This window comes from Pistacia vera, unplaced genomic scaffold, assembly GCF_008641045.1.
Source record: "Pistacia vera cultivar Batoury unplaced genomic scaffold, PisVer_v2 Contig237, whole genome shotgun sequence".
NCBI classification, from domain to species: Eukaryota; Viridiplantae; Streptophyta; class Magnoliopsida; order Sapindales; family Anacardiaceae; genus Pistacia; species Pistacia vera.
In genome coordinates, this window is record NW_022196043.1 from 356,470 (window position 1) to 428,558 (window position 72,089).

General features: G+C 35.8%; 2 protein-coding genes and 1 pseudogene across 3 annotated transcripts; 1 reads left to right on the forward strand and 2 right to left on the reverse strand.

Annotated features, from left to right (window-relative positions):
* Positions 1–4,296: 4,296 nt before the first annotated feature.
* On the reverse strand, positions 4,297–5,009 carry LOC116131677. Its single transcript, XM_031417345.1, has 2 exons — positions 4,999–5,009; positions 4,297–4,829 (listed from the first exon to the last, which is right to left on the reverse strand). Exon 2 carries the CDS (start codon positions 4,807–4,809, stop codon positions 4,297–4,299), a length of 513 nt encoding a protein of 170 aa, XP_031273205.1. The 5' UTR covers positions 4,810–4,829; positions 4,999–5,009.
* Positions 5,010–19,703: 14,694 nt separating this feature from the next.
* On the forward strand, positions 19,704–21,480 carry LOC116131678 (annotated as a pseudogene).
* Positions 21,481–45,436: 23,956 nt separating this feature from the next.
* On the reverse strand, positions 45,437–47,805 carry LOC116131684 (probable mitochondrial adenine nucleotide transporter BTL1). Of its 2 annotated transcripts, none has more exons than XM_031417354.1 (5): positions 47,787–47,805; positions 47,303–47,365; positions 46,609–46,703; positions 46,093–46,426; positions 45,437–45,731 (listed from the first exon to the last, which is right to left on the reverse strand). In XM_031417354.1, the coding sequence occupies exons 3-5, from the start codon at positions 46,689–46,691 to the stop codon at positions 45,726–45,728; spliced, it is 423 nt and encodes a 140-aa protein (XP_031273214.1). In that variant the 5' UTR covers positions 46,692–46,703; positions 47,303–47,365; positions 47,787–47,805; the 3' UTR covers positions 45,437–45,725. The 2 variants fall into 2 exon arrangements, with proteins under 2 accessions (XP_031273214.1, XP_031273213.1); XM_031417353.1 differs by lacking the exon at positions 47,787–47,805 and adding an exon at positions 47,465–47,585.
* Positions 47,806–72,089: the final 24,284 nt, after the last annotated feature.

Sequence of the window (72,089 nt, forward strand, 5' to 3'; positions counted from 1 at the left end):
ACTTCAATATGGTGATATGTACCTCCCATTAATTTGGCTTGACTCCTGTTGATGAATGGACAGTGCTGGTCGAGCAAGAAGTTCGCCAGTGATTAATACTTGTCAATTGTTATATGTACCACTCCACTCCACTCAGCTTTGCTCATGCTGGTAACTAAGCAGTGTATGCTGAGTCATAAGGTGTGGCATGGGGGTCGAGTCCATCATGGGGGGTTATTTGTGTGTTTTGGTTTCCATTCATCCTTTTATGATGAGTCAACCTGAGTGTGACAGCTTGGGTGCTTCGACCTACATGGATGGTGAGTGGGGTGCTTTGGTCTCCATTCATCCCTTCAGGATGAGTCAATCCGAGAGTGACAGTTCGAGTGCTTCGGTCGGCATGGATGGTGAGTGGGGTGCTTTGGAATCCATTCATCCCTTCAGGATGAGTCAACTTGGGTAGCAAGGAGTTAAGGTGGCTTGGGGATGAGCCGAGCCAAGTGGAGGAGAGCAAAGCGAAGAGGAGCTAAGTGGGAAAGAGTTACTCTTTTGAAGAGTGAAAGAAGAGCCAAATGGGGAGGAGTCAAATGACTCCATGAGCCAATAGGCTTAGGCCTAGGTGGGCTAATAATGAGGCCCAATTTGGATGGTGCAACCAGTGAGGGATTAGGTTAGCACATTGGGCTAGCATGTGACGTGGATCTTATCGTGAGCCTAACCAAGATTGAGCCATGGACTTGAGCCATGTTGTAGATGTTACGTGCTTGGGCTTGATAAGGCCCAAGACGATTTTTTGCCCATACGCTTCAATTCTTCACCCTTCAGCTGCTCCATGATCACTAGTCCACCCCCGATTCAGCAAGGTAATTCCCATATTTAGCCCATTTCTTCTTTTAATTCATTTGTTATGGGTGCTGTGATGTTTTTGTGTATAATGTTTTAAATCCAACATTGTTTCGTTTGACCCATGTGCTAATGCTATGAATGGTATCTTAGAACTAAAGTTGGGTATTTTCGTTCTTTTTGTGTTATTTTGTCTTTCCTTTGGGAAAGTTGTTGCTGCACTGGCTGAACATTGTTTCGTTTGACCCATGTCTATCCATCATTTGATTTTTGCAAGGATTACCCATATATAATGTTCTGCACCATACTTCTTATGTTTCCCACCCAGCTCTATATTATACATGTCTATAATGTCCCAAGAAAGTATAACTCAAATTTTCGTGTTTTGATTCGTTTTGTGATGCATGATTTGTGAGTGATAACCATGAATGAGTGTTATCGGTTACCAGAACAAAGTAGAGCATAAGTAATACATTAATTAGAAGAATAACTACGTGAAAATTGGTTGTGCATTATGTTGAGTTTGTTGGTATTTCATTTTGAATTGAATCCTGTGTCGTAGTTATGGCTATAATTGGGTCTTTGCAAAATAATGAAACTTGGGTATTGAGTAAGTACACGTTTGAATTCATAATGTCTAGTATCATTTGTCAATTTAACCAATAATTTTCCTACAACAATAACATAATTAATCTATACAACCTGGAAAGTTTCACCAAAGTAACAAAATTGTTTCTTTTTCTGCTTCTAATAGTTTAACATAGCTGATCATTATTTTACTCCTCATTTAGTAGCATACAACCTGAGCAGACAGTTAGAGACATCTGAAAATAGAGAATTGGAAAGATTCATATCTGATTTGAGTCTTGAGATATGAATTTTGAAGTCATAGGCCTTTTAAGATGGTTGAAGAAGACTTTTTTTTAGTTGAGAGACAATTGCAATTTGCAAACGTTTTTACTTTTTTTTTCTGCCAATGTTTTTGTTAATCAGTAATTGATAATTGAATGATTTATCTCTTTATTTCATATTATGGATTTAGTATTTTAAAATGGATAATTTTACCTATGTACTTCAAGATACTCACAGAAAGAATACAACAAGAATATATATATATATATACAGTAAAATCTCTTTATAGTCATAATGTTGAGATCAAACTAATTTATTACTATAAGGAGGTTATAACTTAATAGAGGTGTAGTTACAAAAAAAACTATTTTGATTTTTTATTTTATAATTCATGTTTTAGTAGTATGTATTAGAACTTTAATTAATTGTTTTAGTAGTATTAGGATTTCTTATTTAATTTTAATATTACTTGTTTCTTATTTTATAATTTATGTTTTGGTAGTATTAGGATTTCAATTCATATTTTGGTAGTATTAGGATTTCAATTCATTGTTTTGGTAGTATTAGGATTTCAATTCATTGTTTTGGTAGTATTAGGATTTCCTATTTACTTTTAATATTACTTGATTTCCTATTTTAAAATTCATGTTTTGGTAGTACTAGGATTTCAATTCATGTTTTAGTATTAGTAGGATTTCAATTCACTGTTTTAGTAGTAGTATTAGGATTTCTTATTTACTTATCCTAGTAGAATTATGATTAGCTTGCTATAAATAGGGTTGTTATGTTTCAACTTATTCAATCAAGTTTTCAATAAAATCTAACACCAATTCAAGTGATACCTTTCTTCTTCCTCTAGCAAATCAATCATGCCACCCAAAGTTAATACACGAACTCAATTGACCGAAAGTATTCGTGTTGAATTGTGCAAAAATGAAAGAATCAAACCCTAGTTGGAAGCAGAAAGATCTTGTGAAGTGGTTAGAAGATACTCATGATCTTAAGGTATCACAAGCAGCAATATCTAAGACACTCAAACAATCAGCTGACCTCCTTCAAGAAGAAGGATTATTGAACCCAAACACAAAACGTTCAAAGATGGTAAAGTATCCAGCAATGGAGTCTGCCCTCTATGAATGGTTTGTATGCCATCAAAAGCATGTAAATATGAATGGTGAATTGTTAAAAGAGAAGGGAAATATTTTTCTAAGGAACTCTATCCGAAAGCTACCTCGTTTGAATTTTCAAATGGATGGTTGGAAAAGTTCAAGCAACGACATGCAATTCATTCCTTTCGTCATTTTGGGGAAAGTGGTTCAATTAATATGGAGAAAATTGAAGCTAGTTTGCCATCAATAAGAGAGGAATTAGACAAATGGGCTTGGAAGGACATTTATAATATGGATGAAACTGGCTTATTTTATCGAATGCAAGTCGATAACTCTCTTGCAACAAAGTAGTTGGAGGGTCGAAAGCAAAACAAAGAGAGGATTACAATTGCTATTTGTTGTAATGGCGATGGCGATGGCTCTGACAAACTTCCGTTTTGGGGCATCGGTAAGTTTCTTAATCCAAGATGCTTTAATAATGTTAACCGTGATAATCTCAATTGCAAGTATCAAGCAAATTCAAATGCATGGATGACATCTTTGTTTTTTATGGAATGGCTTAAGTGGTTTGATAGCCGTTTGGATAGGAATGTCTTGCTTATATTGGATAATTGTACCGCACATGGAAAAAAGGAGAATCTCCCCCCACTTCATCACACAACTGTTCTGTTCCTACCACCAACTAGCACTTCCAAAATCCAACCATGTGATGCAGGCATTATTAGAAATTTCAAAGGTTATTATCGGCAGCGCTTTAATCGCTTACTTTTGAAACGGATAGAAGATCATGTATTGGAACCAGAAAAGATAAGTATCCTTGATGGAATTGTAAATGTAGTTACTACCTGGTCAATTGATGTGAAGCCACAAATAATTATCAATTGTTTTAAGCCCTGCAAAATTAGGGCCCCCAATGTCAATGAATTGCAAGTTACAAATGAAATGGATGAGGAGACTAGAAGAGTCATTGTAGAATTGAGTGATTAGATTCGACAACTTCACTACACTAATCGAATGGATATTAATGTCTTCCTTGATCATCCAAATAAGAACAAGTCGTATATGCTTTAACTGAAGAAGAAATCATTGCTGCAATTAGACAAGAAGAGAAAGGAAATAATCTTGAGGATGATAGTATGGAAATGCAAAAAGTTTCATGCCATGAAGCTCTAAACATGCTTGAGAAGCTAGAAATATTTTAGCTTTAACAAGAAGGTGTCCATCCTAGCGAGTTATTACATACCCGCAAGTTAGAAGATTTGGTAACAACTCTCAAGCATAAATCATTGTCCCAAACAACTTTAGATAAATATTTTATTTCATCATAAACCTTTAATGTAACATAGCATATATTTTTTTTTTTTGCAATATACAAATAATTATTATTATGTGGAGGCAACTTTCCTTAAGACGGGAATTAAAAAAATTATAACTTATTACAATNAATAAAAAATACACAAGCAATGTTGTTTTCAGTCATTTTTTCCTCTAAACTCTCTAGATTTTCATGAGCTCACAAACACAGCACAAAACCCAATTCCATTTTTAAAACAACGAACACGAACACCAAGACACAACAGACATCAAAAAATACAAAGCATAAGAAGGGAGACGAAAAACAAAAACCTTTCACAAGTTCCTCTTCATACTGATTTGTTGCAGACTCATCACCCCTCATAGCAGCATCAACGCCATTTCTCTCTTCCTCCCAATCACTCTCAAAATCCAAATCAGTTTCTTCCATTTCCTCCTCCTCCTCCTCATCACTATCACTCCCATTATCAGGCTCCTCCCAAACCCCCATTTGAGTCTGCAAGGAAGAAACTTGGTTTGACCCCACGACAAAAGTTCTTACCTTCGTCAAAATTTCCCCACGCACAGTCAACCCGACACTTCCTTTTCTTAAACTCCCCGAAACCTTGCACATATTGGTCCCAAAGAAGCAAAAACTTGGAGCAGGCACAGTAACAGCAACAACACCAGATAACCCATGTGAAAAACACTTCTTTACAGCTAAAGTTTCCATCTTCACTCCTTACTCTTCACCTGTTCAATACAAAATAACTTATTTCATTTCATTAAACTCAACTTGACTCCAACAATTTCCCTTTAAAAAAAGACACTTTAGATAGAAATTACAAAGCACATAAAAGAGTCAAAACTGAAGCACCCAACAAGCGAAAAAAGTGAGAAACAACAAGAGATAGACTCTTACCAGTTGTGAAGCAGTTAGCTTTTGTTATGTTATGTTCTAGCAAACACTCAAGTTAAGTTTCAGGATTGAAGAAGGAAGTAGTTTTGTAATGAGTTATGCTAAATGCCCCCACTTATCTGCTGAATAGCCTCACGGATTGAGTGGGCTTGGGCTTGGGCTTGGGCTGACTTTCTCTAGAGATTCCTCCACCTATGATAAATTTTTATTTATCATACTTTTCCTGAAAGCTGCAAAGGAAATTTTGCTTTATATTTTGATTTTGATTTTGATTATGTGACTTTTGAATAAATTATATAGTTTTACTTTAGATTCAATTCTTGATAGAATTTGAGGTGGGCTGACTCCTCATCTAATAAGACCTTGTTAAATGAGAGGATTACCCCCTTATATAAACCAGTAGGCTTGAACGTGCCTAATCGATGTGAGACTCCAACATTCCCCCTCATAGTCAAGCCTATATGTTGGATCATGTCTATTGATAGAAATAATTACCGACTCTAATTCCTCACCCACTTGTCAAACACTCAACTCAACTGAACCTAAGTTTTGATACCATGATAAAATTTAAGGTGGGTCTAACATCTCACCCAATAAGGTCTTATTGAATTAGAAAATTACCCTCTCATAAACCAATAAACTTGAACGTGTCTAGTCGACTCCAACCTATTTTTTAAATACTATAAAAGGTGTCTCTTAACTCAAAAGGAAAAAAATTTAGAATGAAAAATTGGTAATCTTTTATACTGAAAGTAATAGAAAGCAAAGAGGCCTTGACTGCCATTGATTTTGTTGGGAAGGAGATCAACTTGCCTAAATACCTTATACCACTTGACTTGCAACTTGACTTTGGGCAGGAATCATAACAACCTTTTGTAGTTTCAGTTTGTTGGAAAGTAGCAGTCACTAACAATCCATAATCTAGCATTCGTTTGTTGTTTGAGTGCAGCTTGCATTCTCAATATCTTCCTTCAAGCCAACTCAAACAAGAATCAACAAAGTTTTGGATTTTCATCGTTACCTTTTGTTAATAGAGTATCATCGTCCCTCCACCAATGTTGGACTCAAAAGGTTGATCTGAACTGATTTGACTTGAAAAATATTGCTGCTATGAAATCAAATTTCTTCGCTATTATTATCAACGTGCTTCGATTCAAGTTTTGGATGACCCTCCTTATCGTCCCTCAGACAGAACTTGGATGGAGTAGTAGAAGAAGTGGGGAGAACAGTGAGTTTCATGAAGCAAATGAAACTTGGGACCCGAGAGTGGCTTGGTGAGGATATCAGCTGTTTGAAACTCACAGGAGACATATTGGACAACCAATCGTTTTGAGGTGACCATTTCATGCACAAAGTGGACATCGATTTCAATATGTTTTGTGCGAGCATGAAACACCAGATTAGAGGCTAGGGCAGTAGCGCTAGTGTTGTCACACCAAAGGATTGGTGATGAAGATAAGGAAATGCATAACTCCTGAAAAAGGTTTTGCATCCATGCCATCTCAGTGGAGGCTTGAGCAAGAGCACGATACTCAGCCTCGGTGGAAGACAAGGCGACACCATGTTGTTTCTTTGAGCTCCATTGGACTAAATTTGGTCTAAGATAGATGCAATAGCCACTTGTGGAGCGACGATCAACGAGGTTACTTGCCCAGTCCACATCGACATAGCCTTCAAGTTTCAGATTGCCACCAGAGTGCAAGTATAAACCATAGTCAGATGTACCCTGAATATACCAAAGAATATGCTTACATGCTTGCCAGTGGTTGATAGAGGGAGCCTTGAGAAACTGGCTGAGCTTATTTACGATAGAGGATAGATCGGGTCTGGTCAGGGTAAGGTATTGAAAAGCACCAATTGTGCTTCGATATACAGATAGCTGATCAAAGAAATGGCTATCTTCTATGCTAAGCTTGAAGCCGACAACTAGGGGAGTGACACATGGATTGCAGTTCTACATTTGAGTTCTTAACAACAAATCATGCGCATATTTCCGCTAATTGAGTTGTAGGCCATGGTCTGTACGAACAACTTCAATACCTAGGAAGTAGTGCAAATCACCAAGATATTTTAAGGAAAAGGTATGGTTTAAATCAATGACTAGACATTGAATCAAATGGCTATCAGGTCTAGTGATGACTACATCATCAACGTAAACCAACATGTAAATTGGTACTGGTCCATGTGTATAATAAAGTAGGCTGGTGTCAAAGGTAGGATTCTTGAATCCCTAGTCTGTAAGAGCTCCTTTGAGTTTATCAAACCAGGCCCTAAAGGCCTGTTTCAGACCATAGAGGGCCTTGTTGAGTTTGCAAACATGTTGAGGAAACTCAGAATTGATGAATCCTTCAGGTTGAGCCATGTAGACATTTTCGGCCAGGTCTCCATTTAAGAAGGCGTTATTGACATCAATTTGCTTGAGTTGCCAGCCATGAGTAACTGCTAAGGAAAGAATAATGTGGATAGTAGATGCTTTGATAATAGGGGAGAAAGTCTCTAGATAATCCAACCCGGGTGTTTGATGAAAGCCTTTAGCCACAAGTCTGGCATTGTACCTCTGTAGACTCCCATCAGCATTGTATTTTACATGGAAGACCCACTTATTTCCAATAACGTTCATATCATCGAAGTATGGGACTAGAGACCATGTGTTGTTGGTTAAAAGAGCATTGTATTCATCAACCATTGCTTGGTGCCAATTTGAATCTTGTAGGGCTATTGAAGTGGAAACATGTTCTGGAGAGGAAAAAGGTAGAGAAGAGGCTATCAACATAGCTGCCTTTGCCTGAGTAATCATAGGATGGTGATTCTGAATTGGAGGATCAGTAGTATTAGTAGGTATCTGCAAGTCTACATATAAGGGAATGCCGAGATAATATGTACTGGAGGAAATAGTTTGAGGAGACTGAATGCTATAAGAGGATTGTTGAGACTAAGGCATGGCAGTAGCAGAAAAGAGTGGTGATCCTGGAGTAATCGTGACTGATGGTGTAGAGGAGTTGTCTGATGCACTATTATGAGCATTAGGAAGGGATGATGGAATGGTCCAAGAGGGGAGTTGTGTTAGTTGATGGGATGAAGTTGAGTTGGTAGAGGTGAGATAAAAACCATTTGCAAAAAGAAAGGCTTCTTCATCAAACTTGACAGTTTGGGCTGTGTAAACTTTGCTGGATTTGTTCAAACAGAGGTGCCCTTTATGATGGGAGTTGTACCCAAGGAATACATACTGCTCACTGTGGAATGAAAACTTGTGTTTTTGTAAGGCCTTATGAAGGGATAGCATAGACATCCGAAGGTGCGTAATGACGCATAGCGTGGCAATTTATGAAACAGTCTCTCAAAGGGAGACTGATGATTTACAATAGTTTATGGCAGTCTATTGATGAGATAAACGACTCTATGAAACGCAAACCACTAGAAGGAGAGTGGCATAAAAGCCTGAGCTAGGAGGGCCAAACCAATCTCAGTGACATGCCTATGTTTGCGCTCTATCTTGCCATTTTGTTGATGTACATGGGGACATGGATGTCTGAAGTGAATTCCATGAGACGAAAAGTAAGAGAGCAATGGTCGAAATTCTCCACCCTAATCAGATTGAAAGCTTCTGAAAGCTTCTGATTTTGGTGTCAAATTGTTTCTCAACAAGCTGATGAAATTGTTGAACAGCTAAGCTGACTTTTGATTTGTATTTTAATGGATAAATCCATGAATATCTAGTGAAGTCATCCACTAGCAGTAGATAATACTTAAATCCTATGGAGGAAACTATGGGTGTAGGCCCTATACATCGGCAAAGATTACTTCAAAGGGCGCTGAAGAAGCAGTTGTGGAAGAGGGAAAGGATAGATACAGGCTTCACATAGATCAATTTTATTGCTTTCAGAGATAGGTACATGTAAATGATTCATAACAGATTTTAACACAGCTACATTAGGATTACCCAAATGCCAATGCCATAACAACATAATTTTATTTGATGTTGACTGATTTTGAACATGTATAGAGCTTACAAGTGGACTGCTCATTATTCATTATTGATTCTTTAGATGATGCAAGGAAGGACCTCATTGGAGAACTTTGAAGCTTTCATCTGGAATCAGTGGTTGCAGGTGATGATGCGTGGATAGGAATGGCTAACTTATAAAGACCATTTTGAAGAAATCTATGGAGTAGAATTTCTTAAGATGCCTTATCCTTTACAACACAAACATCAGCTGAGAATTCTACCAAGACATTATTATCTCTAGTAATCTTAGAGATGCTAAGTAGATTCTTTGCCACATTAGGTACATAGAGAATATTTTGAGATATAAAGATTTATTTCTTGATGTGGGAGATAGAGTAATCAAACCTATATGAGATATGGACAAATTTTTCCCATTGCCGACTTGTAGCTATTCTGCTCCAGAGTAATCGGTTTTGAATGAGAGATTTTGTGGATCAGTAGTGATGTGATGTGTGGCTCCAGAATCAATGTACCAGCTAGGATTTGTCACAGTGGTTGGGGAGGCAATGTTCTGCAATTGAGATGATGATCCAAAGGGATATTGTCCCACATTTTGGAAGGTTTCAGGTTGTTGAGAGGCAACATTTAGGCCTTGTGCTGACTCTAGTAAGACAATTAGGTGATTATTGTTGTTAAACTGTTGGTGACTATTTGGATTCAAGTTGTGGAACTTTGGTTGAGCATATCCAAAGTACACTAATTTGTCAACCTGTGCTGGATTTCCTAAAGTATTCATGTTTGCGGTAGCAAAGTAAGCTTGATGAGCTGACTGAGTGTTTTGTGGTAGAATTTCAGTTCCTAGAGGTGAAAATGTTCCATGATTTTGTCCTCCTTGGAATGAAGTGTCAAATCTGTGATAGCATTGTAATGTTATATGTCCAGATTTTCCACATACTTGACAAATGACTCTTTGTTTAAAGAAGTTTTTGCCACGCCTTCTACCTCTACCAAAGTTTGGGTTAAAGTTCTGATCATATGTGTTTCTGAAGTTTGGATTGTAATTGTTTCAATTGAACTAAGTATTTTATGAATTTGGTACAAGTACATTAGGTTGTTGTGGTATATAATTCTAAAAGGTTTGGTGAGTGTTTAGTTGACTATGAGTGACCGAGGATGATTGATTAGCAGGTAAGTGTTTAGCAGATAGAAATGTTGATGCCTTATGAAATCTAGTGTATGCAGATTGTTGTCTCTTTAACCTCATTTCGTGTTTATGGAGCAGGAACTGAGCTTGTTGAAGAGAGATTTCACTACTTCTTGAAATGAGATTTGCAACAACTGCATCAAATTCAGGTCCTAGACCATCTAGAATGTAGAGTAGTAGTTCCTTATCACGGATCAGAACTTCACTTGCAGTTAGGGCTCCAGTGAATTCTTTCGTTTTTAAGATGTATTCATTGATGCTCGGGTTATCTTTTCTAGTGCTTTGGAGCATGTTTCTCAAGTGTAAGGTTCTAGCTTTTGAATCAGTAACAAAGTGCATTTCCAATGTATGCCAAATATCAAAAGCAGTACTATAGTGAGCTATATGTCTAAACATTGTTTCGGAGATAGAGGATGTAAGCCAACTGACCAAAAATTGATCTAGTTTCTTCCACTTATTAAACTCATTGTTAGTTATATTTCTTTCTTGTTCTTGTTCATTTGATTTCTTTAAGTGACAGTTATGTGGACAGAATTGTTCACCAGTTACAAATCCATCTAATTCATAAGCAACAAGAGTAGGAAAAACCTGTGATTTCCAGTAGACATAGTTGTTCTCTCCCAGTTTGACCGTAACAGTTGGAAGTGACACCATGACTAAAAGAAGTGAGCTTGGAAGTTGATTATTGTTATTGCTTTTGATGACTAGAGTTGGCTGATCAAGGTTTTCCATATTAGACATTAGTCTTCTATAGCTCTGATACCATGTAAAAAAAAAAAAAAAAAAAAAAAAATGTTTAGAATGAAAAATTGGTAATCTAAGAGATGCAGAGAAAGAAATACTGAAAGAAANATAGGATTGTTCAACGAGGCAAGCCGCTCGTGAGTCGGCTTAACTCGACTTGTGTATGGCTCGCCTTGTCTGGAATCGAGCTGGCTTGCAAGCCAAGCTCGAATTCGGCTTCTCCCTTTAATGAGCCTAGCCAAGCCAAGAATTTTGTGGCTCGGCTCGGGATTGTTTTCCCATGTAGAAAAAAAAAAAAAAAAAAAAAACTGTTTAACATGAAAAATTGGTAATCTAAGAGATGCAGAGAAAGAAATACTGAAAGAAACAAAATAGAAAGCAACAATTTGTTTTTCATTAATTCTTCAAGTACAAGGAACGTTTTTGTTGAAGTGAAGACTAAAACGGTGCAGTTTTGAAGCCTAAATGAAACGCTGCACTTTGATATTTGTCTATAATGAATTCTGATCGTTGAATCAAAATTGATCTGATGGCTAAGAAGCTTCATTAAGTCAACACTATAAAAAAGGTCATTGCACCATAAAATGGATGCTACGTTTTTGTCTCTGGTTAAAGAAGTTTTACATTCACGATTTTCTCTCTGTTATAGGTCTTAGATTGATCTTTGTAACTTGTGTGATTAGTATCTGTTAGTCAATCAGGATGGCTTCTTTGCTCTTGTTCTTGGGGATTCCAGGTGAGTATCTCTAGGATTAGTTACTGTGAAGATTAATTATAATCGTTCAGAGTGTGATTCGGTTTGTACTTGTTCTTGGTTGAATCTTGTTAATAAGTAGTGCAGCAAGCTCTCCCATTTCCAAAGCTCAACGTGGACGTAGCTTATCCAATTTGGATAAGTGAACCACGGTAAAATCTTTGTTGTGATTGATTCTTGCTTTTCTTTATGGCGTGTGTGATATATTTGATCTGTGGTTATTGTAGTTTAGTTACAACAATGGTATTAGAGCTTTAGATGTTAGGATTGATTGATTTGGTGAATCTTTGAACAGGCTAGGGTTCTTAGAAATTTCTATGGTTTGTTGAAATTTGGGGCTTTTCAAATCAAGTCATTCCTTGGTAATCTAGAGTCCTAGGAGTACAGATTTGAGGTGTTAAATCGTCAATCAAAGGATTCTTGGAAGAGTTTGGGTTCTTTACTCAGTAATCTTTTAGGAATCCTTTAATTGCCTTAGTCTAGGGTTTCAATTAGGGCTTCTTGAATTAGAGACAAATTAAACACAAACACTTACAATATGTCAATCACAAGACTGGAAATCACACAATACGATGGAAAGATTGACTTCGGTAGTTAGAAGAAGAAGATGAAGGCGTTACTTTCCCACAACAAGGTGGGGATTGCTCTGGAGAAAAACATATCCAAATAACCAGAGGAAAAATTGAAGAAGAATGATGAGATCAACGAGGAGGCATACAATCTCATAGTGATGAACCTGTCTAATAACGTTATGCGGAAGGTAGATGGGCTAGAAACTCCTCTAGCCCTATGGGGTAAACTAGAAACTTTGTACTCATTACAGTCGGCACCCAATCTTGCTTTTTTAAAGGGTGCTTTTCATACAAAATGGATAGTACAAAGTCCATTGAGGACAATCTTGATAAGTTTCTAAAGATGACCCTAATCCTTAAAGGAACTGACTAAGAGTTAGGGGACACTAGTCTAGCGATGATCCTACTAAATTCTTTGACTGAGGAATACCAAGTAGTCAAGAATGCATTACAATATTCTAGAATTGTACCTAGGCTAGACTTGATTGTAGCTGGACTTAAAGCTAGGGAATTAGAGTTAAAAGACCAGAAACAGTCTAGTAGTAATTTGTTTGTAAAAGGTAGGCCTAAATCCAGTCAAGTAGGAAAGAATAATTAGTATCAACAGGGGTCTAGGAACAAGAAAAGGGGAAAGGGTAACAACAAATCAAAAACTGAATCAAGAAAGTGTTTTTTTCTGTAACAAACCTAGGTGCATTAAGAAAAACTACTTTGAATGGTTAAAGAACATAAACAGGGAAACACTAAGAGTAATCTGGCCTCTAGTAACAACCAATTGGATGAACCTGAGGTCCTGACAGTGTCAACATCTGACACTGCCAAGGAGTGGGTCCTGGACTCAGGCTGCTCTTTTCATATGAGCCCACACAAGAACTGGTTTCAGAATCTAGAAACACATGAAAATGAGACAGTCTACATAGGAAACAATCAGTCCTGTAGTGTTAAGGGTATAGGCAGTGTAACCCTTAGACTAACTGATGGAAAACTTGTAAAGCTGACAAAGGTTAGCTATATCCTTGATTTAAAAAGAAATCTCATCTCTTTAGGGACCCTAGATGAGGTTGGATGTCTCTATAAAGCTAGCAATGGATGCTTGAACATGCATAGGAATCAGAACCTAATTCTTAAAGGGGAAAAGAGAAATGGTCCTTATATTCTGTGTGGTACTTTTGATTCTGAATGTTTTAATGCTGCTCTGCTTTCTAGTAAACTATCTGCAACTCAAAAATGGCACCTTAGGTTAGGGCATATGAGTCAAAAGCGTATGAATATCCTTAATAGTCAGGGGGTGTTGCGTAAGGATTCAATCTCTAACCTAGAATTCTGTGAAAATTGTGTTAGGAAAACAACATAGACTGAGTTTCTCAAAGGGAACTCACCTTTGGGGGCCTGAAAAAGTTAAATCCCATGGTGGGAACAGTTATTTTCTATCAATAGTAGATGACTACAGTAGAAAAGTCTTGACCTTTCTCCTGAAAACCAAAGATCAAGCCTTGGCCAAGTTTAAGGAGTGGAAAGTATTAGTTGAGAACCAACTAGGCAAGAAAGTAAAAACCCTAAGAACTAACAATGGGTTAGAGTTTTGCAATACTGAGTTTGATAATTTATGTAGAGAATGTGGCATTTTAAGGCATAGGATTGTTGCTAGGACCCTCTCAATAGAATGGGGTGGCAGAAAGAATGAATAGAACCTTACTAGAAAAGGTTAGGTGCCTTCTATTCATCTTAGGGTTACCAAGCACATTTTGGGGGGAAACTTTAGCCACTACAACCTACCTAGTAAATAGAAGCCCTTCCACTACCATTAATGGGAAGTGTCCTGAAGAAATCTGGTCTGGGAGGAAACTAGACTTAAGCCACCTAAGAATCTTTGGTTGTATAGCTTATGCACACACTAGGGGGGGAGCGAAGCTTGAGCCTAGATCCACCAAATGCATATTCCTTGGATATTAAGAAGGCACAAAAGGGTATAGATTGTGGGATAGGGAATCTCCAGGGGTGAAAATCATTTTCATAGTAAGCCAAGATGTGGTGTTTAATGAGAATGAATTCACTTGTAAAGCCACTGCCATTGACTAAGTAACACCAAGAAACATTGAGACCTCATCCATTCCCACCGAAAGTACACAAATTGAGGTGGAGCCTATACCACATCAACCTATCCAAATCCAACCAGACCTAGATCCTCAAACTGAAGCAGAAACAAAACAACCAAAACCTGAACAACCAGAAGATGAAGCTGTAGAAGAAACCTTAGAACCCCAAACAGTGGATTTACAGTAGTACCAACTAGCAAGAGATAGAACCAGGAGAGACGTAAGGCCACCTGCATGATATTCTTATGCAGATTTAATCTTTACTGCTTTGCTTGCAGGTATAGAAGTCCAAAGGACAGAACCTGAAACATATGAAGAGACAATGAAGTCCAAAGACAAAGACAAGTGGAAAGCAGCAATGAGGGAAGAGATGCAATGGTTAGAGGTGAACAATACTTGTTCTTTGGTACCTAAACCCAAAGACTAAAAGTTTATACAATGTAAATGGCTTTATAAGATAAAAGATGGAATTACAGCCTCTGATCCCCATAGGTATAAAGTCAGGCTGGTACCCAAAGGCTATACCCAAAGAGAGGGAATAGACTTCAATGAAGTCTTTTCCCCAGTTGTGAAATACAAAACTATCAGACTTATGCTTTCCATTGCTGCCCACCAAAATTTAGAATTAGAACAGCTTGATGTCACCACTGCATTCCTACATGGCAGCTTAGATGAGCAGATCTATATGTGTCAGCTTGTAGGTTTCATTGATTATAAGGTGCCAAATCATGTATGCCTGTTACACAAGTCTATGTATGGCCTTAAACAAGCCCCTAGGCAATGGTACAAAAGATTTGATACTTTCATAGTGGGCTTGGGTTTTAAAAGAAGTAGATATGACATGCTACTTCTATTTTGATTTAGATGAGGATTTGCCTTTATATCTCTTGTTGTATGTTAATGATATGTTACCAATCAGTAGATCTAAGTCCAAAATAGAAGGATTAAAGAAGAAACTTAGTTCAGAATTTGATATGAAGGACTTAGGAAGTGCAAAGAAAATTTTAGGCACGGTTACATCTAGGGATAGGGGGAGTAATGAGTTAAAACTTGATCAAAAAGCATACTTGAAAAAACTAGTAAACAGATTTGGAATGGCTAACTCAAAACCTATCTCTATACCCTTAGCAAACCATTTTATGTTAAATATAAACCAATGTCCTAAAACTGAAGCTGAAATGATAAAAATGGATACTGTCCCTTATGCTAGCGTGATTGGCTCCATTATGTATGCAATGGTAAGTACTAGACCTGACCTATCATTTGCTATATCATTGCTTAATCAATTTATGTCCAACCCTGGGAAAGATCATTGGATTGCCTTGAAATGGGTTGTAAGATACATTAATAGTTCCTTAAATGTTGGTTTAAAGTACTATAAAAGAACTACTATGCTTGATCTAGTGGGTTCGTAGATTCTAATTTTGCAGGTGACAAGGACACCAGAAAATCCACAACAGCCTACTGTTTTACACTTGGTGGAAACTGTATAAGTTGGAAATCTCAGTTGCAGCTCATTGTAGCATTGTCATCAACTAAGGCTGAGTACATAACCATGGCTGATGTGTTTAAGGAGGCTATATGGTTGCAAGGATTGTTGTCAGAAGCAAATTTATATGATGGAAAGGTCACAATCTACTCTGATAGCCAGAGTGCAATTCATCTTAGTAAAAACCCAATCTATCACGAAAGAACCAAGCATGTAGATGTCTGATTTCATTTTGTGAGAAACCTGGTTGTACAAGGAGTAATTGAATTAAAGAAGGTAGCCACTGAAGAAAATCCAGTAGATATGGGGACAAAAGTCATTACACCAGCAAAGTTCAAGCACTATTTGAAGTTGTTGTCAGTGGAGTAATCAGGAGTGACCTGGAGCTATGAGGGATATGGTTTAGAGTGAGCTGCATTGCTTAGGTTTCAAGTCTTCAAGGTGGAGATTATTGAAGTGAAAACTAAAACGGTGCAGTTTTGGAGCCTAAATGAAATGCTTCACTTTGATATTTGTCTATAATGAATCCTGATCGTTGAATCAAATTTGATCTGATGGTTGAGAAGCTTCATTAAGCCAACACTATAAAAAGGGGCACTGCACAATAAAATGGATGCTGCGTTTTTGTCTCTGGTTAAAGAAATTTTACATTCATGACTTTCTCTCTGTTATAGGTCTTAGATTGATCTTTGTAACTTGTGTGATTGGGTAATCTATTAGTCAATCAGGAGGGCTTCTTTGCTTTTGTTCTTAGGGATTCCATGTGAGTATCTCTAGGATTAGTTACTATGAAGATTAATTGTAATCGTTCAGAGTGTGATTCGGTTTGTACTTGTTCTTGGTTGAATCTTGTTAATAAGTAGTACAGCGAGCTCTCCCATTTCTGAAGCTGAACGTGGACGTAGCTTATCCAATTTGGATAAGTGAACCACGGTAAATTCTGTGTGTTGTGATTGATTCTTGCTTTTTGGTGTGCTGTCGTAGGCAACCAAGATTAAAACCTAAAAACACATGTAGTAGTGTGAGTAAGGATTGTTCCCACGGAGAGTGTCTAGCTGAGTATAATGTTACGTGAATAAGGCTGGGGGGGTTTGAGTAAAACAGAAACAATTTCAAGAAAAACAATTCAAATTAAAGTATCGAAATCAATCAAAATAACGAACCTTGGTCTAAGTCAACCTCCACCATTGGAATCTTACAACTGATCATCGATGCAAATATAAATCGATTCATACCTTGAATATTCACTGTTAGAACTATTTTCCTACCTCTCCTTAGTTGTAATTAATTAGGAAACAAGTGATCTAATTAATCTTACTACTAAACAATCCTAGACAAGCGCTAAAGATTTAATCTAATGACAGCCTTAACTACTAGAGAGATCGATGAAGCTAAACAGCACAAACACAAGTGGTTGTATTTAATTTAGTTGAATGTTCTTCTTAAGATTTAATGATTCCTGACGCAGCAGACTCTTAAACCTTAATTACTTTACAAGTTAAAGGGATCAAACAATTACAGATTTGATATCTAACTTAGTAGTAGATTGCAAGGCCTCCTAGTAATTAAATGCAACAATCATGACAATATGCATAAAAGAACATCCAATACTCAAAACATAAATTGAACACTAAAAAATTAGATTAGATCTCACAGTTTTATTGATTCCGAGGCCTCTGTTTCCTTCGACCAAGTTCTAAACATGGCCATAATCCAAATTCAAAGGAAACGAAAATTCCAGAAGAGAGAAAGAGAGGCGTGTGTGATCTTTTTCCAATCTAATCTCTCTCTCCTCTTAAAGATATCCCATTCAAGTATTTGAATTCTACTAAATCTCCTCAAAATATTCTAATATCCTAAAATAACATTAATCCTAATCTGATTCTGATAAATTGAAATTAAAATAAAGTCCTAAAATAAAATAGGAAAGTGGTGTGTCTAGCTGTAACTTGCGTGCAACAGGTCTTCAAATCTTTCAATAATAAACTGCCTCTTTAACTTGCATTACAAGACGGAATGTTCAAGAACGTCGGCACTGCAGGTGCATCAATTTCAAGCCCGATTATAACCTTGATGCAGCAAGTATCTCTCCAAACTCAAAACATTAAAGTTGTAGATCTCTTTCTCAAGGTTCCACGGCATTTTGAATCATCTCAATTGGAGCTCACATGAGAGAGTTATGCTCAGATTACGGAGCGATGTCAAAACTGTCCAAATTCACCTTATTAGTTGCATTTTGCATTTAACGCCTCCATTTGCATCCTAAATTAAAATAGAATAATAATGAATACATTTAGGCAACAAATAAATATAAAAGACTAGACAATAAGGGGAGGGGGGGTAAATATGTCATTTTGCATTCTCATCACTTTTCTTTGTAGCGTGTGTGATATATTTGATATGTGCGTATTGTAGTTTAGTTACAACAGTTCTTTTATACTGAAAAATGATTGAATGAAAAAGGAAACAGATCTCAACCATTGATCTGCAACAGAAAAGCAAAGAGGCCTTGACTGCCATTGATTTTGCTGGGAAGGAGATCAACTTGTTCAGCAAGTTGAAGGCAAGTTGATCAAGTTGCTGGAAGTTGTTATGCAAGTTGACCTAACTACCTTATACCACTTGACTTGCAACTTTGACTTTGGGCGGGAATCATAACAACCTTTTGCAGTTTCAGTTTGTTGGAAAGTAGCAGTCACTAACAGTCCATAATCCAGCATTCGTTTGTTGTTTGAGTGCAGCTTGCATTCTCAGGACTCATTAACTCATAGTTCCACATATTTCTAAGTTGCTAATATTCCAGTTCGATATCATAAATATTGGGTAAGAATAGAATTTATAAAATTTTAATAGCGGACACGTACATATATGGTAGTTCATAGAGTTTATAAAAATAGAACTTGCCCAAATAAATTTTTATGATAAAGTCATGAATTTTTTGGTTAAATAGATATTAAATATTTTTCTAATATCAAATTATCAATAGGAATCCATACAAAAAAGGAAGAATAAAGCAAAATTTCTAAAATACTATGAGAACATTTTTTTAATATTTTAAAATTTTAAATAAATTAAAAATTAATACTCGTAAAAATAACTTATTAAATTACCTATAACTTTTTCTTCAATTGCAACCAAATGATACAAAAAAAAAATCTACTTAAGCAATATTAGTCAATATAAATGTAAGATAACAAAAGTAAGATATAAAATCTCAACTGTTAATCTCCTGAATTCTTAAGTATTTTTTAATCTTTAACACCAGACAATTGTGTCAGCTAACATTTTTCTAAAGAATAGTTAAGTTTTTAAGTCTTTTTTTATAGTTTTTATAATCTAGAGTTTGATTTTAGTCGACAAAAATCAATAGGAGGATAATAATTTCACCCTGATGGTTAATTGAACACTAATATAAACTTCAAGGGGGGCTACATTTAAAAAATCTGTCGATTCTAAGGACAAAGTAATAGTTTTAATTTTGTTTTTGTTAAATGGGTTCACCACTCACCAGCCTTTCATTCTGCATCCAATTATCTTAAAAAACATGTAATTAAAATTTTAAAAATGATTTTTCTTATTAAACTTTAAAAAAAAAAAATCATTATTTTGTCATTTTATACTTTTATTGAATTAAATATCAATCTGCGAGCTATGTATTGCAATTATAATAATAATATGATAAAAAATATAATTTTGAAACTAATAATTGATTTTCTAGGTGCAAAAAGAGAGAAAACCTTATTGAGGGACTTTGATAGTGGATCATTCTGGGTTATCAATTTCAAAAGTGGACCCATTCGTGTGCAGATATACAATTTCATTAGTGAAATGCATATATTTGTTGCTGTAGAGGCTAAAATGGTATAAATATTCCTCGCACTTTCCTCTTTCCATCTTGCCAATATGGAGCTCGTATTCCCCTCCTCAATCCTTCTCAGCTTTCTTATCTTTGTCTTCATGGTTATGAAGATTGGGAAAAGATTTAAAACCAACGACGGAACTTTAAGTCTTCCTCCAGGGCCACGGAAATTACCTCTTATTGGTAATCTGCACCAGCTTGCTGCTCTGGGATCGCTGGGATGTCTTCCTCATCGTGGACTGAGAGAGTTGGCCAAGATATATGGACCGTTTATGCATCTCCAGCTTGGAGAAATTTCTACTATTGTTGTTTCTTCGCCGGAGTTCGCCGAGCAAGTGATGAAAACTCTTGATGCTGTTTTGCATCAAGGCCGTGTAATGAATTAGCAAACCTTGTGTCCTATGGTTATACTGATGTAATCTTTTCACCATTTGGTGAATATTGGAGAAAATTAAAGAAAATCTGTACGTTGGAGCTTTTATGCGCCAAACGAGTCCAATCTTTACGATCCTTAAGAGAGGAAGAGATGTCTAATCTCATAGATTCTATTGCTTCAAAAGCAGGATCAGTGATTAACTTCACCGAAGCAATTTTCTCATCAACATCCGGTCTCACAGCAAGGGCAGCTTGTCGGGAAAATGCAAAGACCCAGAAAAATTTAAATCGGCTATCAAGGGAATTTTACAATTGCTAACAGGTTTTAACATTGTAGATCTGTTTCCTTCCATCAAACTTCTCCATTTCATCACTGGAGTGAAGTCAAAATTGGAGAAGCTGATGCAAGAATCCGACAGAATAATTCAAAACATTATCAATGAACATTGTAGATGTCTGTCGGGAGTGAAGGAGATAACGATCTGGTTGATGTTCTCTTGAAGTTTCAAGAAGATGGCGATCCTCAATTTTCCTTAACCACCGAGAACATCAAAGCAGTAGTTTTTGTAAGTATTTTTAATTCTTATAATTACATCTATATATAAAACCTTGAGTTCAATGCTTAATCTCTCTCTAGCTAATATCTGGTGAACATAAATTCTAAAAGTTCGGTGGAATAGTTGTTAGATTTCTTTCAAGATTACTTGTATGTAAATAGACTTTCCAAAGTTAATCTCCAATTCAGGGGAAAATCAACCATGTTTAAAACCTGACCACTATCTCTTCTATGTTTATATTTCAAAGATTACTTAAGTATATAAACTTCTTTTACTGGACGTTTTTAGTGCTGGCAGTGACACATCTGCTACTCTAATGGAGTGGGCAATGTCCGAGCTGATTAAAAATCCAAGAGTGATGAGAAAGGCTCAAGCTGAGGCCAGGGAAGTCTTCAATAGAAAAGGGAAGGTTGATGAAACGGGCATTAGCGAAATGAAATACTTGAAGCTAGTAATCAAAGAGACTCTGAGATTACATCAAGCTGATCCTTTGTTACTTCCAAGAGAATGTAGAGAGCAAATTGAGATTAATGGATTCAACATTCCAGCCAAAACCAGAGTCCTGATCAACGTATGGTCGATTGCAAGGGATTCAGAATATTGGACCGAACCTGAGAGCTTCAATCCAGAGAGGTTCAGTGATGGCTCCCTTGACTATAGAGGAACTAATTTCGAATATCTCCCATTTGGCGCAGGAAGAAGGATGTGTCCAGGAATTACATATGGTCTGGCCAATGTTGAGTTTCCTCTGGCTTCGTTGCGGTACCATTTTGATTGGAAACTTCCAGGTGGAATGAAGAATGAAGATTTGGACATGGAAGAGCTCTCTGGTTTGACAATCACAAGAAAACATGATTTAAGCGCCATTCCCATTCCTTATCAGCCGTAGCCTGAAATGGAAGTAGCAGATCTAGCTGTCTTTTAATTTGTTTTTCAAATAAAAGTAACAAGGCGTTGTTATTCTTTCTTAATATGGCTGAGAGGAACTCCTGGACTTTACATATATGTCTCTACGCGCACATAAATATGAAGTTTGAATGAAATGGCTCGTGTGATGTGAAATTTGTGTTTCAAAGATTTGCTATATCTAATATGAAACGGCTATGTATTTGATATCTAATCTCCACGGGTACAATTATTGAGAGAATTAATAGAATTCAATCCCTGGCTAAAGACATAATTTTGACTCCCATTAACTCCACAAACATATACATCTAATTAGTGGATATAGAGCTACTCTTTTGAAGAGGCACAAGGTCTGTGAGCAATAAGGCAACTTGGTCTTTAAACTTAAGAGCCTCCGTGAAGCCATCATAATCCTCCTTTGTAGGAAAGATGAATTACACGCAAATAATTAACAACTCGCTCAAGTAGAGGCATTGATATAGTAGTTGGTTTGAGCATTTCCTCATTCACATCTTTCCATGCATCCGCAACATGTTCCTGAATCATTTTAACTACCTCTTCTTCACAAACACCATGCTACTTCACATAGCAATATTCAACCGTTGAGGCAAAGGCAATGCCTCTCTAGATAGATCTGATGATACAAATTCATATTAGGAAAGTGATTTTTAGCCGCACCTAATTGATTTTCACCCACCACTTTTAAATTTATTTTTTGTTTTGACAAATTTAACCTTATTTTTTATTACAAAGATAACGTTATAACTTCGAGATACACTCATCTTCTACTTTATATTTTTCTTTTAACTTTTAACATTTAATCTTACATAAACTCTAACCCTAAATTTTCATAGTCTAATCCTAAATTTTCATAATCATTGAAATCTTTTGTTGTATTTTATAAATAATTGTTTATTTGATGAAAATATAATACTAAAAATATGGAAAACATAACAGCATGAATCTAAATCTAAAGAATAGAAAATAAGTCGAAATTAAGAAATTGGGGGAAAAAAAGTAAAGAAAAAACCTATGTTTGGCTTGAGAAAAATAGTGTTAAAAAAAAATTAAAACTAATTACGTTTGAAATAGGGGAAAATAAACCTAGATAAGTTTAAAAGGTTATTTTCGGTATTAAATGAGGTTTAAAGAGGGTTTTTTATTATTATTATTAATTATAGAAGAGATGTATTTATAGAAAAGATGTACTTAGTCATGGGGGTGAAGATTAATTAAATTGGGACTAAAAATCACTTCTTTTAATATTTTTAACCTAGTTAGCCTAATTGAGAGTTGAGGTCCATCTTGTTTGACTAACATGAGCAAGTCAAGCCATGGCCATACTAACCATAGCCTAAAGACAACCAAGATAAGCTCCTTTTTGTAATTGTTCTAAACCATGTGTATATTTCTAATTGCAACAATTATATTAAAATGCATAACTATAATTTTAAGGACATAGCATTTATTCCGTTCACCTATAACAAATTGTAATTACGTGACAAAGATTATTCATCTCTTTTTACTGCTCCTTTGGTGATTGGTTCAAAACTCAACTTAGGTGACAATCCTCTGTTTGATCAGCCTTCTGTGTACAGGAGTACCATTGGAACTCTTTAATTAGTACCTTACCATAACAAGACCAGATTTATCTTTTGCTGTTAATAAATTCAGCCAATTCCTCCAAGCCTCTACTGTCAATCATTGGCAGGCTTGTAAGCATGTGTTGAGATATATTAAAGGTATCCTTGATTATGGCCATGACATTGAAATCTGGAGGAGAACTAATTAAGGCTTGAAGGGTCTGTGGATGCTGACTGGGCCAGTAGTCTTTCAAACCATACGTCCACTAATAGTTTCTATATATATCTTGGACTTCAAAAATAGAACAAGAATCTTATTAAAAGCTCAATCTCTTAGTAGTTGAATTTACGTAGATTTGTAACATATATATTACAATTCTTTTGTATCATTTCATAAAGCATAAAAAATTCCACATGCAAATTTCATAAAATAACACAACTTTCACATTCTACATCATAATTCACCTTATTAAAACTTCTAACGTTTCAAGAATGGAAGTTTCACCCTTCTTTTTATCAACACCTTCCAATACTCAGAATTTTTGGCATATATGAATCATGACTTCAAACAAAGAACAAGAATCTTAGTAAAACCTCAATATTAGTAGTAAATTTTGCACAGATTCGTAATATTTCACAATTCTTTCATGTTATTTCATAAAGCATCACAAATTTGACAAGTTTAACTATAAATTCAAAGAACATTATAAGTAATAGAATCAACAGAATTAACAAGAAATGCTGCATAAATTACAAAAAGAAAATAAACAGCAAAGATTACATCAGAATCACAGACGAATTTTACTCAGAGTTATAAAACGAACACAAGTTTCATGTTTCAAATATGCATAGATAGAATTCTAATCAAAATAGAATTGTAAATTCAAAGAAAATTAACAGACATTCTAATCAAAATAGAATCTCAAAAATTAAAAAGAAATGCGTACGGAAATTAATGACAGGATTATGACTTTATGAGTAATGATTTCGAGATTAAAGAGAATAAGAGAAATTAAAGAGGAAGATAAGAGCTTACACCAAGAATAGAGCAATCTGAACAGAGAAATTGTTTTGGCGGGAGAATGGAGAGAGCATGCGATAGGCGTGAAGGCTGTGTGGCAAATAAATTTATCTCTTTATATAGGGAGTTGGAAGTTGTAATTACTGAAAAGTCCTCAGTTATTTAACAGAAAGATTATGATTTTGATTTATTTTTTTTATGAAATATTTTTAGATAATAATATCTTTTAATGGATGCAAAAATCATAATAATAATTTCCTTTTGAGTATGGTGGTCTCATAATTTGATATTTTGCATCTTTTATAATTTCAAAAGATCCAATCACCTAAAATAATTAGTGACTCTCTACTAATCTTTTAAGGATTATATTATTATTTATATTTAATCATCAATGTAATATTCAAAAATATTGAATCATGTTTTCATTCGTTATGTAATAATCATCCATAAAAGATATAGAATATCATATTTATAAAATTTATTGCGAAAATTGTAAATTTTAGGTTGAATAGTATTATTACTTCTCTATTATATTGGATCTTATTGATGAAATAAGAGGTATTATCATTGAAGTGTCATTTGTTTAGAAAACTAACAAAAAAAAATTTTGAGTTCTATTGCTTACAGAAAAGGTCATCAATGATACATTTTGACTGTTATAGATAACATTATGACTCATTGTTTGTAAAAAAAATTCAGTAATATATCATGAAATATATATTTAATTTGAAAACTATGATACTTTATATTTCCATGCGTTCAATTAATAATCAATTTTGATAAAGCACATAAATGCAAGATATGCTTGTTGAAGACCTGAGAGTATTTTGTGACTTTATAAAACCAAAATTTTGCATGCAAATTATAACATTTTTTTAACATTAATTTAACAAAAAGAATAGAGGCTCGGTAAGTGGATCCGACCAACAAAAACTGAAATCTTCTTTTTCTCTCGTCCCAAGCTTGAGAGTACAACATTATAATATTTAATTACAAATTAAATTTTGTTTGATATACTTTTTAATTATTTCAATTATTGGTTTTTCATATTTCAATACGAGAAACCAAATTAGTAATTGATCATATATATCACTTTTTTATGTTCCTTTTATCAATTTCTTTATTGGTTTATATTTTGATTTTTATTTTAATCTGAGCATATAATAAAGTATCTCACAGAATTTATATCAATGAAAAAATACTTTATGGTAAAGCTCTCTATATACTAGTTTATTTTTGTGAAATACAGAATCCTAACCACCTTAAAATGTATTCAGGGTGGATTTGATTTAATGGTCATGACTGTCTCGGTCTTTCAAGCCATTTGTCTTAATGGTCATTTCTATTATTTTATGCACTCCAATTGTGTTTCTTGCCCTTTCATTTTCTGTTTAATATTATTAGAAATCAGAATGCTTAGATATCTGAATTTGGGGATTTGTTGAGAACTTTCATTGATCCAAATTTTCCTACTACCTTCACATGTATTGAGATCCAAGCTGCACTCAACACACACACAAATGCTGGATTCTGGACTGCTTGTGACTACTGCTCTCCAGCGAACTAAAGCTACAAAATTCGTTATACTTCCCGCCCAAAATCAAGTTGCAAGTCGTTGCATGGTGGTTAAGCAAGTTGATCTCCATCCCGGCAAAATAACAGCATTCACCCTCTCTGTTTTTCTGTTTCAGTTCAATGGTTGAGATCTCTTCCATTTTTGTTCAACCATTTGCAGTATAAAAGAATGTCTTACTATACTGGAAAATCAATGAAAAGCCATTACCAACTTTGTGTTCTCTATTCCTTCAATTTTCAACCTTTTTGCTCAGCAATTAGATCACCAAATTTTACTCTAAATAGTTTTCACATGGTATCAGAGATATAGAAGACTAACGTCTAATATGGCAAATCCAATCAGTCAACTCCAGTCAAAGGCAACAGCAGCAACCAGTTCCACCTCAGCTTATTCAGTCTGGTGTCACTTCCAACTGTTACTGTCAAACTAGGAGAGAACAACTACGCTACTGGAATCACAGGTTTTTCCTACCCTTGTTGCTTATGAATTGGATGGTTTTGTGGCTGGTGAAAAATCATGTCCTCAATATGTCCTTTAAGAAATCAAATGAACAAAACAAGAAGTAATATAATAACAATGAGTATAAGATCAATTTCTGGTCAGTTGGCTTACATCCTCAATTTCTAAAACAATGTTTAGACACATAGCTCACTGCAGTATGCCTTTGTATTTGTGTATACATTGGAAATGCATTTTGTTACTGATTCAAAGGAAACATTGCACTGAAAATTTGCTTCAAACCTCCAAAAAGGATAATTTGAGTATTATGAATGCATCTTAAAATGAAAGATTTCGTTGGAGCACAACTGCAAGTGAAGTTATGATCAGTGATGAGGAACTGCTGCTTTATATTTTAGATGGTCTAGGACCTGAATTTGATGCAATTGTTGCAAACCTCACGCAAGAAGCAGTGAAATCTCTCTTCAGAAGCTCAGTTCCTGCTCCATAAACACGAAATGAGGTTAGAGAGACAGCAATCTGCATACATTGGATTTTATGAAGCATCACCTTTTTGTTTGCTAAACACATACCTACAATCAATCCTCCTCAGCTACTCATAGTCAACCAATACTCACCAAACCTTTCAAAATTATATACCAATCATTCTAATATACCTACACCAAATCCATATAACACTCAGTTCAATCGAAACAATTACAACCAAACTTCAAAAACACATATGATACAACTTTAATCCGAATGTTGGCAAAGGCGGTCGTGCAGAAACTTTTTTGGCAAAGAATCATCTGCCAAGTATGTGAAAATCTGGACATATAGCATTACAATGTTATCACAGATTCAATACTTCATTCCAGGGAGGACGAATCATGGAAATTTTTCACGTCCTAGAGCTGAAATCTTGCCGCAGAATATTTAGTCAGCTCATCAAGCCTACCTTGCTGCCTAAACATGAATATTTCAGGTAATCCGCACATGTTGATAAATCAGTGCACTTTGGATATATTCAACAAAGTTCAAAACTGGAACTTACAATCACCAGCAGTTCAACGGCAATAATCACCTCATCAGAATTAGGGCAGGGCCTGAATGTTATAACCTCAGCAACTTGAAACTTTCCAAAATGTGGACAATATCCCTCTGGATCATCATCTCGTTACAGTACATTGCCTCCCCACCTACTGTACAGATCCTAGCTAGTACATTGACTCTGGAGCTACACATCACATTACTACTGTTCCAAAAATCTCTCATTCAAAACTGATATTCTGGAGCAGAAAAACTACAAGTCGCAATGGACAAAATCTGTCCAATCACATATAGGTTTGCTCACTCTAGCCTCCACTCAAGAATAAATTGTTATATCTCAAAAATTTCTATGTACCTGATGTGACAAAGAATCTACTTACATCTTAAGATTACTAGAGCAAATAATGTTGGGTAGAATTCTCAGCTGATGTTTGTGTGTAAAGCATAAGACTTCCCAAGATTCTGGTACATGGATTTCTTCAAGGTCTCTATAAGCTTGCTATTCCTACTCACTCTTCATCATCTGCACCTGCTGATTCTAGAACAAAGTTTCAAAGCTCTCCAGTGAAGTCCTTTCTAGCATCATCCGAAGAATCAACAATGAATAATGAGCAGTCTACTTGTAATATCCTATAGATGTTCATAATCAGTTAGTATCAATAAACCATGCTATCATGGCATTGGCGTTTGGGCCATCCTAATGTTTGTGTTGAAATCTATTATGATTACTTGCATTACCTATCTCTGAAAGCATAATAGAGATCTTTGTGAGCTTGTATCTTTGGCAAGCTAAATCAAGGATCTTTTCCTTCTTCCACGCTGTCTTCTTCAGCACCTTTTGAGTAATTTTTCTATGTATGGGGACCTGCGCCCATAGTTTCCTCCACGGATTCAAGTACTATCTTTTGCTTGTGGATACTTCACTAGATACTCATGGATTTATCCATTAAATATAAATGAGAGGCAAATTTGCTGTTCAACAATTTCATTAGCTTGTTGAGCAACAATTCGATGCCAAAATCAGAACTTCAATCTGATTGGGGAGAATTTCGACCATTGCTCTCTCACTTTGCTTCTCATAGATTCACTTCAGACATCCGTGCCCTCATTACATCAACAAAATGGCAAAGTAGATGCAACACTAGACATGTCACTGAGATAGGTTTGGCCCTTCTTGCTCAGCTTCAATGCCACTCTCCTTCTGGTGGTTTGCGTTTCATACAGCCGTGTATCTCATCAACAGATTGCCATCAGCTTGATAAATCATCAGTCACCCTTTGAAAGATATTTCATAAGTTACCAGCTATGAGTCATTCTACATCTTCGGATGTTTATGCTATCCTTTCATAAGGCCTTATCAAAAACACAATTTTCATTCATAGTGAGCATGTGTGTTCCTCGGTTGCAGCTCTCATCATAAAGGGTACCTTTGTTTAATAAATCTGGCAAGGTTTACACACCCAAACTATCAAATTTGATGAGACCATTTTCATTTGCGAATGGTTATTATCTCACTTGTCAACTCAATTCATCCTAGCAACCAGCACAACTCCCTTCTTGGACTATTCCATCATGCCTTCCTGATGTTCAAGAGAGTACCAGACAACACCTCTGCACCATCAATCACTCTTGCTCTAGGATCACCAATCTCTTCTACAATTACAATGCCACGTCTCAACAATCCTCTGATAATATTCAGTCCCCTCAAACCATTTCCTCTGCAAATCTTATCCCAGCATTCCCTTATATGTACTAAAAAATTCCTACTAAAGTGCTGAACCTGCAATTCAAAATCATCATCCATGATTACTCGAGCTAAAGCAACTGCCTTAACAGCTTCTTTTTCACATTCCCCTCTCTTGAACCTGCATCAATTTCAGCAGCCTTACGATCCCAATTGGCACCGACTATGGTTGAAGAATCAATGCACTCCTAAATAACAACACATGGTCTCTAATTCATACTCTCAAACGTAAACACTGTTGGGAATAAGTGGTCTTTCAAGTAAAATAACTGCTGGTGGTCTTTACAAATGTACAAAACCAGGCTTATGGCTAGGGATTTCATCAAACACCAGATTGGACTATCTAGAACTTTCTCTCTTGTTATCAAAGCTGTACCATCCGCATTATCTCTCTCCTTAGCAGTTTACTCATGGCTGGGCACTCAAGCAATTTATGTCAAACGCCTTATTAAATGGCGATCTAACTAAGAATGTGCATGGTTCAACCTATGGATTTATCAACTCTGAGTTTCCTCAACATGTCTGTAAACTCAACAAGGCCCTCTATGGCCTAAACAGGCTCCTAAAGTCTAGTTTGATAGGCTAAAAGGGGCTCTTGTTGCCTGGGATTCAAGAATCTACGTTTGTATCAAGCCTATTCTATTATACTCATGGGACAGCACATTTTACATGTTAGTGTATGTTGATGACATAGCATCACTGGACCTGATGATCATTTAATTCAACATCTGTAACTAATTTAAACCATACTTTGCCTTAAAGATCTTGGTGATCTGCACTACTTCTTTGGCTTGAAATTCTCGTATAAACCATGCTTACAAGTAATCATAACTATGGTTTACTTGCAATCTAGTGGCAATTTGAAACTTGGAGGCTACATTGATGCTGACTGGGCAAGTAACCTCTCCAATCATCGTTCCACCAGGGCTATTGCATCTATCTTGGACCAAATCTAGTCCAATAGAGCTCAAAGAAGCAACATGTTTTTGCCTTGTCTTCCACAGAGGATAAGTACCATGCTCTTGCACAAGCCTCCGCTGAAATGGCATGGATGCAAAATCTTTTTCAGGAACTATGCATCCCTTTAAATTCTTCACCAATCCTCTGTGCTGACAACACTAGTGTTGCTACACTAGCTTCCAACCCAGTGTTTCACCCCGCACAAAACACAACAAAATCGATGTACCTTGTGTGTGAAATGGTCACCCCAAAATGGCTGGCTATTCAATACGACTCCTCTAAGTTTCAAACAGCTGATATTCTCACCAAGCCACTCTCGAGTCCCAGATTTCATCTACTTCATGGAAACTCACTATTCTCCCCATTTCCTCTGTGTTCAATCCAAGTTTGTCTCAAGGCAATAGGGATGGTCATCCAAAACTTGAATTGAAACACATTGATGTTAACTGATAAGAAACTTGATTCCAAAAAAAAAAAACTAAAAAGCAGCCATACGTTTCAGTATTGTTCAGATCAAAGCAGCAATGGCGTTCAATAGACACAGTTTAGTTCAGATCAATTTTTTATTGCATGGGCTACATTTTATTAACAAGGTAACAAGTTAATCTTGAAAATCTAAGCTTCTAAAGACTTTTGTTTGAGTTGGCTTGAGGGACGATAATGAGAATGCAAGCTACACTCAAACAATAAACAAAATGCTAGATTTTGGACTGCTTATGACTACTGCTCTCCAACGAACTAAAGCTACAAAATTCAGTTATACTTCCCGCCCAAAATCAAGTTGCATAGGTTGTTAAGCAGGTTGATCAAGTTGCTAAAAAGTTGTTAAGCAAGTTGGTCAACTGCTAATCAAGTTGATCTCCTTCCAGGCAAAATGAACAACAGTCAAGACCTCTCTGTTTTTTTGTTTCAGTTCAATGGTTGAGATCATCTTCCATTTTTGTTCAACCATTTGCAGTATAAAAGAATGTCTCACTGTACTTGGAAAATCAATGAAAAGCAATTACTAACTTTTGTTCTCTATTCCTTTAGTTTCCAACCTTTTTGCTCTACAATTTAGATCACCAAATTTTAATCTAAATAGTTTTTACAACATGATAGAGAATTGGATCTGGTTGGGGTTTGTTCTCCCTATTACATTGAGTACAGTGGTGGAAGATGATGCACTTAACTTGGAATCTAAAGTTTTACATTAAGTTTTTTCTATTTGATTTCAAGTGCTTCTAAGCATAGAAATGTCTCTTTAATATGCTACTGATCATTTATTATCTAATTATTGGAAAATTTTGTTTTTGCTTGCAATAATTTAAGTTTATAAAGTTCGCTTTTAATTTTAATTATTATGTTGGTTATGCTGTGATAACTTTTAACTTTGAATCCCAATATGATAGTAAGTGGAAACATTTATGAGTTCAATTAGAGAGATAACTATAAGAATTTGGTGTTGTAGCAAGCACGAGGAGGCAACCAAGTTACCAAAGAGTGCAAGAGAGGCAAAAAAAGAAGCAACCAAAGTTGCTGAGTATGCCGAGAAATTACTAGCAAGGAAGAAGAAAAAGAGAATAATTTTTGTATATATCATTTCATGTACAGAAGTTACAATTTATACAATTGTAAATGTAATATGTAAGGAAACCAAATAAAGGAAATAAATGTAGATCAATACATACAAGGCAATTACCTAAACTACATATTTAGAGATTACTACAAATCTTCTAAATATGGTATGTACAGTCATTCACATGTCAACACTAAGGATGTATACGAGCCAAGCCGAGCCGAGTATCTCGGTACACGAGCTTGGCTCGTGATGAATAGTACCAAGCTAGCTTGAGCTTAATCGAGCTTCAGTATTCGTGTTCGAGCTCGAACTCGCGAGTGTGAGGGTGTACTCGAGCTCGAGCTCGATCGAGCAAAAATCACTTACAACATATATGCAAAAGCTAAAACCCAGAAGCTAAACAATCATAACTTTAATATTAAAGTTCATAAAAGGACAAACGCAAACTACCATTAATGGATGAAGTAAGAGAAGATAACGCAAACGCAAACTGACAAAGCAAATGTTTGCTGTAGACATGAAGATGAAGTAATAAAAGATAACTCACTTCACTGCCATTAATGTCAAGTCATTGTAGACATAAAGATGAATGTATCCAAAGACTAATAAATAAAATTTCTTACCTGGAAGGCTGGATTGCTGGAATGAAATCACTGGTCTGCAGAGAACAAAGATGACAGTGACTCAGTGAGTCAGTGACAGCGAATGGCACTGAAGAAGTTGTCCACGATGGCGGCGTGACTCATGAGTCGTGAATGACTGATTTACGGCGAATGGCAACAAAGAGTTAGGACTTAGGGTTGAACAAAAAATCGCAAATGGGTTTTGACTTTTTGTTTCAGCTTTGAAATGGGTTCTGCGTTTTTGTCTATGAATAGGTTATGGGTGCTATTTGCAATTTTGACAACTTAAAAATAAGAAAACTTTTGAAATCTCCGCCCGGATCGAACTTGGCTCATCACTATTCACGAGCTGCTCGAGCTCGACTCGACTGGTTTTGAGTCAAGCTTGAGCTTAGGGCGAGCCGAGCTCGAGTAGCTCGCGAGCTAGCTACTCAGCTCGTGTCTTATCCCTAATCAACACTTCCCCTCAAGCTTGTGGTTTATAAATGTCATAAACTTTGAGGTTTCTCAATAAATGTGAATGTTGTTTCTAACACAATGGTTTTGTGAATATGTCGGCTGGCTGATCTGAGGTTCGGATGTGCTCTGTTTTAATCAGACCTTCTTGTATCTTGTCTTTGATAAAATGGCAATCAATTTCTATGTGTTTTGTTCTTTCATGGAAGACAAGATTGGCTACAATATCATTGGCCGCTTTGTTGTCACAATAAAGCTTAATTGGTGTCTCCACTTGAAGATTCAGGTCCCGTAATAATCCAAGAATCCATGTGACTTCACATGTGGTTTTGGCCATGGCTCTATATTCTGCTTCTGCTTATGAAAGTGATACAGTGGATTGCTTCTTTGTTTTCCATGAAATAAGGGATATTCCAAGTTTAACACAGAAACCAGTGAGGGATCTTCTTGTCATTGGACATGAACCCCAATCTAATTCGTAGTATGCAGTGATGTCGAGGTCTCCTTTCCTTGGTAAAAGAAGCCTCAGCCCTGGACATCCCTTCAAATATTTCAGTACCTTCACTGCTGCATCCATGTGGGATTGCTTTGGGGCATGCATGAATTGGCTAAGGATTTGTACTGCATAGCTGATATCTGGTCGAGTCATGGTAAGATAAATGAGCCTTCCGACAAGCCATTGATAGTTAGAGCTATCTTCTAATAATGGATCAATCTTAGGGTTTTGGCTTTTCTCATCATATTGTTGTGTGGTGAGCTTAAAAATTTGTTCTACGGGAATCACGCTTGGTTTGCATGCGGCTAGTCCTAAATCTGCAATGAGTTCAAGTACATATATTCGTTGACTGAGGGATATTCCTTCTGAGGAACAAGCAATCTCAATACCTAGAAAATATTTTGGTGTCCCTAAATCTTTAGTGTGGAATGTACTGGGAAAGTACTCTTTAAATTCTGTGATTGCTTTCTCGTCATTTCCTGTAATGAGAATGTCATCCATATATACTATGAGACTGATGAAATACTCACCTTGTTGTCTGGAGAATAGGGCATAATCATGTTTGGATTGACTGAATCCAATAGCTGTGAGAGCTTCTGTGAATTTTGCATTTCAGATTTCCATAATTGACATACAAGATTCTCCCCCTAATTGCGAAGACCGGGAGGAATGTCTATATAAATCTCCTCATCAAGATCCCCATGAAGAAAGGCATTATGGACGTCCATCTGATAACGTGGCCAATCATGGTGAGAAGCTACAGAAAGGAATGTACGGACAGTGACATGTTTGGCTACCGGGGAGAATGTTTCCTGATAGTCAAATTATTCCCATTGAGTGAAGCCTTTGGCAACAAGACGAGCTTTATACCTTTCGATGGAACCATCAGCATGATATTTTATCTTGTAGACCCACTTACAACCAATAGGTTTCCTATGTGAGGGTCGGGAAACAAGGTCCCATGTGTGGTTGCTAACTAAAGCATTTAATTCTGTCTCCATGGCCTGACGCCAACAAGCATGCTGAACGGCATCAGAAAAGGTGGCTGGTTCTCGATCAGCAAAAATATTGTTCATACAAAATCAGTGTCCAGGAGATAATCGATCAAAACTGACATAATTGAATATGGGATAAGTGGTACCATTCATAGTGGAGCAAATGTAGTTAGCTGTCCAGACAAGTGGCCAAGTAATTCTGGAAGACTGGCGTAAAGAAACAGTAGCTGGTAAAGGAGTAGGAAGGTCCATATCTGTAGGTGAGGGAGTATCCTAGGAAGGATCTATGGTGTGGGGAGAGCTTGGAGCTGGATCAGGAATTGTGGAGTTAGGATCCGAAGCAGTGGTATGATCAGATTGTATCTGAGTAAATGGAATGGGAACCACAGTGATGGGAGTCTCTGGCTGATGATCCAGTAAGGCAGGAGCATATAGAGCAGATGCAATGTCAGTTTCCGAGAAGGGAAAAACACTCTCATGAAAGACAACATCTCTGCTAACAAAGAATTTGTTAAGTTGAGGATCATAAAGGCAATATTTTTTTGTAGCATAGGATAGCCCATGAAAACACATTTCCTTGCACGAGGTGCAAACTTGTCACGGGAACCCACTATTGTGGAATAACATAAACAGCCAAAAACACGTAACTGAGAGTTATCAAGTATCTTTCCAAACCGTAATTCAAAAGGAGTTTTATCTCCAATAACCCGTGAAGGCATGCGATTAATGAGATAGGTAGCAGTAATTACACATTCGCCCCAAAATTTGGCAGGGATATTGGCTTGGTGTTTGAGGGCTCGTGCTACTTGTAAGAGGTGATGGTGTTTTCGTTCAACAATCCCATTTTGTTGAGGAGTATAAATGCAGGAACTCTCGTGGAAAATCCCGTGGGAGAGGAACAAGGAAGAGTATTGCTGGTAAAAAAATTCTAAAGCATTATTAGTCCTAACCCTTTGAACCCGTGTTTGGAATTGTGTTTGGATCATGGAGAGAAAGTTAAGAATATGGGAAAAAGCTTGAGCTTTGGATTGCATTAAGAATATCTAGGTTCCGCGAGAAAAATCACCTACGACGGTAAGAAAATACTTGGATCCATCATGATTAAAGACAGAGTATGGGCCCCAGATATCAAGATGAATTAGGGCAAAAGGGTGGTCAGTGGAGGATGTGCTAATAGGAAAACTTGTCCATGGTTGTTTAGCAATGGGACATAGTAGACAATGAGAGTGAGGTATAGATGCACTGTGACCCATTCTTTGATGAAAAATCAGAGATTTATTATTAAAATTGGCATTACAATAATTTTTATTGCTAAGAAAAGAAAATGGTTCCCAGTAGTAGAGTCCCTAGTGGGCCTTACCCAAGCCCATCTGTTTGCCAGTCAAAAGGTCCTGAAAGGTACACATATTCGGAAGGAATTGCAATGTGCAATTATTGTCAATGCAAAATTTGGATATAGATATGAGATTAAAATTGAAAGCAGGAACAAAAAGGACATTTCGGAGAGTTATTGTTTCAGTAAGTTTGACTTTCCCCGTGTGGGTTGCATTGGCAATATTGCCATTCAGTATTCAAACAGATAAATGTGTAACAGTGTTTGTGTGTGATTGGAAATATTTAGAGTCACAAATTATGTGATCACTAGCACCTGAGTCAATAATCCATAAATCACTTGTGGAAACATTTATGAGTTCAATTAGAGAGATAACTATAAGAATTTGGTGTTGTAGCAAGCACGAGGAGGCAACCAAGTTACCAAAGAGTGCAAGAGAGGCAAAAAAAGAAGCAACCAAAGTTGTTGAGTATGCTGAGAAATTACTGGCAAGGAAGAAGAAAAAGAGAATAATTTTTGCATATATCATTTCATGTACAGAAGTTACAATTTATACAATTGTAAATGTAATATGTAAGGAAACCAAATAAAGGAAATAAATGTAGATCAATACATACAAGGCAATTACCTAAAATACATATTTGGAGATTACTACAAATCTTCTAAATATGGTCTGTACAGTCATTCACATGTCAACACCAGGGATGTATACGAGCCAAGCCGAGCCGAGTATCTCAGTACACGAGCTTGGCTCATGACGAACAATACCAAGCTAGCTTGAGCTTAAGCGAGCTTCATATTCATGTTCGAGCTCGAGCTCGCGAGTGTGAGGGTGTACTCGAGCTCGAGCTCGATCGAGCAAAAATCACTTAACAACATATATGCAAAAGCTAAAACCCAGAAGCTAAACAATCATAACTTTAATATTAAAGTTCATAAAAGGACAAACGCAAACTGCCATTAATGGATGAAGTAAGAGAAGATAACGCAAACGCAAACGCAAACTGACAGAGCAAATGTTTGCTGTAGACATAAAGATGAAGTAATAGAAGATAACTCACTTCACTGCCATTAATGTCGAGTCATTGTAGACATAAAGATGAATGTATCCAAAGACTTATAAATAAAATTTCTTACCTGGAAGGCTGGATTGCTGGAACGAAATCACTGGTCTGCAGAGAACAAAGATGATGGTGACTCGGTGAGTCAATGACAGCGAATGGCACCGAAGAAGTTGTCCACAATGGCGGCGTGACTCGTGAGTTGTGAATGACTGATTTACGGCAAATGGCAACAAAGAGTTAGGACTTTGGGTTGAACAAAAAATCGCAAATGGGTTTTGACTTTTTGAGTTTTTGTTTCATCTTTGAAATGGGTTCTGCGTTTTTGTCTATGAATGGGTTATGGGTGCTATTTGCAATTTTGACAACCTAAAAATAAGAAAACTTTTGAAATCTTGCAAATTGGCCCCTAAGCTCGTTTAAGCTGGCTAGCTTGACAAGCCGAGCTCCGCCCAGATCGAACTCGGCTCGTCACTGTTCACGAGCTGCTCGAGCTCGAGCTCGAGCTCGACTCGACTGGTTTCGAGTCAAGCTTGAGCTTAGGGCGAGCCGAGCTTGAGTAGCTCACGAGCTACTCAGCTCGTGTCTCATCCCTAGTCAACACTCCCCTTTAAGCTTGTGGTTTATAAATGTCATAAACTCCGAGGTTGCTCAATAAATGTGAATGTTGTTTCTAACACAGTGGTTTTGTGAATATGTCGGCTGGCTGATCTGAGGTTCGGATGTGCTCTGTTTTAATCAGACCTTCCTGTATCTTGTCTTTGATAAAATGGCAATCAATTTCTATGTGCTTTGTTCTTTCATGGAAGACAAGATTGGCTACAATATCATTGGCCGCTTTGTTGTCACAATAAAGCTTAATTGGTGTCTCCACTTGAAGATTCAGGTCCCGTAATAATCCAAGAATCCATGTGACTTCACATGTGGTTTTGGCCATGGCTCTGTATTCTGCTTCTGCTGATAAAAGTGATATAGTGGATTGCTTCTTTGTTTTCCATGAAATAAGGGATATTCCAAGTTTAACACAGAAACCAGTGAGGGATCTTCTTGTCATTGGACATGAACCCCAATCTGAGTAGTAGTACGCAGTGATGTTGAGGTCTCCTTTCCTTGGTAAAAGAAGTCTCAGCCCTGGACATCCCTTCAAATATTTTAGTACCTTCACTACTGTATCCATGTGGGATTGCTTTGGGGCATGCATGAATTGGCTAAGGATTTGTACTGCATAGCTGATATCTGGTCGAGTCATGGTAAGATAAATGAGTTCTCCGACAAGCGGTTGATAGTTAGAGCTATCTTCTAATAATGGATCAATCTTAGGGTTTTGGCTTTTCTCATCATATTCTTGTGTGGTGAGCTTAAAATTTTGTTCTACGAGAATCACGCTTGGTTTGCATACGGCTAGTCCTGAATCTGCAATGAATTCAAGTACTTATATCCGTTGGCTGAGGGATATTCCTTCTGAGGAACGAGCAATCTCAATACCTAGAAAATATTTTGGTGTCCCTAAATCTTTAGTGTGGAATGTACTGGGAAAGTACTCTTTAAATTCTGTGATTGCTTTCTCGTCATTTCCTGTAATGAGAATGTCATCCACATATACTATGAGACTGATGAAATACTCACCTTGTTGTCTGGAAAATAGGGCATAATCATGTTTGGATTGACTGAATCCAATAGCTGTGAGAGCTTCTGTGAATTTTGCATTTCAGATTTCCATAATCGACATACAAGATTCTCCCCCTGATTGTGAAGACCGGGAGGAATGTCTATATAAATCTCCTCATCAAGATCCCCATGAAGAAAGGCATTATGGACGTCCATCTGATGAAGTGGCCAATCATGGTGAGAAGCTACAGAAAGGAATGTACGGACAATGACATGTTTGGCTACCGGGGAGAATGTTTCCTGATAGTCAAATTATTCCCATTAAGTGAAGCCTTTGGCAACAAGACGAGCTTTATACCTTTCGATGGAACCATCAGCATGATATTTTATCTTGTAGACCCACTTACAACCAATAGGTTTCCTATGTGAGGGTCGGGAAACAAGGTCCCATGTGTGGTTGCTAACTAGAGCATTTAATTCTGTCTCCATGGCCTGACGCCAACAAGCATGCTGAACGGCATCAGAAAAGGTGGCTGGTTCTCGATCAGCAGAAATATTGCTCATACAAAATCTGTGTCCAGGAGATAATCGATCAAAACTGACATAATTGAATACGGGATAAGTGGTACCATTCATAGTGGAGCAAATGTAGTCAGCTGTCTAGACAAGTGGCTGGTGGGTGTCAAATCCAACAAATAATAAAATTCTCACTCTCAAATAAATACAAATTGTAATAGTGATGAGCAAGGTCGTATCCACAGAGATTTGGTAGATTTATTTTAATGAAAATTAAAGCAAAGAAAAAAGGGGGTTTTGAAATTTCGAAGTGAAATAAAAGAAAACAATTATAATCAACTAAAAATTAAGGAAAAATCAATATCAGGCAAATATCCAACCAAAGGTATAATTTCAGAATTGGTTCAGAGAATTGATCACAGATACAAGGATAAAATCTTCTATTCTTCACTAAATTGGTTATGGTTATTAACAAGCTCTAACAACCTATCTCTCCTTACTTTCTCGATAACCAAAACAAGCTCTTTGATTACTTCCCTTGTCAATAAACAACCCTAAACAAGCTCTTAGGATTTAATCTATCGACAGCATTAATAATTAGAGAGACTACCAATTCTAGCCAACAAATACACAAGCTCGATTCATTTAGACTAGATTATACATCTTCATAACATAAATCGAAAATCCCTTTATAATCAACTATGTTATTTTACCACTAATATTAGAACACTTAAACAGGATTTAAAGTTCTAAATGGCAATTTATCAACCTGATAATTGAACAACGGGCCCTTTGCATCAATCAATCAAGACAATAATTGCTAATAAGATATATAAATAGTAAAGAATTAAAAGAACACTGAAAATTATTTAGATCTCACAATCCTTGAAGAACCAAAACTTCAGTTATCCTTCAGTTGAAAGAAAAGTATTTAGCTACACATAATTAAAAGAAAGCCTAAAGAAAAGAGAAGAAAAAGAGGTAGAGATCGATGTCCCCTTTTCTTGTGTATAATCTCCCTATTTATAACTCATCTAATAATAGTTGTCCTATCTAGGTCAGGAAACTAATTAAAAGCAAATCCCACCAAAATAGGGAGCCTTGGCAAATCCTAGAGATTAAGAAAGGGTAAATAAATCTTTCCAATTGTCATACATATCTTTTTCTCCAACAAATTCGTAACCCTAGGTCAAAAATCTCGGATCCAATAAGGCGCGCCCACGCTTTATCTGCTGACTGCTTTTGTGAACATTCTGGGAAAATAGGACGTGCCCACGCTTTAAGCAAAATCCGCTTCTGGAATGTATCTCTTTTTGAGCTCCGATTTTTTTCTCTCCAAATCTCTTGATTTTGAATTCAATTTGATTTAACTCCTCAATCTACTCCATAAAATACGAAACATAATCAAAATCCAAGATTTAAGCATTTATAACCATTAAAACATGAGGAAATATAACAAATATATAGATATTATGAATGCTTATCAGTGGCCGAGTAATTCTGGAAGACTGGCGTAAAGAAACAGTAGCTGGTGAAGGAGTAGGAAGGTCCATATCTATAAGTGAGGGAGTATCCTGGGAAGGATCCATGGTGTGGGGAGAGCTTGGAGCTGGATCAGGAATTGTGGAGTCAGGATCCAAAGCAGTGGTATGATCAGATTGTAGCTGAGTAAATAGAATGGGAACCACAGTGATGGGAGTCTCTGGCTGATGATCCAGTAAGGCAGGAGCATATAGAGCAGATGCAATGTCAGTTTCCGAGAAGGGAAAAACACTCTCATGAAAGACAACATCTCTGCTAACAAAGAATTTGTTAAGTTGAGGATCATAAAGGCAATATTTTTTTGTAGCATAGGATAGCCCATGAAAACACATTTCCTGGCACGAGGAGCAAACTTGTCACGGGAACCCACTATTGTGGAATAACATAAACAACCAAAAACACATAAGTGAGAGTTATCAAGTATCTTTCCAAACAGTAATTCAAAATGAGTTTTACCTCCAATAACCCGTAAAGGCATGCGATTAATAAGATAGGTAGCAGTAATTACACATTCGCCCCAAAATTTGGCGGGGATATTGTCTTGGTGTTTGAGGGCTCGTGCTACTTGTAAAAGGTGATGGTGTTTTCGCTTAACAATCCCATTTTGTTGAGGAGTATAAATGCAGGAACTTCGTGGAAAATCTCATGGGAGAGGAACAAGGAAGAGCATTACTGGTTAAAAAATTCTAAAGCATTGTCAGTCCTAACCCTTTGAACCCATGTTTGGAGTTGTGTTTGGATCATGGAGAGAAAGTTAAGAATATGGGAAAAAGCTTGAGCTTTGGATTGCATTAAGAATATCTAGGTTTCGCGAGAAAAATCACCTACGACGGTAAGAAAATACTTGGATCCATCATGATTAGAGACAGAGTATGGGCCCCAGATATCATGATTAGACAATAAGAGTGAGGTATAGATGCACTGTGACCCATTCTTTGATGAAAAATCAGAGATTTATTATTAAAATTGGCATTACAATAATTTTTATTGCTAAGAAAAGAAAATGGTTCCCAGTAGTAGAGTCCCTAGTGGGCCTTACCCAAGCCCATCTGTTTGCCAGTCAAAAGGTCCTGAAAGGTACACATATTCGAAAGGAATTGCAATGTGCAATTATTGTCAGTGCAAAATTTGGATATAGATATGAGATTAAAATTGAAAGCAGGAACAAAAAGGTCATTTCGGAGAGTTATTGTTTCAGTAAGTTTGACTTTCCCCGTGTGGGTTGCATTGGCAATATTGCCATTCAGTATTCAAACAGATAAATGTGTAACAGTGTTTGTGTGTGATTGGAAATATTTAGAGTCACAAATTATGTGATCACTAGCACCTGAGTCAATAATCCATAAATCACGGGAAATTGAATTACTGAAACAAAAAGATTTACCTGCATAACTTGCGAAAGCGTTGTTTGTTGGGAGTTGATTCAACATCTGGATGAGTTGAGTGATTTGTTCAGGTTTGATCAAGGATGATGGGGTCTCGGATCCTGAAGTGGTAGTGACAATCACATTATTTGCGGTCGGAGGGCCCATTTTATTCTTAGAGTAACCATGTAATTTTCAACATCTGTCCCGATTGTGATTCCGCCTTTTGTAGTAGTCACAATACATTTTTTTACTCAATTGGAATGATCCGGAACCATTTGAGCCATGTTAAGAGTTGATAAAGTATGAGCCATTAGATGAATTGCCAAAGGTTTGACCGGGTTGACTGTTGACCTGCTTGACTGCTTGTGGGCTGTCAAATTGCTGGAGTGAATCTTGGCCATTCACGGCTTTGTATAAAAGAGCTTTTTCTTTCTCATTTGGAAGCCCTAGTTGCAGCACTCCATCACTTTTCTTTTCTCTGTCTGCAGCGAAGGCCATGGAATCACCCAACTGTGGTGATTTCATGGAGGCTAGACGTTGGCTCTCGTCCTGGATAGCAAGCTGGTACGCCCGGTGGAGGGACGTCAGTGAGGTTGTGGCCAACATCTAGGTGCGAAAGGCCAGAAAATTTTCATTTAATCCAAGGAGAAAATGGATTAAACGATCTTGTTCTTTGATTTGTTGGAATTGTTGCAGGGCTTTCGGTGGTCCAAGAAGAGGATTAGTGACGGCATCGAGCTCGTTCCACAGGGCTGAAAGTCGATTGTAATATGCCGTTACAGTCTAATTTTGTTGCTTGACATCGGTAAGATTTTGCCGTAAAGTGAAGATTTTGGCCAGATCCAACTGGCCATTCATTTCTTTGATAAATCGCCAGAGTTCCTCGGCGATTTCAGTTGGAGGTAAACCAGCGGCAATCTCCTGGGTCAAGAAGTTGTCGATCCACGAGCGGACCAACATGTTACATCGGGTCCAAAGTTTGTGTAGATGGGGTTCTTCCAGTGGTGTGACGGTGCCATCGATAAATCCGTCTTTATCTCTTGCGATTAACGTCCGTCGGAAATCGCAAGCCCAGGTCGCGTAGTTTTCGGTGCCGGTGAGAACGTGTTTAACTAGAACAAGTTCTAGTCCATCGGATGGGGAGGAATACAGGGGTCGCCGAGCTCCAGTTGGCGAGATTGAGGCTGTAAAATCTGGAATAGGTAGGGAAACGGGTTAGGGCCAGTTTGACCCGAAAACCCAAAAGGAAAAGTGTTTGGGTCTGGGAGAGGATTTGGGTTTGGGTTTGGGTTTGGGTTTGGGTTTGGGTTCGGGTTCGGGTTTGGGTTAGGTCCATTTGTGTGTGGGTTGGCTTGGCTGTTTGCTGGATCAGGCCTAATTGGGTTTGTTTGGTTTGTAGCCATTTGGTTTGGAAGACTAACTCTTGAATTTGTTTTGCAGAAAAAAAAAAAAAAAAACGAATTATTGGTGCGTAACAAGAAGAGTAGCTGGCAGGACAACCTGCTCTAATACCATGTAAGAATCTGGTGTTGTAACAAGCACGAGGAGGCAACCAAGTTACCGAAGAGTGCAAGAGAGGCAAAAAAAGAAGCAACCAAAGTTGCTGAGTATGCCGAGAAATTACCAGCAAGGAAGAAGAAAAAGAGAATAATTTTTGTATATATATCATTTCATGTACAGAAGTTACAATTTATACAATTGTAAATGTAATATGTAAGGAAACCAAATAAAGGAAATAAATGTAGATCAATACATACAAGGCAATTACCTAAACTACATATTTGGAGATTACTACAAATCTTCTAAATATGGTCTGTACAGTCATTTCAATGCCAACAATAACAAAGGAGAGGAAATAATGTGTTGTTGATATAGTAATTATTTCTTGCCAAAATGGTACTAGCTTTTATTGTGGATTCTATTTTGACAGGGGATTACCTTGAAAACGCTTGACAAGAAATTGGAGAGAACGAAATTGCATTCATATCGAAAGGTGGGTTTCTAAGTAAACATAATATTAGTTTGATTTCAAACAAGCAACTTTATCTATAATTTACATTTGCCAAGTTGGTGCAATATGAAATTTGAAAACAGACGATAAGATATATAATATATTATATATATATAGAGAGAGAGAGAGAGAGAGAGAGAGAGAGAGAGGAGAGGTTACATGGCTCTGTAGCTTGGAGTGTGAAACAAAATCGTATCAGACCTGCTTAAATTTTATTTTATTTTTTTCTTTGAGTCTTATAGTTAACTTACATGGGTTCTTTGTTAGCATGGGTTTGGGAGCCTAATTTAAACGTAGCTAAGTCAAAACTTGGGCTATACCTTAGTTTTCTATTGATAACTAGATGGAAAGCTTGTGTATTGCGAATGCTTGTAAACAGTTTTATAGTAATGACAAAAATCAATTATATTAAACCATAACAATTGTAAACATATTTTTTGTAGGTAATATATGGTTGCGTGTGTTTGGTTAAGATTGAAAGTGAAAGCGAAATAAAGCAGGATATAGAGAATCAATTAGTAAATTGAATATTCGGTCATGAGAAACTTTAAGTGAGAATATTTAATAATTTTGATTGTAAAGGAAATGTGTACATTGGTTTTTATTGCTATCAAGTAGATTTGGATGATATAGATGGGCCTTTTTGTTTTCCTTAACATATTTCAATTCCTCTGTAGCAACTGAATACTCCTTTGTTTTTATATCATAAATAATATTAATGGGTAGATTGCATGATGATTTTATATTTATTAAGTAGTTAATGTATTAATTTGTGAGAACCACTTTGATTCTTTTTTTTTTTTTAATTATGGTTGTCTGTGTTTTGACTGACAATTGATAATTGTTCATATCATCAACTTTGTCAATTAGAATATATTTCTTTTTGTAAATTAATTGCATTATTTTTAATTATTAAAAGTGTTATGTTCATTTAATATAAAGGAGCATATATTATTAAGTTTGTTTTCCAGTATTGGTGAAATAATTTTTTAGTATATTATATGCATGAGAAAGCGTTGTTCCATCTGAAAACCAAACTTGGACTGAAATGACTAATTATTTGTGAACATTCAAGAGAGGCGATTAATGATTCCATCAATTAGACTATATAAAAGTTTTAAGTTCAAAAAGTGCCCACCAATTAAGACTATATAAAAGTTTCAAGTTCAAAAAGTGCCAGGGTGAGAAGGATTAGGCAAGCAAGAGCTAACCAAAAATCCATGTAAGAATTTGGCTTCCATTAACTAAACCAGTGCCCATTCATCTAATCTGCAATGTCACTAACCAAATTGATCTTTTATATATAGACAAAAGGGTATGCTTCTTGATTGCTTAGGAGATTGAATTGCTGGCTGAATTTATCCCTAGTTTGTGAATTCTGAAACATTTAATTTTTTTTATTATTATGCTTTTGGGTTCTTTGTTTAAAGATTTAGCATTATGGCCAGGATTGTCGCCGATGGTGTTGCATGGTTCTGGCTGTCCTGGTCTTTGCAGTAATTTCCTTGGTTCTTATGCCTTCAGTGTTTACCTAATATCTTTTGTCCATAATCTCATCTATGAAACCATTGCAGGTCCTCTGCTGAAAAAAATCCAGCTTGGCTGGGTGCGGCCATATGTGTCTCCAACCCGTGTTCACTTGACAATGGTCCTTCATCTGGAAAGGTAAAATGTTACAACTTTTCAATTTCAGCTATTTGTTTCTATAGGGAAAGATAAAAAAAACACGCGTACAATGGTGGATACCAATCTATACAGGTTTCTAAAGGGGCCACTGGTAGGTTGCTGTAGAGGTGCACAGCTCATGTCTACATCAGTCGTCTTATTCAGGATCTAAAAATACCTGAGAAGAAACAAAAACTGTCTTTACAGCCTAATCAAGTGAAACCACCACATGAAGGGTAAAAGCAAGGGGTATTTAAGGCTTATTATGACTTTGAAAGGGTGGATAAAGGTGCAAATGGAGTTTATATTGACCAACGATATTACTTGTACTACTGCTGAAGAGATTCAAGTGAAGCTCGAAGTGGTATTCTTCAGCACAAGAGGCTTTATCAAGATCAGCAACAGAATACTGAGGCATCTCGAGCAAACACTCGGAAGAAGCAGGTAGGCGTGATATTGCCAATTGATGATGGTTTCCTCCTTCCCAATATACTGATCTGTTATTTGGTTTCTGCAGAGTTTCAATTTCTTGTCTTTGTCGGCTGGAAGTGTTGGGGGAGAAGCTAATAACAACTTTAATACCAATCCAAATTGCTTGATATATGTCACGACTCACAATCAATCAATCCTGCAGTATATTTCAAGGAAAACAATCAGTTGCATAGCAAAAAAATTTAGAAGAAGAATCACCCAACAGTAAATTATAAAAAAGACTAAAAGAGAAAGAATTTACACGACAATTTCGTTAGGTTAAATTGTGTTTCAAATGTTTAAGACAGCCCATCAATATAGGTCATCACTCAACAATTTACCAAAGCAACATCCTCACAGGGGTATGAAGTATCATATTTATCACGGAACGTTCACAGAATCGCAGCAATTGGTTCCTTTATCATTTATTAGAGTGGCAAAAACAAAAACAGAATTAAACTTAATTTTAAATCTTCTCTTTTTCATATAAGAAGAAAATTTTCCATTATTGCAAATACCTTCAAAACTTCAAGAGGATGGCACACAAGCGTACTAAAAACTCCTTGAGCAGCACCAGCCTCAGCAATCGGAGAAATCCAGTTGAGAGTAAAGTTCAGAACGACATGATCAATTTGCACCTTTGGGCATTCCTCTTTACTCCATTTCTCTTGTGCTAATGTCACTGCTCGCTTTACGCACTCAAATGTTCCAGGCTCGATTGCCTGGGCAGGAACTATACGGAGCATATTGATTGCATTGCTGGCCCACAATCCTTGCCAACCTTGTTGTTCGATGATCTCAATGAAACTACCAGAAATATTTTTGGATCCAACACCAACCACCATCCTTGTCCTGCAAATCAATTCTGCATCAACATTATTTTCAAATTGCTCATAAAGTAGCAATCATGTAAAAGTAATAATAAGGTAATGATCATTGAGACATATGTACATGAAAACAGAGTCATTAAAAGTGACTAAGAATTCACTTATTAATGAACTAAAAAAGAAATAGAAAAAATGAGCTAAGCCAACCTGATGGTCTCAAGAGGAGCAAGAACAGCTTTAGTCATTGCCCCTGCTAGAGCACCACTGAGAAACTCTCCAACTTCTCTCATCTTCACAACATCCTGAATACATCAAAGCATGTTTTTTTTACCAACAACAGAAGGCACATTTCACCCATTCAAACACCAAAGATAGTGATTTTTCGCAAATTTATCTTTGCATTTCCAAGATTAAAATGAGCCTATCAACCAATCTGGCTTACTTTGTTTTCAAGACCAAAAACATAACAGAATCATTTACAGTAAAGGAAAAAGATTTATCATGGATTTCTAGAATGAGAAAGAAATTGACTCTTGAAAACAATTAAGGAAATATGCAAATTTAAGGCACTGCCTTTTTTCAATCATTTCTTTCAATAACAACTGAAGGCCTAATTCATCTTATTATCCTAGAAATTAAGGCACAAAAGTGTGATGTACTAATAAAATGATAACCAAATCAAAGAAAACAAATAGATCATCAACAAATTCAATCAAGGAAGAGTCCATTAACAGCAATTACAGTAAAAAGTAAGAAAAAAAAAATTCATCTCTTTTCACAAAAGAAGTTTAGAAAAACTATATAAGCCATTCCTCAAACTGCATTCCATTGATAGCATCAGATCTAGATAAATGGATATAATCAAGCTTCAACATAGATGAAAAAAGGAGTTTAACATTACCTTGGATTTGCCTACAGTGTAATTTAAAAATTTTGAGCTGAAATAGGCCACCAGCACTCAATCCTGATGAAAAAATGAACAAACATAATGTGAACAAAAAATAAATAAATAAATAAATCATGAATGCAAAACAAATAAACATATTTCTAAAGGGAAATTCACCGAACAGTTAGTGTGCTTAATATGGAACAACTTGTGGGGCAAATTTTTAAGCTGTTTATATTATTCCATGATCGTTTTGCACAGCCATGGGAGCTGAAGTTCTGGAGGCTGAGGAGTAACACTAAATAGACCCCACTTATTTCCTAAACGACTCCAAATTTAAATTCATTCTACCAAGCATTAGTATCAAAAACAGAACAGTTCTGATTCTTATGTTGCTTCAACTTATACCATATTGTAGACATCTATGAACTACTTCACTCACAAAAGATAGAAAGGAAGAAAGAAGAAATAAGAATGAAAACCTATACTTGCAAATTACCAACTAACCATGCTCCCCTCCTCCCTTCTCATAAAAAAATTGTAATTAGAAGAGAAGGACAAGTTAATACAAAAATTTTGTTCGTTTCACATTAGTTTTAGGCTGCCATTTGGTTTAGAAAATATTGTATTATTAAGAATATTATATAATATAAAGATAGATTACCTTAAAGATTATTGAAAATGTTATATTAAATGTATTTGGTTAATTGAAATAAATTAGTAGTATTTAGATTACTACCTATACAACTAACGATAATTACTATTATTTTGGAGGATTGCTAGAATCTTATATTACTTGACAACCAAACATGATAATGAAGTAATATAAGATGACATTATTGAAGTAATATAAAATGCTCTCAACCAAACGAACCACTAAGAAAAATTTAATACAAAGTAATTGTCTATAACAATGAATCAATTAAACATGAATAAAAGTAACATAGATTGACACATTGCATGAGATCAAGGCCGGCCCAAGGGGTTGGCAGAAAGGCACCTGCAATAGGCCCCCCAAAAAAAAAAACCCCAAAAGGGGCCCAAAATTATTTAAATTTTTTTTAAATAGATTTACAGAAATACCATTGGACCCTAAAAAATTTTAATTTTTTATCAAAACTAATCTAAAGGGCCCCAAAAAAGCCAGAAAAGCCCAAATTCATTATACTTTTTTTTTTTTTTACATAATTTACAAAAAAACCGTATTTCATATTTTCCATTCACACCCATAATTTAACACTAGTTATTTAAATGTCTAAAATTTCAAAACACCCATTCGATCCCTAAAATGATGAAAACATTGCTCTCCACCCCTCTACACCGCCATAGTGTAGCTGTCGGCATTGAAGTGATGATTCCGGTCAATTTTCTCACCTTTGATCGGATTCATCGCTTAATCATTTCCAAAACGTTTTCACAGCCTTGACAACCCCCAATTTGGTTGATTTTTGCTGATTTTCGCAACCCATTTTCATTCTTCACCGCGTGCACAGTTCTGCATGTATTCGCTGTCGTTGACCTTCCCCGACACCAACATCTTCGTCCCCTCAGCCCCCTCCCCAAAAACCCTCACTTACTTGATCCCGGTAGCCCGTCGTCAACCTCTCGTCCTCACAAGAAAGATTAGGTAATTTGGTTATATTAACATTGAAAAAAATTGGTTTTCTAAACTTGAATATAAAATTTAATTAGTGTTTTACATCTCAAAAGGCAAGAAAAAAATTTGAAATAATTTTAATATATGCTTATTTATTAAAAGGGCTCAAGTAACTCTTGTCTAGGTCACAAATGTTCTTGAGACGGCCCTGATGAAGATACTTGAATGTGTCTTATTAGCAAAATTTGGCCATAGGGGTTTAATGGATTGCCAAACCTCGGAGGACCCCAAATAATTTCTATAATATGGGATGTTACGTTTTCACCATAAAGTTTGAGGTAAGTTTTTGGACTCACATTTTTCAAAAATGACAAATACATCTAATTTTGTATCCCGCGCCTGAATGAATATTAATGATGGAGGCAAAATGGCATATGACTCAAGTGTAACTTACCTCAAACCGTGGGTGAAAAATTATCCTTTATTTATTATTTTATAGTCTATTATAATGCTATTTATTTTCTCTTCCTTATTTTTCTCTTGTCTGATCTCTCCAAATTACCTCTCTACTTTTTTTTTTTTAAACAATTTTTTGGCCCCAGATACACATAACTTGGTAATCAATATTAAATATTTCCCTTAGCCTTAAAAGATACCCAAATATTGCTTTGATATCTTGATCCTCTTTATTTTGAAAACAAAAAAAAAAGGAGATATAAATCTAACTTTCTTAACTATAAAATATTGCAAAAGTAATACAATTATTTCATATTATAGTTCTCGTTTGATATATACTGTACGTATATAATGGTGTAGGGAAAAAAATAATGCAAAACAAAAATTAAACCCAAAAGAAAAAAAGAAAAAAATAAATTTACCGTAAAACACAAACACTTTAGGAATCCAACAAGCTTCAATAAGGAATCAGAGATAAAAAGAAAAATCAACAAATTTTAGTAGGAAATCAACACAAGCACAAAGTCACCCAAAACAATCAAACCTTACAAATCATATATGCTTTTGTTCATTAATGTATGTTAAATAAGGAAAGAGAATCTAGTTTTGTTCTAAATTATTAAGGGTTAAATCTTATATATACTCGTAATTATTTAAATAACTTAAAACATATGGATTTTATGATATTTTTTAAACCTTAGGGTAGTACAAGTATTTTTCTTAAACTTCATAGAAAGTAAGTATATTTTGCAGTTTCTATAATGAATTTAATATAATGCTTAAAACGTTTCAAGTGGTAATGAATATAATAGTATTTATGTCCAGTGTGGCATGCCTCACAAGTCTATTGGAATAGTAATTAAGTTAATTTCATATTAAATTTCTACAAGTCCATGGTCTACAATTGGAATAATAATAGCTAATCAATCTCTATCAATGGAAGAATCAACTCAATCCACTTAGTGTAATTATTACGTTAATTCTATAAAACATAACGAAATTAATACATTGATTTTGTAAAGCATAATGAAATTCAAGTCACAGCTTCTTTACTCACGTGTGTGTGTGTGTGTATATATATATATATGGGGCAAGCAATGTCAATACTAAGCTATTATAGATAAAAGGAGAAGAGCTAATATGGCAAGCAATATCAGTACTTCTCGTTTACTTATTTGCTTCTTCCTCTTCATTATCACTCTCCTCTTTACTTCATTGGTAGCTCTTGCTTAAGGATAACTAAGTGGTTAATACTTTCTCTTTACCTCTCTCTCTCTCTCTAAATATATATACACTCCTATAATTTTTGTAATAATGATTTCCTGTGGCGTTATGATATATATCTTAATTATTATTTGTTTTTAACAAAGGGTTTATTTTAATTAGTAAAATTACAATTGGGATACATATTAATGTAAACGATAATCTTCTATTCAAGTCAATTTCCGTAAGACAATGACTATTATATTGTTTTAGGTAATATAATACACCATTGATAATAAGTGAATGGATATATGTTAGGAATCTTGTATATTTATTTTTAAAACTCATATTTCTTATAAGATTGATCAACGAGTTAAAAACAAATATCTTGTAGGTTTGATTAAATAATAAAAATTCCCTCGACATTCCAAAAATTACATAAATCTCCATACCATTAAGTTATAGGTGTTAAAATAAATGGTAGGAGGGTAATAAGGTAAATATTCATTAATCAAATAGTGCATCAGTTCTAATGGCTCCCTACCTGTTCATTAATAGTAGGGGATATTTGTTATTTCAAAAACCTCAGTAGGATTTTTTTATTTAATCAAACCTTAGGGGGGTCAATGTCATTGACCCTTTATCAAATATTATAGCTATTCATGCCTTGTGATTCTTGATTCAAGTGTATGACTCATTGTATCTTACAGATATAATATTTTAAGTACTAATTATTAAGTAAATTCCTTGCAAATTAAGAATCCAAGGAATAATAGTTATCCTTCTGTTGTCTAAATTAAAAAAAAAAAAAAAAAAAAAATTATGGTAGCTAACAAAGCATGAATACATATAAATTCTATATACCAAACTTTATCAAAACATTTAAAATAAAATCACAAGTTAACATGCAAACATGGATTTAAGCTTTTGGAAGAAGATTTGGTTTAATCTACTCACCAAATCAAGCTATAATTTCAATGGGGCATTCTAGACAAATATATGTTGATCCAGTAATATTTTCAAGTCATTTCAAAATCAATAACTATTTAAAACACAATTTTCCTTCAACTCATTTAAATCTGCCAACTGTTTCCAGAATTGAGGTTACTGACTTGTAAAATTCATAACAATTCAGCCCTTAATCTAAACCTCATGAAACTCTCCAGAATTAAACTAGACACATATAGGATTCACCAGAATTTAAAATCACTCAATTTGGATAAGTATAAGTGCATTATTTCAGTTCTGAAAAATGCATGCTCTACAGAAAACATGAAATTCCAGAATTTCATAGCAGAATTCAAAATTCATTAAAAAATCCAATACTTCGAATTTTGGGGTGAAATCAATTTTCAACCAATCTCTAATAAGTCTAAAACAAAATATCTGAAATTTAGCTTCATTTGCAAACCCGAAACATATATAAAATTTTCAGAAGTTCAGGCTGTCAGAATTTCACAGCATAACTTTTTATAACCAAAAACATACTTTAATAACTCTTGGTTCTTTAGGATCAACATATATGCTCCACCCATATAAAACTATTGCATTAAATCTCCAATTTCAGTCAACAACAAATTCAGCCACCATATCCAACATACTACTTCCTATAATTTCTTTTCTATCACAAACATTGTGAATATGCATAAAATGCACATATGCTTGTCAAAATTAATCAATATATAAAATCCATAATTTCCATACCCTTCATTCCAACCATTACTACCACCAATTAATTATCAAACAAATCAGCCCTACCAAAATTAGCTGGAATTCTCAATCATCAACCAAATCAAACAGGTGGAAACACAAAATTCTGCTTTCCATTCAACAACATTTGGTATAGGCATAATTATTTATACATGCATGTCCACACTTACTTCCAAATTTCATGATATATAATATCATTCACATGCATGCCAAAGATAGTTTACTGAAGATGAATATAACCATATCAAAGCTGAAATAAATTCGAAGTTAAGGCATTTATGCACAAACATAGAAATCATTTCACTAAAAACATGATTTTATGCAAAGTTCTACTATTCCACTCACAAACATCATGCTTGTAAGGATTTTTGCAAAAACAAACGGACGGTAGTAAAAGGAAATCAACATGCAAGGGCATAAGCTTAAGTTTTTAAGGAAAACAATTTGGATCCACTCACTATTCTAACAGCCGAAGCTCCCTGTACTCTCCTCCACTCTTCTCTCTCTCTCTACCATTTTTCAGCCGCACCCATTCCCCTCTCTTCTCCTTTTTCTTCTTTTCTTCTTCTTTCTTTCTATCCTCTCTTCTCTCTTTCTCCTTTCGTTTTCTCTTCTCTTCCCTTTTTTTTTTCTTTTTTTTTTTTTTCTTTCTGCTCTGTTTTTACTTTCTCCCTCAGCTCACGTCTTCTTCTTCTTCCTTTTGGGCGAGCTGCCTAGTTTCTTCTTCTTTTAAGCAAAACAGTTTTTCTGAAATTTAAATCTGCCCCCCAATTTTCTCTTAATTCCAGTCTAACCCTGCCACATCATCTTTTCCTTGCAAAAACCTCCAGATTTTGTGTCCTTGCTACTGCAAACCCACCAGTTTCCATTTCTTCATTTTCATCCCCAACCAAACTTTAAAATTTGATAGAAAAGTCCCTTTGGTTTTGTTTATAAGGAGGGACTTTTCTATCAAATTTTAAAGTTTGGTTGGGGATGAAAATGAAGAAATGGAAACTAGTGGGTTTGCAGTATATATATATATATATAATTAGAATGGGGTTTTACAGAATTGGGTTGAGACCTAAACATAAAATTTGTAGCCCTTTCTCTAAGCTTTAAAATGAGAGCAAGATCATAGCAATCCGATGTGTATAACTCGAGATATGCCTCCCTGAATATGACCTATGCAGAATGACTATCTCAAAAGTGCTTCCAATTTATTAGTTTATTTTTAGTCTAATAATCTATTATTGATTTCAAGTATGGGAATATTTTTGGTAGAAAATACTAGTTCCCTAATGATATCTTTATATGTCATAATGCATTTTCACATTTGAGCATTCGCATTTAGAAATAATAGCAAAGAATGAGCATATTTCCATGCACATACACATGTATGAGAACATTAAAGAATAAAGAGAAAGAAATAAATTGTAGAATCATCCTCTAAAGAATATAATTAAAGAACTTCAAATCTGAAATTTTATTTAACGAAATGTAAAAAGATAAGAGAAGAGAAGATTGTTGCGATGGGGAACCCGTGAGTGACCGAGAAGAAGAATAACCCACATGCATGCCACCTTTAGTGAGCGGCCTTATAATAAGAAAGAAGAATTCGTACAGTTCGTTAGAAGTTCATGTAGATGAAGACTGTATCCACTCACACGGCCAAGGTTCCGAATCCATGCCTCAACTAAGTCCGATCGGCAAACAAGAATAGAAAAGAAAAGAAAAGAAAAGAATAGAAACTAAAAGAAAAGAAAAGAAAAGAAAAGAAAAGAAAAGAAAGAAAATAATAGAAAAGAAAAGAATAGAATAGAAAAGAAAGAAAGATTAGAAAAGCAAGAGAAATGGAAAAGAAAGAAAGATTAGAAAAGCAAGAGAAATGGAAAAGAAAGAAGAGAAACAGAAAAAGAAAGAAACGCAGAAAAAAGAAAAAAAAATGCACCGAAAAATTTTATGCATTTGTGCATATGCATCATACCATTTCTACTATCCCGAGTTAGTTTCCCTATTTGTGCTTACGTATCTGTAAGTGAAAAACTAGAATTTTATAAAGGGCAGAGAAGAATTGAGAAGTTTGGTGTAAGCAAAGAAAATCCAGGATTTGAGTAACGGAGAAAGAATAGAAGTATTGTGGGTTTACTTACTGAGCAATTAGTGCTCTTTCACTTTTTTTGCATCTAGTAGATGAGATGCGGTCAGATCAGATGTCAAGTAGTGGAGGAGAAAGGCAACACTGTTTGACTGTATTTTGAGTTTATTTTTGTGACTATGGTACTTGATGTAGAGATTTGTATATAAAAGTAATGCTATTTTTGGGCCCACTATCTTATACTTATGTACATATATGTTTTCTATAACATATTTTGTGATTTCATAATATATTTTCCCAAAGTATACTAGCTAGAGAGAGTTATTACAGGCCACAAGAGTTGTTTAATTACAGACATGCATCACTCTGTATTGTTGTCGAGAGAACCTTTGGTGTTTTAAAAAAAAGGTTCCGTATTCTCAATGGAATGAACAATTACCTGTTGGACAAACAAGGGAAAATTGTTATGGCATGTTGTGTACTTTATAATTTTATCAGAATGTACAATATGGAGGACCCTATCATCCAATGGTATACTGAAAATACGGGTAATAAGCAAGTATAATTTGATGGCCAAAACGAGTAGAAGATGGCAAAAATAGAGACAGATCGAGTCAACCATAGCAAGATATTATAGACGACATGACGACTCTACGGGATAACGTAACGACTGAAATGTGGGCAGCACATATGACCATGTCATAGTTGTTAATAGAGTATAGGTGTACAAATGATTCTAAGGGTTCATAATTAGTAGCTTTGTCATATATGTTTCAATATGGTATTTTTAAACAGTTGGATTAGTACTTGAAATTAATATGAGATTTTTTTTTTAATTTAGTGGTTATGAAATTACCAATCAAATGTTTAATATTATTAAAATGTAAATTGATAAGTTTTTAGGTTATAATAATAAATTATTTTAACAAAATGCACCAACATATTGTATTAATAAATCATTTATAAAAAATATACTAAACAAATATTCAACAATTTATTTAACTCAAATAATAAGGTCAAAATACTTTACCAAACACATTTTATTCAAATCCTATTATCGTAATAATAACCCAACTCAACTCTACAATATTATTTCAAAAATCATACCCAAAATAACAAAACAAACACACCCTTAAATATTTATTTTGAATTTAACCATCTATTTGATTGTGAACTAAATAGTAAATGTATGAATAATAAAAGTTATTATATACTTTTTTGTCCTACCTGCCTGAAGTGGAAGACACCTTTGCACTTGAATGAGCTATTTTGCTAAATTTGAATAATATGTTTATTTTTAGGGAAATGTCATCTAAAACCCATTTTTTCTTTTATAGTTTGGTATGGCAAAAGAGAAAAATAAGAGCAATTGTCAATTTTGTTAACGACTGACAGACGATAGAAGGTTTTGCGAAATTACTAGTACCTAAACGATAAGTAAATATCTCTATATTATGTATTTATATAAAAACTATTTTTAGATAGTAAAAGTTTTCTTACTAGGGATTAAAAGCTCTTTTTGGATGGTTTAAAATGGTAAATAAATAAATGTTATTCTTTATTATGGAATTTAATATTTAATCATTTTTTTTTTTTTAATGTAATCTTTGCTTACATAAGCTTCCAAAATCTTACAATGAGGTTATGGAAAAAAATGAGAAAATATGGTAATACAATACAAGGTTAAGGAAATTAAAAGATGTAATAATAGTAAAGATTACTGGAAAACAGTAAATTTTAGTGTACATTTTTAATAATTTTTACAACTTTTTTATTATTATTATTGTTTTGTTTTTATTTTTAGATAAAAATATACTTAATACTTCTTATTTTCATTTAAAAAAAAAAAAAAAAAAAAAAAAAAAAAAAAAAAAAAAAACCTTATATAATACCTTGGCTCTGTGTTTGACTGTTTGAACATGCAAAAATAAACTTCATTTCCTTTAGCAAAGCGGCATTACCAGGGTTTTTAGGTGGAAAGAAATTAGAGGGCTTTTTTTTTTTTTTTTTTTTGGGTATTTTCTTTCATTTGGGTTTTGTGATATGAACAAGTATGCCTATCTTTGATTAACTTAATGTTCATTCTTGCTTGTTTCTTCATATCTTGGTGTCTCTTCTTGCTCTTTGAGGTTACAAAGAGTTTTATTTGTTAAAATTGAAAACAAGGCACAAGAAAAGCTTCGGGAAAGGAGAATACCAATGTTTGGCTGAAGAATTCCTCAATTGAGTATATTGTATTGTATTGTAAAACGAGTACAAAAAAATAGCCTAAATATGGCTTCTATACAGATGATTCTCAAAGAAAAAAGAATAACTAACTCTACCACTAATCTTTGTACAACTCAGCAACAAAATAACTGACTATTAAACTACAATGCAGCCATGACTACCCCTTCTCATCTAAAATGTGCCGAGGGCCCTTTTGTAAAGTAGTGGTGGTGATTTGCAACTGCATGTGATCTTCATTTTCAAGTTTATTATTGTCCAATCCACACCCCCCCACCCACCACCAAGATGGAGAATAGAGATTAACTATTCCCATCTTGGAAAGAAGAGTATTAAGCACATTAGAAGAGAGTGCTTTAGTGAATATATTGGCTAACTGTGAGTGGCTAGGGACATGGGTAGTGGCAATGCTTCCCTCTTGAATTTTGCTTCGAATGATGTGACAATCCACTTCTATGTGCTTGGTACGTTCATGGAAAACAGGCTTCACAACAATATGTAAGGCTGCTTGATTGTCGCAATGTAGAATGGCAGGATTAGGATGTGGAATGTGCAAGTCATGAAATATTTGACGAATCCATGTAAACTCGCAACAAGTGGCTACCATAGCACGGTACTCAGCCTCGGCAAAAGAACGAGATACAATGGCCTGCTTTTTGGATTTCCAAGAGACAAGGGATTGTCCAATGAAGAGGCAAAAACCAGTGGTTGATTTTCGGCTATCAGGACATGAAGCCCAATTGGAATCACAATAACCATGCAACTGAAGAGGGGAGTTAGCCGAGAGGAGAAGACCCTAACCTAGATTGCTTTTGAGATACTTTAAAATCTTGTGTGCAGCTTATAGGTGAAGATCACTTGGTCGAGACATGAACTGGCTGAGAAGTTGGACTAAATAACTAATATTTGGCCTAGTGTTTGTCAAGTATAGAAGCCTGCCAATGAGTCTCCTGAAAGAGCTACGATCTTGGAGTACAGTGCCGGAGTCTTTATGCAGCTTGAGATTTTGATCCATAGGTAGTTTGGTAGGTTTGGAGCAGAGAGTACTAGAGTTTGAGAGTATATCCAGTGTGTATTTTCGCTGGCACAAATGAATTCCTTTGGTAGATCTTGCTACCTCAATGCTGAAAAAATATCGAAGTAGACCCAAATCCTTAGTTTTGAAGCAAGTGTTCAGAAAGTTCTTAAGAGACTTAATCCAAGCAATGGAATTGGAAGCAACAATAATGTCATCAACGTACACTAACAAAGCTGTAAATGAATCTTTAGTCACCATGGTAAACAAATTACAATCGGAAGTTGACTAGGTAAAACCATAGTGAATGAGAGAATTGGAAAATTTTGCATGCCATTGACGTGAAGCTTGCTTTAAGGAGTTTGCATACCTGACCAGGTTTGCCTTTTGCATATCCCGGGCAGGGGCGGGGCGGGGCGGGCGGGGGTGGTGGGCGTGGGGTTTACCATATATATGTCTTCATCCAAATCCCCATGAAAGAAAGCATTATTTATGTCGAATTGCTGCTAATGTCAGCCCTTAATGGCTGCAATGGCTAGGAGACATTAAACAGTGACAATCTTGTCCATAGGAGAAAAGTCTCATGATAATTGATCCCTTCTTGCTGAGTATAGCCTTTAGCAACAAGCCTGGCTTTTAATCTTTCTATCGTGCCATCCGAATGGTATTTTGTCTTGTAAACATATTTACAAGCAATAGGTGGATCCCTTGAGTATGAAATAAAATATTTCAATATACAATAAAACATTCATGCTCATAAAATCTCATTTCCATAAACATATTTTATAATATAAACCATCTTTCATAACCAATGCCGAAATCTCTCACTGTAAAAAAAAAAAAAAAAAAAAAAAAAAAAAAAAAAAAAAAACTTTTTTCTGAAAACTTTTATAAATTTCTCTAAAAAATCTAATTTCAAAAAACATTTCATATACAGATAGCACTTACATTATAAATTTCCATTCTAAATTCATGATATACATATACATATCCAAACCATCTCTCAATCACATGTTTATCCAACTAGTACCTAGGGGAAAATTCGTCTAACCTAGCAAGATCTAACATTGCACGGTTTGAATCACTAGATCCATCCTGCTAGGTAGAATCGGTCACCACTTAAGCCTTCGACCCAACGAGACTATGCATCGCTCGGGTCGGCACAATCATATCCTGTCTAGTGATATTTGCCTTGCTCAGGCCTTTGACCCACTTGGGCCGACATAATCATGTCTAGCGATATCTGCCTCACTCGGGCCTTTGATCTACTTGGGCCAGCAAAATCATGTCTAGCAATATCTACCTCGCTCGGGCCTTCGACCTACTTGGGTCGGCAAAATCATATGTAGCGATATCTGCCTCACTCAGCCCTTCGACCCACTTAGGCCGGCAAAATCATGTCTAGCGATATCTGCCTTGCTCAGCCCTTCGACCCACTTGGGCCAACAAAATCATGTCTAGTGATATCTGCCTTGTTTAGGCCTTTGACCCACTTGGGCCAACAAAATCATGTCTAGCGATATCAGCCTCGCTTGAGCCTCTGACCCACTTGGGCCGGCAAAATCCTGTGTAGTGATATATGCCTTGCTTGAGCCTTCGACCCACCCGGGTTGGCAAAATCATATCATATGCATGTGTAGAATCAAATCAATATCATGAGGGGGATGAGTACTATATATGGTGGTTTGAAAACTACTATCATCAATATACATACCTTTATCTCACTATTTTATATAAATCTCATGCCTTCATTCATCAAGAAAACATATAACATAACATTAAATTCTCATGTGCAGTATAAGGCTAAAATGCAAGTTTTCAACATGATTTCATAATAACACCTTGGCCCAATTTTTATATTATCAACAACAATTTTCCCAAAAAAATTACTCAATTTCTCATGTAAACCAATAACATTAGCAATAAATCATATTTATATAAAGTAAATCACTAAATTATGGCAAATAATAAACCAAAACAACTCATTTGAAGTTTATAACAAACAATTATTTCAAAATGAAAGTTAGGATTTGGATTTTCCACTCGCCATTTTGGAGCTTGACCCTTAAGCCAAAAAAGATTGAAATCCTCTTACAATGCCCCGCTTGCCTCCCTATATATAAAATCCAATAAATTCTCCATACGTGAGTCCCCCTAAGGTAACACCTCATTATTAAATTCATTGACACTTCACACACACCAAAAGATTAACCTAGCTTCTTCTTTAACAAAACTGTCTCATAACCGAACATTGGTCACTCTCGGATTTTTCATAAAACATTTATCCATCATTTTGAGCCATAATTTTGATGGGGCCTTCTAGAGACACATAAGTTGTTCCCATAATTTTCTCAAGTCATTCTACAATCAGTAAATATTTAAAACACAATTTTCTTTCAACTCATTCAAATCTGCCAATTGTTTCCAGAATTGAGGTTACTAACTTGTAAAATTAATAACAATGCAACCCTTAATCTAAACCTCAGAAACTCTCTAGAATTTAACTAGACACATATAGGATTTACCAGAATTTAAAATCACTCAATTTGGATATGAATAGATGCATCAAATCATTTTCCGAAAATACACGCTCTGCAGAAAATGAAAATTCCAGAATTGACAAGGCAACTTCAAAAATCCATATAAAATTCAATCCTTTGAGTTTTTGAGTGAAATAAATTTCTCAACACTCGTCTAGAAGCCTACAACAAGATATCCAAAATTCAGCTTCAATCAAAAAGCCAAAACATATAAACAATTTTTGGAATCTCAGATGGACAGATTTTTGCACAATAAACACTTATATCAAAAATCATATCTTTAACCCATTTTTGTTTAGAAACAATGTGTACGTTCTACCCACATAAAATTATTGAAATCAATCTCCATATTTTAATTCAATCTCATGCCATTGTACTCAATTATGAACAACACAAATCAATTAAACTAAAACTCATCAAAGAGAGAAATTTTAAGCTTCATTCACCTCCCATATACTTGATGTTCCTCCACTTTTTCCGATCATCGGAGTTTTGTTCGCTGGCGGGCACTTTTCCAGCCACCTTTATTGTTCTCTACTCCTCTCTCTCTACGTTCTGTCCCTTCTTCCTTTCTTTCTTTTTTCTCTCTTTTCTTTTCTCCATTTTCTCTCTTTTCTTTCTCTCTTCCCTTCTTTCTTTCTTCTCTTCTTCTTCTCCCCGTCATTCCCTTCTTCTCCCTTATTCTTTTCTTTGAATGATCACTGCTCATCAAAATATCTGACAAATTTCACTTTAGTCCTCACTTGTTTCGTCCATTACACTTTGCTCTCCTAAAACTTTCAAAATCTAACAATTTACCCCCTAAAATCACAAAATAAAATTTAATAAAATTCTATAAAAAAAAAAAAATACGGGGTATTACAGACTCGATGTGATGAATTGTGTGTGCAGAAAGAGGTTGCTAAAGAGTTTGGTATTCCAGTGCAACTTCAACGGTTTTAGCTATGGGCACAGCGCTACAACCATACATACCACCCTAATCGACCGTTGACACGTTTGGAGGAAACACAAACTATAAGTAGTTCTGCTTGCTATTACTACCCTATAGTTACTGTTTCAAGAGTTTTTTGGTAGGTTTGTTTAGTTTCAGGCAATGCCAAATTTGTTCAAGGGACTCCTTGTGATGTAATAATTATAACAAACATTCTTCTTTTGGGCCATTGCTAATATGTTGCTTGCAATTGTCTATATTAGGCAAATATGTAATCCTGTATGATTTGTAATTTCATTGTGAATTAATATCCATATGTTTCCTTGGAAGAACTAGTGAATTGTTCTGATAATTGTTCTTCATTTATTCAGCATTATGATTTTGACCATCCGTTTTAGTGTATGTGCTAATTCCCATCCACTGTATTTTTTTTCTGCTCTTGCTAATGGTACAACACTTTGTGGTAGTTGTAAAAAATCTACAGTTTTTATGTTTTAGGTTTTCTATATGAAAATATACATTTCAATATGAGATAATTGATGTTGCTTATCTCCAGCATTATGTTTTATTTCTGCAATATTGTATCAAATTGTCATCAGCTTTGGCAATGTCTCCTTCCATTTTGCCATTGGGGGGTCATTATTCCAAATGGTTTTACTATATAACTTGGCAGGGCTGGCTTAAGGGGTAGGCAGGTGAGGCGCCTGCCTAGGGCCCCAAAAAAATGGGGGCCCAAATTTTTTATAATTTTTTTTTTTTTTTTGAATATCTTACAAAAATGAAAATAATTTATAATTTTTTATCTAAGCCAAGGGACCCCCAAAAAAAAAAAAAGCCAAAAAAAACCCAAATTAATAAACTTTTACATATATTTCCACTCAAGTTTAACAAAATAGCAAGTTTGTACCTCTAGTTTTATATATTCTATTATCTCTAAATTAACACATTGAATCTCTTTAACAATGGAAGACTAAATAGTTATTTACATATCTCAATTACTCACCCCAATTCACATCCAAATTTGACATTCACATAAATCATCTTCAACCCTCTTCTGTCGCCAGTGGTTTAGAGTTGATTTCGATCAATTTTGGTTCTGACGATTTTCTCACAAAATTGATCAAAATCATCATTTTATCATTTCCCAACCTTGATAGCCCTCGATTTGACTAATTTTTTATAAATCTCGCAACCCAACTCCACCGCACGATAGGCATTTCCAACCTTTTGGCATGACCGACATTGTTGGTCTTCCCCGACACCACCATCTTCCTCCCCTCAGCCCTCTCACCAAAACCCCTATCATCCTTATCCGTTTACTCTGCCAATCGCCGGTCAACGATACCTTTTGGGCCGTGACTTCTCAAGCCTTTCTTATCAATCTGGCATTGGAAATCACCCATTTCACCATCCACACTTCTCCAACATCTACTCTCCAAAACCCCCCACACCTAACATTGTTAGCCTACCGATTGCTCTCCACCTCTCCTAGTGATTTTTCATCTCAAAGGCAAAAAAAAAAAAAAAAAAAAAAAAAAAAGAAATAATTTTTTTAATATATGCTCATATTATTAAAGGGCCCCAAAATAACTCCTGCCTAGGGTCATAAATGTTCTAGAGACGGCCCTGTAACTTGGGCACTTGTTTTAGTGGTTTTAGTGCCTGAGGACGTGAAGATATGCATTGCCCAGTTTCATTTTTTTTTTTTTTTTTTTTTATCTTGGTATTTTACGTTGGGCAGCTGAGGGAGGCATCAAATAAGGTTCATAATGCGGAGTTGAAGTTGTTCTTGGAAGTAGAGCGTGGACTGGTAATTCTTTCCTTCCTATTTAGACTTTCTGGTTTCTTCCTTGAACTATCACCATATTTTAAGTGATGTTATTAATGTCATTTCTATTACTTCTAAAGAAACATGGAAATTATATTGATAAAAAGTAGTGGATACATGTGGGCAGGTGTCCACTAGCAGAATAGTAGCATCCCTCAGTGAGGCTACTAGTATAAAGTCGATATGCTAATTTCTATAGCTATCTGTATCGTTATTGTTATTACTGGAAAATCAAGGGCTGACATAAGAGATCATGTGATGGGAGGGTGACCTGCTCTTGTCAGAACGGTAAACCCACGTCAGGCCTGCCAGCAGTCATGGAGCTCCCACGCGTTCTTTTCTCTGCTCCAAATCGCGTAAAATCAGTTTGGAAGGTGGGAAATGTGACATAAAGCCGGATTTACTCCTGACATTCACACCAACCCATGGATTTACTGATGATTATTTGCATTAACCTCACTATAAAAAGAGGAAGACCCCTTCATTAAAGGGATTCGGCTATTTTTACACTTAGAATTATCTCTCTCTCACTCAGTCAACATTGTATTTATTTTCCTTGCCAATCATTTTGTAAGTCAGTCCGCTGTTGCGACCTGACCCACTTTATTAATACAAATCAGTGGATGTAGGATTTACTACCTTAGCATCCGAACCACTTTAAAAGGCTTTTATTGCATTTATTTCTCTTTTTTACTCACAATCACGTATGCCTCTTGATCAATCAACGTTGTACACGTGTCGATTGGTTGGTGTCTAAAATCACGCATCAACAGTTATGATAATACCAAAATTACCTGAAGCTAAACAGCCCTCAAAAACATTTAATTTAGAGTGGCTTACCAATCAAAATAAATGTTATTTACGTTTGTATTTTCTGTTTAGGATTTACGGCCTATTGCTCCACCTAGCAAGACAAAGGAAGATATATTACTTTTTTTCAAGCTTTATGACCCTGAGAAAGAACAGCTATGGTACTTTGTTGTTTTCTACTGTATATTTGTGTTTGTGATTGTATTTTTTTTTTTTTTTCCTCTTCTGGAATAACTCCATTTGATTTAGAGATTATTTTTCTGTGATAACAGCTATGTTGGATGGCTTTTTGTGAAAAGTACTGGTAATCCGATGGAATATTTGGCACTACATAAAATGGTTGGCTATGATCCTGATAAAGAAATCAAACTCTATGAGGTTTGTTTCGAGAAGCCTTAAATGAACGGTGGCCAACTCAAGCTGAGTGGTTTAAGAATTTCTTAGTCCATTACTTTATTACTAAAGCTGCAAAAAGGATAGGTTTCTCTTCAATTGTTGTGACTATGGAGTGGATTGCTATAGTATTTCAAACTTATTTTCAATAGTTAATGCAAAATGTATTTAGTACTGTATTTGGAAAAAAAAAAAAAAGGGAAGGATCTGAGCACTCAAAATTCTCGAGGAAAAATGGTCTTCAATTAGCAAAAAAAGCAACTTCAGTGGTTTTTAAAAAGATATATGTTAAAAGTAGTTAATCACACCGTTTTATGAAATTTAAAGTTTGGTGTGCTAACAGTTTGTGGCCCCTTAGAGATTTATATTATTTCTTATGTTTTGGAGATGATTTCCTTTAGTTATGCTTGGACTTGAAGCCAATGTCATCCTTGCCTGTGAGCATAAAATTATGATAATTTGGTGCTCTCTGCCCTAGAGTGTGTAGGATACTTACTGGTATGCAACTCGTTTTTAGGTCCACTTGTCTTTCTCTCCATGCTTTGGTTATTTGGAGTGATTGATGTATTAAGGGTTGACTTTTAATATTGTCCTTTAAAAATGTGGACCATGAAGAGTTGAGTTGTTTGAGAGCTGAGATCTCTAGTTACAGGATTTTGTGGTTTAAGTCAATGAGAGCTTGAAATCAAAAAATAAAGCAAGTAAGAAAAGTGCTGAGAAAACGCAAGAAACAGAGAGAAAACGAGAGAAAATGCAGAAATATCTTTGTGAAGTTTTGTTATTAATGAATTCAGTTACACAGTTTGGTAAAATACAAACTGACCCCAATCAACAAGTCAACTGGTTAATCTAACTGAAATTACAGTTTTATCCCTCAGGTATTAAAACATTAAAAACTAAACCCATATCTTAACATTCCCTTGTAAACAGGACCTCCACTGATTCCTCAAACGCACTACCATATTCTAACATTCCCTTGTAAATAGGACCTCCACTGAAACCTCAAATGCGCAAACAAAACCATATTCTAACATTCCCTTGTAAACTCAACTACCATAGAACACTTTGCCAGTCACAATGACCAACAACTCAAATTAAAATTGATTTAACCAGCAAACCAAAACAACCAGCAACTACAGCTCAGCAACATTTAGCAAACCAGCAGCTCAGCAACATTTAGCAAACCAGAACACTAGCAACTGCAGCTCAGCAACATTCAGCAAACCAGAACACTAGCAACTGCAGCTCAGCAACATTCATTCTGCAGTATTTTATCCAGAACACCAGTAACTGCATTCAACAGTTTTCTCAAGCATCTTAAAAAAAATCCAGCTCATGTTTAGCTCATGCTATAGCACCATATTCATCCAAAACAGAACATATGCATAATATCATCAGTTAGCAGCTTCTCAAATTCAGAACAACTACAACCATACACAAAATCAGGTCATGTTGCAACACCATATTCTTCCACAAACAGAACCTTTGCATAATAGCACCAGTCATACTGCAGCTTCTCAACCTCAGGACAACAACAACCATACCAAAAATTCAGCACATGTTGCAATACCATAATCATCCAAAACAGAACCAGTCATGCAGCAGCTTCTCTACTCAGAACAACAACAATCATATTCATAAAAAAAAATCCATCCTCCATTATGACACCAGTAGGCAGCTGCTCAAACTAAACAACAATCTACTCAACCAGAAACACATCAACTCATCTCTCCAGTCAAAACACAAACACCACCAGTATACATTTTTCAGTAAAAAAAAAAAATCAACCTCATCTCTCCAGTCAAAACACAAACACCATCAGTCAACCAGAAACACACCAATTCATCTCTCCAGTCAAAACACAAACACCATCAGTCAACCAGAAACACATTAACTCATCTCTCCGATCAAAACACAAACACCATCAGTCAACCAGAAACACATCAACTCATCTCTCCAGTCAAAACACAAACATCATCAATATACTTTTTCTAGTAAAAAAAACCTCAAACTCATCTCTCCAGTCAAAACACAAACACCACCAGTATACTTTTTTCAGTAAAAAGAATTCAACCATAAACATATCAACAACAGTGAATCGGCAAAGAAATTCAACTCAAAGAAATTCAGCTCATTTAGCAGATATATCAGCAAGTGACTTTGAAACATCAGCAGATGATTTTGAAAGACAGACAGGAGCAACACGAATGGTGAGATTATCCCTTAAATTTTCAAACATGGAATTGGGAAGTGCCTTAGTAAATATATCAGCCTTCTGATATTTAGTAGACACATACTGAACTTTAAGTTTATTGGTTGTAACTTGTTCCCGCACATAGTGAGCATCCAACTCAATGTGTTTAGTTCTTCCATGAAAAACAGGATTTGAAGCTAATGATCCTGCACTTTGATTGTCACACCATATAACAGGAACTTCATTAAGGGGTAGACCAATTTCAGTAAATAGGCTGCAGAACCAAGTTATTTCAGTAGCTCCTTGAGCCAATGCTCTATACTCAGCTTCAGTGGAGGATAAAGAAACCACTTTCTGTTTTCGTGAAGTCCACTATAGTAGATTATTGCCCAGAAAAACACAACACTCACTGGTCGACCTCCTTTCATGAAGGCTGCTGGCCCAATCAGCAACCGTAAAACATTCTAGATTAAATCTCTATGTTTTGCTGAAAAAGAGACCAAAATTCGAGGTGCCTTTAATGTACCGGAGCAGTCTCTTGCAGGCTTGCCAATGCAATTGGGTGGGAGCCTTTAAAAATTGGCTCAACTTGTTCACTGCATAGGATATATCTGGTCTGGACAAAGTGAGATATTGGAGAGCACCAATAGTGCTCTTGTATAGGGCTGGATTTTCATAGGACTCACTATCATCCAATGAGAGTTTAGCACCAACTGACATAGGTGTAGAACATGGATTGTAATCTATCATATTGGTCTTAACTAAGAGATCCTTAGCATACTTTGCTTGACTCATATGGAGACCCATTTCATCCCGAGAAACTTCAAAACCAAGAAAGTATTTTAAAGATCCTAACGTTTTCAAAGCAAATTGAGTATTCAGGTGTTGAACAGTTTCTTGAACCAATTGAGGATCACTCCCAGTAAGTAGTATGTCATCCACATAGACTAACACGTACATAATGGTGTTCTTATTTTGGTAAATAAACAAACTAGGATCAACAATGGAATGAACAAAACCCCATTCAATAAAAGCTTTTTTCAACTTATCAAACCAGGCCCTAGAGGCCTGTTTAAGACCATATAAAGCCTTGGTCAAACGACATACATGATGTGGAAACTTTGAGCTAGCAAACCCTTCAGGCTGAACCATATACACTTGCTCCATAAGATCACCATTTAGGAATGCATTATTGACATCGACTTGCTGAATATCCCAACCGCAACTCACAGCCAAACTCAAGATTACTCTAATGGTAGGAGATTTTACAACAGGACTAAAGGTTTATAGATAATCAATCCCGGGTGTTTGCTGAAACCCTTTAGCTACCAACCTTGCTTTAAACCTCTGAATAGTGCCATCAGGGTTATGTTTAACCTTAAAAACCCACTTACAACCGACAGTATGCATATCTGAAGTGGCTGGAATTAATTCCCAAGTATGATTAGCCATCAAGGCATCAAATTCGGCTTGCATTGCAGCTTTCCAAGATGGGTGGGAAAGAGCCTCTGTAACTGTAGTTGGTTCCCTAGAATCTAGACAAAAGGAGGTGGCTAAAACTGTGTTATGTGCCTTAGATTTGGATCTAGTGACCATGGGGTGAATGTTTTCTGCTGAGGATAACTGTTGAGGATAAGACAACTCAACTATCAGTGGAACAGTATCAAATGAAGTATTTGATGGGAGAGAGACTGCTGAAGAGATGGGAGAAAATACTGAAGGTATGGTCTGTAGTTGGGGCTATGTTTTCTGCATTGTTTTAGATGCAGGGGAAGTTAAAATCTGCTATGTTTGGGGCTGTGTTTGGTGCTCTGTTTTGGATGTAGTAGAAGGTAAGATCTGTGATGTGGATTCAGGTGAGAGTGTTGACTGAGAGTTAAACTGACATTGTGTGGCAGGAAAACCAGAGGACATAGAGTTAGTGGGCTGTTTGTGAGACGAATTTGAGGGTGGAAGAGGTACATGCCAAGAATTATAAATAGGGGAATTTGATGAGTTATTAGGAGAAGTAGGAAAAATAACAGGGCTGGAATTTTTAAAAGGAAAATCAAGTTCATCAAATTTGGCACTTTTGCAAATGTAAATCCTGCCAGAAACATCTAAGCATTTGTATCCTTTATGATGCAAACTGTAGCCAATGAAAGTGCATTTGGAAGTATGGAAATTGAATTTGTGTGAGCTATATGGCCTAAGAAAGGGATATACAGCACATCCAAACACTTTAATATCATAATAATTGGGATTCTTATGAAACAATATCTGAAAAGGTGACTGATTAGACAGCACTGGTGAAGGCAGCCTATTTGTGAGATATGTGGCAGTTTGGAAAGCATGCCACCAAAATTTGAGAGGCATAATAGCTTGGGCAAGTAGAGTGAAGCCTTGTTCTACAATTTGTCTATGTTTCCTCTCAACCCTTCCATTTTGTTGGTGAGTGTGAGGGCAAGTATGCCTAAAATGGATTCCATGAGTTTTAAAGTAAGGTACTAGACTTCTATATTCCCCACCCCAATCAGTTTGAACACATTTGAGAGTAGTGTCAAATTGTCGTTCAACTAACTTATGAAACTGTGTAAACACTGTATAGGTTTCAAATTTAGCTTTTAATGGAAAAATCCATGTAAACCTACTGTGATCATCTAAGAATTGTATGTAGTATTTGAAACCTTCAGGTGTAGGTACTGGAGAAGGTCCCCAAAGGTCAGAATACACTATATCAAGTGGCTTAAGGGCCTGAAAAGTAGACTTAGGATACACTGACTGGTGTAATTTACCATATTGGCAAGCTGGAAGGAAACAGAATTGGTGATTGAATAAGGTAGAGTCAAGTCTTTAAGGATTTTAGTGAGAACTGAAATGTTAGGATGTCCTAATCTATTGTGCCACAACATAATATCAGTTTTTTGAATAGGAAATGATTCAAAAACATGAACTTTATTGAGTACAGTTACAGCATCAGAATTGGATACATTGCTAGTCATTAATGTTTCATTGCATGCATTATTCAAATGAGTAAACTGAGTATTACAATCTGAACTGAACATAATCAAAATAGGAACTAAAACAGATTGATTATTTGAAGTAACACTATTAGACTTAGTAAGCTGAGTAGACAAAGAAACATCAGGCTTATTAGCAAGCTTGGAATTAAAAGAGGCAGCTAAGCTTGGAGAGGAGTGAAAAGATGACTGAGCTGGAACCTAAAGTTGATACAGACTAGCCTTAAGTACCCCTTGAAGCAGAATTGTCCTGGAGTTTATGTCCTTAACCACACAACAGTTAGTATAAAACTCAACAAGCACAGGATTATCCCTAGTCAACTTGGACACACTAAGCAAGTTTTTGGTAATAGTAGGTACACATAACACATTCCTAAGATGTAAAGGCTGGAAATCAGTAGATAAAACAGTTGAGCCAATATGGAAAATAGATAATAACTCACCATTACCCACTTGGAGCTGCTCACCACCAATGTAGCTAAAGCTTGCTGTCAACTGTGCAATCAGAGGTCACATGGTCTGTAGCTCCAAAATCCATGTACCACGCAGCATCCTGAACAGTAGAAGGTGTAGCTATATAATTGATTGCTGCGGGAGTAGACAAATAGGGCTGTGATTGTGTTATGAAGGCCTGGTTCTGCCCTCCTGTAGGACCTGTACTAGAACCAATATTAGGAGTGGGTATATGTGACACTATGTTGTGTTGAGGAAATGGATTCCTAAAGGATTGTACTGAAGGTCCAAGATTAGTATTTTGTGAGTAAGTATGATGAGCTGCGGGTGAGAAGTTGTTTTGGTTAAACTCATGAGATCTGGAAAAACCAGTAGTATTAGCAGGACCAGTGTTATGTATGAAGTTAGGTGAACTGTTTGTAAAACTAGGAGAGGGAGAATGTTGTCCTGTAAAGTGAATATCAAACCTATGGTAACAGTTTAGTGCAAGATGCCCCGTTTTTCCACAAACTTGGCAAATAAATCTATTTCTTCCTCCAGTCCTACCTCTACCTCTACTGTTAGAGTAGATGCCCTAGAGCCAATCAATTATTGTAGAATTGACTCTTTGTAATAATATTCATTAATCAATAATAAAAGGCATTTTATTCTATATCGCGTAAATCATTATTATTGCAATATGTATTGATATATGTCTTTAGAATGGTAGAACCATGACGAGGGTATCAAGTGTTTCAAATCTTGATAGTGAGAACCCTATGAGCACATGTGGTGGCCATTCTAGAAACGTCCGTAGCCCCAGTATTATTCTGAAGTAAGGGCACAGATAATACGGTAAGGCTATCATAGTGTTGAACGACCCTGTCGAAAGGCAGTGACTGATCTCACTTGTCAAGGTTGTTTGGTGACAACCTGGTGCAACACATGGGTGCTTACTGTAGGCGAATACACCGCAGCAAGTTCACTGGACTGACCCACCAGAGGATTCCATATGGATGGTAACCCTAGTGTCTATGGAACAAATCCTCTAACGAATGGTGGTGCATGTGATCCTTAGACTTGAGATCACTAGAGCGCCTTGTGCACCGATTGGTGCAGTTTGACACTAGCTTAACGCAATTCTTTTCAGAGCTGTCAATACGGTGGTGATTGGTTGCATCAAGGAGTGTATCAAGATTATGGTGGATTGACAGAGGATTCATCACTCCTGGGTACGGGAGAAGTTATCTCACGGCACAATTCAGTATATGGCGATGACACTAAAACTGTGGCCACAGTGGGATTGAGTTGTTGCTCTATCCAGATTATAATATAGGTCATTGGTCCAAAAGCTAAATACAGAATATCGAGAGTAACTGGAGGTTGACACTATTTCTATGCCTTCGACTCGTCGAGATAACGAATGATGAAAGGATCGAATTGTACGATAACCATATCGTTGACAGGTAGCTACTTTGCTGAATCCGAATCTATCGGGTGGCCATGATGCCTTGCTAGGGGCCAATCTTGGTCTATGTATAAGTGAGACGATTAATTGGTGTTAATCGCGATACTATACACTACCGGTATGATGAGGAGCCTATGGGTCACACACATAGAAGATAATTTAAGACTGAAGAAGAAAGAAAGGCATTTTCGTCTTTTTGGGCAAAAGGGTATTTTGGCAATTTCACAGTGCAATTAAATTTGCTGAGGTCGTAGCCTTTATTTAATTTGTTAGAAAAAATTAAATAAGTGAAATTCCGTTTAAATATATGTTCGCATATATTTAAATAAACTATCATTATTGTTAAATGTTAATATAGATATTAAATATATATTAATTGATTTTAATTGAGATAATGATGAATTAAATTAAAATATCTAAATGGGAGTGTTTGGCAAATTTGGGGGTGTTTGGGTTGGAGCCCAAGCCCATTCCATATGGGAATAGGGTAACTAAAATAACACTACAAAAGAAAAGGTTTTAGTTGAAAATGTGAAGTGTTATTTTATTTTTCATTCTTCATTGAAAAGAGAGAAACCTCCAGCCCCAAAACTCTCCCATACCACTTTTACTGTTTCATTGAAAATCAAATACTTCTTTTGTTTTCTTCTTGATTTCTTAAGGCCAAGGAGGATATAGCAAATCCCTCCTTGGTTCTTGTTGATTGTCTTCGTGTGGACCTCTACGGTTTGATCCTACACTTGGATCGGTAGCAAACACGTTCAGAGACAATATTGGTGGAGCCTCCAAACGTGGGTATGGTTTCTTAAACCTTGAACTGATTTTTCTACAGATTTGATTATTTTATATAAACTGTGATTTTTGTACCCGGATCTTGGTTCTAAGGAACGATCCATAGAGTTTATGTTTTTTGTTTTCCGCTG

Excerpts from the sequence above, each read along its gene's own strand:
- LOC116131677 (XM_031417345.1), bottom strand. The coding sequence starts at position 4,809 with ATGGAAACTTTAGCTGTAAAGAAGTGTTTTTCACATGGGTTATCTGGT.
- LOC116131684 (XM_031417354.1), bottom strand. The coding sequence starts at position 46,691 with ATGAGAGAAGTTGGAGAGTTTCTCAGTGGTGCTCTAGCAGGGGCAATG. Across the intron at positions 46,427-46,608 it reads GCTCCTCTTGAGACCATCAG|GACAAGGATGGTGGTTGGTG; the intron begins GTTGGCTTAGCT and ends ATTGATTTGCAG.